The sequence below is a fragment of the Panicum virgatum genome, chromosome 4K (assembly GCF_016808335.1).
Source record: "Panicum virgatum strain AP13 chromosome 4K, P.virgatum_v5, whole genome shotgun sequence".
NCBI classification, from domain to species: Eukaryota; Viridiplantae; Streptophyta; class Magnoliopsida; order Poales; family Poaceae; genus Panicum; species Panicum virgatum.
The window spans coordinates 41987458-42057277 of record NC_053139.1 but is presented as its reverse complement, the minus strand read 5'-3'; the positions used below and the strand labels follow the sequence as shown (position 1 = coordinate 42057277).

The 69820-nt window shown below is 46.7% G+C and overlaps 5 protein-coding genes and 2 long non-coding RNA genes across 7 annotated transcripts; 5 read left to right on the top strand and 2 right to left on the bottom strand.

Moving 5' to 3' along the window:
• Positions 1-631: 631 nt before the first annotated feature.
• LOC120704917 (probable histidine kinase 1) lies at positions 632-7935 on the bottom strand. Its single transcript, XM_039989455.1, has 13 exons — positions 7691-7935; positions 5829-6752; positions 5614-5670; positions 5176-5403; positions 4666-4759; positions 4383-4589; positions 3971-4101; positions 3752-3801; positions 3309-3622; positions 3063-3166; positions 2078-2797; positions 1336-1515; positions 632-1136 (listed from the first exon to the last, which is right to left on the bottom strand). Exons 2-13 carry the CDS (start codon positions 6528-6530, stop codon positions 1008-1010), a joined length of 2916 nt encoding a protein of 971 aa, XP_039845389.1. The 5' UTR covers positions 6531-6752; positions 7691-7935; the 3' UTR covers positions 632-1007.
• Positions 7936-17237: 9302 nt separating this feature from the next.
• Positions 17238-19128, bottom strand: LOC120704916. The gene is made up of 2 exons (XR_005687730.1): positions 17626-19128; positions 17238-17517 (listed from the first exon to the last, which is right to left on the bottom strand). It is a non-coding gene; the product is annotated as an uncharacterized LOC120704916 (long non-coding RNA).
• A 10050-nt stretch (positions 19129-29178) lies between these two features.
• On the top strand, positions 29179-36043 carry LOC120704915 (ubiquitin carboxyl-terminal hydrolase 19-like). Its single transcript, XM_039989453.1, has 11 exons — positions 29179-29926; positions 31282-31441; positions 31515-31609; positions 31702-31787; positions 31861-32029; positions 32113-32236; positions 32362-32519; positions 33141-33225; positions 33314-33523; positions 33608-33669; positions 34005-36043. The coding sequence occupies exons 1-11, from the start codon at positions 29598-29600 to the stop codon at positions 35545-35547; spliced, it is 3021 nt and encodes a 1006-aa protein (XP_039845387.1). The 5' UTR covers positions 29179-29597; the 3' UTR covers positions 35548-36043.
• A 1822-nt stretch (positions 36044-37865) lies between these two features.
• Positions 37866-39802, top strand: LOC120704914 (protein transport protein Sec61 subunit gamma-like). The gene is made up of 3 exons (XM_039989452.1): positions 37866-38105; positions 38211-38326; positions 39595-39802. The coding sequence occupies exons 1-2, from the start codon at positions 38012-38014 to the stop codon at positions 38324-38326; spliced, it is 210 nt and encodes a 69-aa protein (XP_039845386.1). The 5' UTR covers positions 37866-38011; the 3' UTR covers positions 39595-39802.
• A 9686-nt stretch (positions 39803-49488) lies between these two features.
• Positions 49489-51111, top strand: LOC120704912. The gene is made up of 3 exons (XR_005687729.1): positions 49489-49801; positions 49893-49940; positions 50072-51111. It is a non-coding gene; the product is annotated as an uncharacterized LOC120704912 (long non-coding RNA).
• Positions 51112-51625: 514 nt separating this feature from the next.
• On the top strand, positions 51626-53562 carry LOC120704911 (protein transport protein Sec61 subunit gamma-like). The gene is made up of 3 exons (XM_039989451.1): positions 51626-51865; positions 51971-52086; positions 53355-53562. Exons 1-2 carry the CDS (start codon positions 51772-51774, stop codon positions 52084-52086), a joined length of 210 nt encoding a protein of 69 aa, XP_039845385.1. The 5' UTR covers positions 51626-51771; the 3' UTR covers positions 53355-53562.
• Positions 53563-65389: 11827 nt separating this feature from the next.
• LOC120704910 (protein transport protein Sec61 subunit gamma-like) lies at positions 65390-67328 on the top strand. Its single transcript, XM_039989450.1, has 3 exons — positions 65390-65629; positions 65736-65851; positions 67121-67328. The coding sequence occupies exons 1-2, from the start codon at positions 65536-65538 to the stop codon at positions 65849-65851; spliced, it is 210 nt and encodes a 69-aa protein (XP_039845384.1). The 5' UTR covers positions 65390-65535; the 3' UTR covers positions 67121-67328.
• Positions 67329-69820: the final 2492 nt, after the last annotated feature.

Here is a 69820-nt window from a genome sequence, read left to right as displayed (position 1 = left end):
AAAAAAAAGATTTGATGCAAATCTACTGCCAGCAACAGCAAGGGGAATACATAACACTGGGGCTCAGTGCAGGTCCCATTCAGAAAAGGAAAGTGCCTTACTGTCTTCTATTCAGATGGTGGTTGCTTTACTCCAACATAATGATCTGGGAGAGATCATTTAGCCTTTTATTATCTGTGTGGAGCCTCAATATAAACCTTTTCTAGTTTTCCTTGGCCAATTTACTTGCTTTCTTCAGTGCCCAACTTAGAATTTACAGTGGATATATGAGATACAAAGAGGAGCTTGGCCTTTTTATGATTGAGAATCTCTAAAGATGTAGTCATAATTGCTGAAATATACTTACGCAATCAGGCACATTAGTTGATGCCAACTGGTGTCAAGTTTTCACATATTGCATGATGCGAAGAATATGGCTCTAGTTTTTTTTCTATAATCGAATAAATGTCTTAACTTTTAAGCATCAATTTAGTTTAATGTCATCGAATGCAGCATTTGCAGTATGCCCTCTATTATAGCTGGCAGTGCATGAATGTTTGAGAAGAAATGATTACATTAAGTTTTGTATCATAAAGAAGACATCTTTGATCCAGAATGTTATAGAAATGCATATACATGGATAGCTGTTTCACACCTCAGTATGATATCTTTGGTTCTCTGTCACATCATCATAAAACTGATGTTGCTCCTGATACAGTTGGTAGATGGCTAACTGCTAAAGGATAAGAACCTCCATAACAATTATATACAGGAATTATGTCTCTTACAACAAATGAGGATCCTAAAGTTTGAGTCAGCTATCCGATCTTACTGATGGGGTTAGGTCAGATTCAGAAGGCTCTGTAAAAAAGAGTTCCGTCTCCGTCTCCCAATAGTAAGGTAAAGTGGTCGACAAGACAGGATACACTATATTTATTACAACATTGATTTACAAGAAAAAGACCGATGTGATTTCACAAAACTTTCCTAAGCTAAAATTAACTTTCTACTTTACAATAATTGGTTAGTCATTGAGATGGCAAATACCGCTGCAGGCATTCTTTTATATTCTGAAAGTTCACAGGCTTAGATATGTAGGAATCCATGCCTGCAGCAAGGCATTCATCGGCACTCTCAGAAAATGAATTTGCTGTCATCTGCAAAGAATCAAGAGATTTTAAGGGTTATACAATATCAGGGCATAAACTAGGCTTGGAAGAATACAATTTAGAATAACACGAGGATTCTATTATCTGTGCGATTAAGAAAATAGCAAATATATGAAGTAGCTTGCATGCAAAGCTGACAAAGAGTTCTTAATTGTATGAGTTTAGAGCTGTGTATAGGTAAACTTACCGCAATTATAGGAACCCTCTGCCCTTGCCTTTTTGCATGTGTACAATCTGATGAAATAGCAGGGTCAGCTATCATCAGATCATCCTCAGGCTTCACAGAAGCATCCCAAAAGCCGGTGCTCTCAAAAGAACGGATATGTTTAGTGGCTTGTAGGCCATCCATTTCTGGCATGTGAACATCCTATCAAGGAGAAACCAATACATTTTCGTTAGTGGAAGCAAAATGTTGCAACATATAACAAAAATTTTCACTTGGGTTAGTGAAGCTATCTTGGTATTCAAATATAGATATCACGCCATGAGGTGCTGTCATGATTTAGAAGTTCTTTTCTTTATGGTAGTCCAGGAGTATACCAAGACTTACACCTGCACTGTTTTGCTGGTGAGATGAACTCTCAGCAACATCCTGGGTGCACCAAGCCAATTTTGTTGGTTTGGCAAAACCCATTGCAGATAATTTATCTCATTGATGTGTATCTTATTACTCCAAAAATCAATATTTTTTTCCTTTTTTTTAGAAAGACTTAACACACACACTCTGCTCGTGTAAAGCAAGAAACTGTTGGCCAGAAACGTGTGCAAGATTAGGATCCTCAGGGTATCACTTTTGCGTCTTCAAAGATGTTGAGGTGAAGCGATTGTGAACTAAGTGACGACTATATAAGGAGAGTTGATAAAGTAAGCATAACAAACCAAAAGTATAACATTTATAGTTAGATGATTGAAAATAAGTATGGTTGTACCATCAGAATAAGATCATATTGATGATGCTGAACTGCACGGATTGCTTGCATCCCGTTATTTACAATATCTATACCATGTCCCAGCTGCTCCAGCATTGATTTTGCCACTATTATGTTGACCCGGTTATCTTCAACTAGGAGGATCTTTGCCTTGTTGCCAATTGGAGAACACTTGGATTTCTTGTGGAGTGATTCTGCTTCTAGAATTTTGTATGGTCCCGTTTTCTGACAGCTAGAACCTGAAACAGATACCGTGTCTCCTTGGGAACTGGAAACACGTTCGGCTTGACTATTCAGTTCAAGGACCATTTCATCATCATGTTGTTTTTCAGCTGTGCTCCTTACACTAGCACCATTTGACTGGTGAGCATCAGAGGTACAACTTGCAAAATCCTGTTCCTTTGATGTGAAGCCATTTGAGAACGGTTTGCGATCATCCAATATGTCAGGTGGATCGTAGCACATAAGCTTGGCACCGAATAACTTTGAGTTGCTTATTACTGAAACTCCTGTCGACAGGAGAGAAGTTCGCATTTGTGGCTTGAAAAGGAAGGAACCTTCTATATCACTGTTCGTGAAACCATTCTGAGAACTATGCACTTCATCTGGATCATCACTGTGCTCCTCTTTTACAGGGATTTTGCAAGGCAGCACAAATGTAAATGTTGATCCTTCATTCTCTCTACTGACTATAGTCAGAGTACCACCCATCAACTCCACCTAAACCATTAGAAAAAAATTAAAAGACAATTACAAACATTGGTAAGTTACCATGGAACTGCATTGAATTACAAGTTACAACTAATCTGCATATGTTACTGTTCATTTCAAGACATCGGAGCTCAATGTATGCAATTATGCATAATAACTATTCTCAGGTAGAAAAACATAGGCACGTTATTCTCATTTGTAAATAAAATGACCAAAAGTTGTATCATGGTTCGTATTTTAAATGTATAGGTGCATGAGAACTGAAATTTCATACCAACTGCTTGCAGATTGCAAGGCCAAGCCCTGTCCCACCATATTTTCTTGCATGATCAGCACTGGCTTGCATGTACCTCTTAAACAGCAATGGTAATGACTTCTCTGCAGGTGATCAGCATTGAAGCAATCAGAAATAAAGACAAACATGTTCCAATTATTATACTATTATAAGAAAATTTCCTTGTCAAGTGAGATATGGAGAAGATGGTCACGCGAAACATAATCAACAAATGTGAGGAAAAACCTGGTATTCCTATTCCAGTGTCATAAACATCACACCGAAGCCAAACGACTTCCTCCCTCTCATGATCCTCCCTGAAGTTTTCACATGTTGGAACGCCATTCTGAACAAAATCTTCATGCTTCGAGCAGTTCAATGTATCTTTATCACAATTTCTTGGAGAGAGACAAGAATTTTCTGCTGCAGTAGTAATTGGGGTGCCAGGATAAGCTCGCTTATGAACTTTCTCGTGTTCCATTTTGCATCCTGGTTGTTGCTCATGCACAACCTGAAGATTTATGCCAACCTTCCCTTCATGTGTAAACTTGACTGCATTGCTGAAATGATTCAAAAACCAAATAAAATGTCAGACTATAGCACACATATTTTCCATTATATCCAAATAAACAAGTTTTATCAATCCCTTTAAGTAGACTGATGCACCTTCAGAATATAAAAGCCCTTACCTGATCAAGTTGGTCAGAATTTGTCGAACCCTTAGAACATCACCAATGACCTACACCAATACATTAGAAAAACATGATGAAATGATTGCCTCCGTTTGCAGCCAGCTGGATCCCTAGATTTTGTAAACAGTTACATCATTTCTCTCTTAAGGAAATTTAATCTCAACTATTAGATATATGAATAGAAGTGTCAGAAAGAAAAGGATAAGGAATTATAACCTCCACTGGGACATCATCACCTATGCACCCTTCAAGGGTCAATTCCTTCTTCAGAGAAGCTGCAGCAGTTTGGAGTACATGTTGAACTACTTCCCTCGGTCTGAACGTCGTAGATTCTAGTTTCATAGCCCCTGAAATGATGAAGGAGTAAACAATATTTCAGTTATCTTAGGTGAAAAAAGAAACAACTAATCAGGGAATAATAATTAATGCAGCACCATACTAAGTATCAAACGACATCAGTCTAATAAAATGTTATTCTTGAGTTATTTGCCACACGTAACATGGGAAAGGATGCTCAAGTCATACTTGATGTCCCTGCAGCAAGTACTTAATCTAGAAACTTGTATAAAACACTTTAAACAAGCAAATATGAATGACTAAGTTGACTGAAGTACGTAATTTGGAATACCTGACTCCACTTTTGAAAGATCAAGGATGTCATTGATCAGCTGCAATACAAGATCTCCAGAGGATAACATAACTTGTAGCAGCTGGTGTTGTTCTTTATCCAGTTTGGTAGTTGCAAGAATTTCGGCCATGCTAAGAACACCTGAAAGTGGAGATCTGATCTCATGGGACATGGTGGCTAGCATTTGTTTTGCTCGCATTGTTTCCTCTGCAGTGTAAATAAATTGTTCAGTATACAATTCTAGCTTAAGTCCATCAAACAGTCATTGTAACAAGATCCAAACCTGTTATGTGAAGAGATCTGCTAAGTTCTGTTTCCTTGGCATTTTGGATAGCTTCCCTCACCCTTATGTCTGCCATCTTCTCTCTTCTTTTGACCTTATGTGCAAAGAAGTAGATAAATTACACCTCAAAAACATGAAGGAAAAAATGTAGGATACAATGCAGTGTGTGAACAAAATTTTGGTTCAGGGAATTTGCTAAATATTTGGAAATAACAGTCATGTGAAAAAATACCCTAGAAAAAAGGTTTGTGCAAATCGCAAGGTCCATTTTGAGGGTAGTAAAATTAGCATGTAATCTTAGGTACAATCAGGGGACCTAAAAGGATCATGGTGCCATCTTTACCTAGGAAAAAGTGTGCTATTGCACAATTAAAACCAAGAAAAACAAAGAATCATACAGCCTGTGCCAGAATAAAACCCAGAGAAGAATAATATATCAGGAATTGTTACCATTCAGAAGGAAGAAGAGTTGAAGGTATATCACAAGAGAAGTGAAATTCATAAAGGTACCTGATCTGTTATGTCCATTGCAACATAATTCACACCAATTGTTTCCCCACCTTTGCTGAAAACTGGCTCGATGTATGTCACAAATGTCTTTGCTCCAAACATTGGTGTGTTAAATGCAAACTCTCTTTTAGTTGCTATTCCAGTGGCCATAACTTCTCGCTTGACACAATTCATCTCTTCTATGCCCTCACCTGACAATATCTCATAGTCTGTCTTACCAATAACATCCTGATAAATAAAAGGTATGCTTCAGCCAAAGTTGCAACTTATTAAAAAAAAAGAACATCAGACTGTCATGAGATGTTGATTTATTGCCCAATGCCTGGAGTCGTGGCATATTCTGATTTTACAGTAGTACATTTTAAGGATAAAAGAGGGCTGTATAGTATGAAGCATAAAAACAATGGCAAGGTAAAGGCTCATCTGAAACCAAATTACCTCATCAGCAAGTGTTGGATAGTGATTAAAAATGAAACGGTACCGTAAATCAGCATCCTGAAAAGAAAAAGACAAACAATTGATTATTTATCTATAACCTCATAAGGCTCATATAAAACTTCTTGTCCAGTGTTCCATATGTGTCATGCTTGAAATGAAGCATTTCCATGTATACTGCAAGTTGCAACAGGTGTGGTGGACATAGATAAATGTACCTGATGGGCAATAACAATAGGAGCACTTTGAAGAACCAAGTGCAAGAAGTAATCAGCACGTTTTAACATCCCAGAGAATTCCTCTGCTGGTGTGTGTGACTGTAGATTCTTTATATTTTCTTCTAATTTTTCAACCAACGAACGCTCCCTTTGAATGCTTTCCTCAAGTGTTTTTTCTAACTGAGTTGCTCTCTCTTTCCAATAGGCAACACTATCATAGTCCACATCTATTTTAGGCTCTCTATTACGAGAAAGTTCATCATTCTTTTTACTCGGACGCTTCCATTCATCTTCGTAAACTTCATCCAGTATAGGTACATGCCGCTTTACGGCATAATAACTCTCATCCTGAAACCGTTGCTCCTCCAAGATTTGTTGCTTGTTTTGCTCGATCTCTTTCCTCTGTTGGCTGAGAAGACCAAGCTCTTCCTCCAGAAGCCGAGCAGCATTGGCTCTCTTATATTCCCAGTGCTTCATAAAGTATTGCATATGAGAAACACCTTTGTCAGAATTTGCCATTTCCATAAGCCGCTGAAAATCCACATGAACAGGCTTCTGATCGAACTTAAAATCCTTAAAAGCATCTTGGTCCTTCCTAAAATTTTCCATTCTGAACTGTCTCTGGTGTTTATCTCCTATATTCTCAGGCCACATTGATTGTGCAACCTCATTCTCAGGTTCGGCCAGGTATTCGTCCCCCATTTTTTCTCGATAATTACGACAGTTTTCTGTTCACATCGAAATTTTACTCAAACACTGGTTGACTGTTGAACCCAACGGATGATTTGCAGACTATTTCTGATGAAATGAATCCATGATTGAAATCTCAATGTTCCCTGTTCTCTCCAAGAATGATATGACTGGCAGCCTGGCACTTGTGCCAACTAACTGATGATAGAGCGGGAATCAGAAGCAGCTTCTTATCTGCATATACATCCGGTTTGCAGCTCAGTACCAAGTCAAACAAAACAATGATATCCTCACATAAGGAGTCAAACAAAACGGTGTATCCACGAAATCAATTGAGAAATTATCCAAATTCAAATCAAATGGTTACAAAAACTAATATGCTGACTGGAGAGCAAATTATGATCAATAGAAATGAGCATGCATATTTAAGTTTATTGTTCGAACAAAGATGCTGCAAAGAATGCAGCTTTGATGGAACATCTCAACAAAGAATGCAGCTTTGATGGAACATCTCAACAAAGGGGAAAGTAACCCCTCAACACTTGTACTGAAGGCAGGCATGGAACTCTGCTTTCAATGAAAAAGGCAAGCTATAAAGATGGAACCTTCCCTCTCTTCAAGGCGTGCTGGAGAGCATCTTCGGATCAAGGAAAGAAAACGGTAAAAAAGGTACAAAACCGAATCTAAGATTCTGCGCTACCTCAGCTTTCACCGAAATCAAACGCAACCTGAATCTCTCAGACTAGCACGCCCAGCTAAACTACGCACCATACAGCTCACAAAGTCAAACGCTTCGCAGCTAAAAACGGCACAGGCGCAAGGGGAATCAAGGAAGCAATGGAACACGCAAAGCACACGTCGGGGACCTGATCCCAGTAGCATCCAGCCTCCCTCTGCTCTGCTGCGCTACGCCCGCTGCCCGTTCGAAGAAACGACGGGGAAATGCGATCCGTCCTGGAGGGCTCGAGATCAAATCTCCCACCACAAACAACGCCCGCCTGATCGAAGCAGAGACGTTTACCAGAAAAAACGGAAACAAAAACAACCAAAGCCGAGCAGCTCGACTGAACAGCACACTACGCCCGCCACCCGCCCGACGAAATGCCCGGCCGGCGGACTCGCGATCGCGGAAACCCTGGGACACGCAGAGCGAGGAGCCGAGGATCGCCCACCTGAGAGACGACGGCGCGGCTCCGAGCGACACCCTTCCTGCCGTGCGGCTGCTCAGCCACGGCCTCTGGACTGGACGGGGCGGCGCGAGCGGAGCCGGAGCGGGACGTGGAGCAGGGAGCAGCGCGGGGTCAATGCGACGCGACGCGGAGCAGAGCAGAGCAGAGGCGAGGGTCGCGGGGAGGAGGGCGAGGATCTAATGGCAGCGAGGGGGCGGGGGCGCAGCGGCCATGTGACGGGGAGAGTATAAAATTTGCGCGGGGGGGGGGGGGGGGGGGGGGGGGGCGGAGGGGCAGCGGGTGCAAGGAATCGCGGCCCCGGGGGCAGAGGGGGCCATGTGCGCGGGTGCGCGCGAGGGGGCGAAGAATTGCGCAACTGGCGACCTCCTCCGCGCGACTTGTTTAGTCCTCGCTCCCGTCGTGGGTGTTTCTCTCTCTCTCTCCGGCCGATCTGGCCGCCGTCCCCGGTGGTGGTGGTGGTGGTGGGCGCGTTGAGAAGCGACGAGGGGTGGCGGGGTTAAAGAAAAAACGCGGCGGGGGAGGTGGCAGTTTTTAAATGACGGCGGCTGCGGGGTGGTGGTGGGCAGTGGAGTGGACTCGGATCGCCTCGCCGCTGCGTGGCGTTCCGCACGGGATTGCGGGGGTAAACGAACCCGGCGGCTCAGCTGCTGGCTGCTGTAGTGCTGTGCTATGGCAATTTTTTCTTTTTTCTTTTCTTTTGGAGTATCATTTTGGTCTATCTTACAGGTAACCTTGATTAATGATCACTAATAGGAGTATAATTTGTCGTGTTTTAAAACGGCCAACAATATGAATTTCACTTGCTGAGAGAGTGAGAATACCAATGTTCAAAACGACGAGTAAAACAGGAGCTGGGGAGTTTCTATATTCCTTTTCTCTCTCGTGGTGTTGACTTCCTAATTGCACTCTGCATCATTATTATGCCCATGTATACTCAGACACAATGGCTAATTTGAGTTGCTTCAATCGGTTGAAGGAGGTATCTGATCCCTTTGTCTATTAGTATTCAAACTTTTCTTGTTTCCTAACCCCTTTGCACATTTAAAAAGCTAGTGCCCCTAAGAATGGAATAAAAAATTAAGAAAAAAATGTTCATGTGAGCAGTTTGACTTTTTTTAGTCTGTATCTAAATAATGACACAAATTCAATGTATCGAGTGAACTATACGCTTAATGTGCACTGCCCATCTCCCCTTCATCAAACGTGTGCACACTAATCCATGGCGGCGATCTCTTGATTACTACTCATTGTAAATGTTTTAGGATTCATTTGGAGACCAATTTAAGTTGCTTATGGGTTGCAACCACTACAGAACGTAGTTAACTTGTTTGGAAACTGGTTACATGGGATATATTCAGCCATGCGTCTTTAAATCTGGATAGGAGCAAGTGCAATGTATTAGGCTATTTTTATTAAGTACAAATGATATTAATTTTGCTAAAAGAATAATGCAGTTTTACACGTAGGGCGCGTTGAAGGCTAGCTACGTGTTGCCTTAATGTCATCCAAGGAGTTTTTGTGTTTGGAGATTTGTTTCATGTTTGGCGGGAATCCGTGTTTAAAGCAGTCGATGGCTAAGACATAACAATTTGTCAAGTGCGTACATCATGTGGAGGGTGATATAATAAATCACTCTTTGTTAAGATAACTTGTAGTAAATTGTTGATTAGCAAGATATTAAAATGCCATGTTGAGTGAATATGTTGGTGTCTGACCACAATAATTGGTGTTAGCATCGTGCAAACATTGTCAGTTATTTGTCACAAGCTCACCTACCTGTGTTATTTTTCGGGGATCAATTGCTTCGATTTGCCAATGGTACAATTGATATTTTTTCCTAGAGTGTAGTTGAGGCTCAAGCTTCTTACAAAAGAACGGAGAAATAGATTCTCTAGAACAACAGCCTGACCTGAGAAACCCTTTAGGATGATGGTCTAAAGGGATGATCCCGCAACCTAGCAAAAAAAATGTTTATTTTCAAGACAGAGATTCCAGTAATTTATTAGTACTACCTTTATCCTGGAATGGGGTGGATCATATACAATCGTCTTATCATGATGACAAATTTTGATATTTTTCTCATGTTTCTTGATTACCATAATTGACTTTTAGGGGCCATTTCTTTTCTAAAGAAGGTAGTCATTGACTTTTGGTTGGTTTGCGAAGAAATGCAACAACAGCAGGTTTTTGCGTCCTGAGTCCTGACCTACCTCACTGAAGGTTTTATATGCATATATAAATCAAACCTATTTCTTGTTTTATAAGTTGCAAATAAGATCAACCTAGAAGTGATCCTGTCTAATTGAACTAGCCAGGTTTAGAGGTTGGAGGAGCTCCCAAGAACATACACCACAGAAGACAAAAGGCTGAACATGCTTCTGCCGACGAGTTGACTTACATTATCCACACCACTGACCAAGTTGTCCACGATAGTTACTATCATTGTTCTCTTATTCTTGGCTGTTGTTTCACATGTTATCATCTCCAAATATTGAGTTTGATCACTATTTTTCTACAATTTATCATCTTCAAAACTATCTTCTTCCAACACTTTGTCATGGATGCACAACCACGATCATACACAAGTTTGGAACATATAAATGTATACGAATTTGCGTCAGGCTAACTGTTGCTCAAAAATCGACACTAGATCCCTTATAAGCAAATAAAGATTCCATTCCACTTGCTGCACACTGCCTCTAATTAATTGGATGCTTATGTAGGAAAAGCAATCAGCTCCACAATAATGGTTCCACACAAGAGGCCAAGCAACCATAATCTAACGTGCTGCCAGCTTTGATCCCTGCAGCACCACAGCCGTTAATCCTATAAAAACCACCACGACATGCGGCAATATATATGCCAACATGCTGGGGTTATTAGAATTACACTGAAGTCTTATTCAGCTAGCATTACACTTACGATTATCAGCTTTTTGCCCAGATGCTGAAAGTCTGCATATCGTCATTTAACTGAGTGTACACACAGCTGGGGTTAGGTTACATCTGGGGTTTGTATAATGGTTGATTTGTACTCCAAGGGCCAAGCAGCCATAAATCTAATGCATTCTGACCACCAGATCTGCTGTTGCCCAAAAAGAAGTAGGGCAAGCAGGCTGATGAGTCCCACGGAGAACACACCAATGGTTTTATTTTATTCCATTCCACTACTACTACTTGCATGCCACTAACAATGCTTTGGACTGCCAACTTTTGGGTGTAACAAAGTTGCTTTGGGTAGGAAGAAAACTCCACCAAATTAAAACAAAGCTCAGCTCGTGAACATTGTATAGTAATTGGTATAGAAATAATATCCTAATTGATTAATTGGTGGGCTAGCTAATTGCTGTGGCAGACTAACAATCTCGGAACAAGCTTTATTTAAAGAATTTTAGATCCATTAGGATTGTGTTGCCATATACTGGAAGAAGAATTAATTTCCTAAATTAAGAAAAAATGTTCGAATAACTTAGGTATGCAAAACCAAGTTTCTATAATACAAATAGCTATATGAATGAAACCTTAATAATATAGGCATCAACCGGTTCTACTGCCTCGGCTATTATATCCTCTACTATTGCTATCAAAAATCTAGAAAATGATAGATTAGCGCTTCAGGCTAGCAAAAAATTAGATAAATCAAAATCTAAATTTAGTCATGCCGAGAGTGATGAGGAGAAGGAAGATAGACTAGAAGCAGTTCTCAGCCATGTGAGTGGTAATCTAAATGAGAACGTGCAGGATACGGAGGTGGATCACATTATCGATCTATCTCCCATCCATAGAAAGAAAAAGTCTACTGCTGCCAAAAATCTCAAAAACGGTAGACTCCCGAAAAAGCCAAAAACTCCTTCGAAAATTAAACTCAAATGAAAGGAGTACTCTGGAATAGCAGAGGTCTTGGAGACTTGGCTAAACACATATTTTTGGCGGACTTAGTAAAAGAGGAGCAAATAAATTTTATTGCTCTCTCGGAAACCGGGAGGGATGAGTTTCCTGATCATACATTAAAAAAGTTGTGCGCTGGCCGGGAATTCATCTGGCACAGTATGGCACCTCACGGTAGATCAGGAGGCATCCTCCTTGGGGTGGATTTGGAGGTTTTTGATATTGGAGCCATCGCAGAGGGAGATTTCTATGTGAAATTTACCCTACGATCCAAACACGATGACTTCAAATTTGTGCTGTATACGGTGTACGGCCCAGCACAACAGCAAAACAAACAAGCTTTTTTGGCTGAAATGGTTAACACGTGCTCAAAAGAATCGCTCCCTTATCTAATTGGGGGGGGGGGGGGGTTTCAATATTATGAGAGGGCCGAAGGATAAAAGCTCCGGAGAGTTTGATTTCAAGTGGCCTAACTTGTTTAACGCTGTTATTGAATCTCTTGATCTAAAAGAGATTGTCATGTCTGGTCGCCAATTCACATGGGCGGGTCCGGGTGACGACCCGACCTTTGAGAAGCTTGATAGAGTTCTCGTTAGTACTGAGTGGGAAATCAGATATCCCCTCTCAACGGTAGAACCAAGAGATAGAAATATTTCGGACCATACTCCTCTTATCCTGAATACGAGGGCATCTACCCACCACACCGATCAACGTCCCTTTAAATTTGAGAGGGGATGGTTGATTAGGGACGGGTTCTACGATATGATTGCCAATATATGGCAATCTGAGAACTCAGGGTGTTCGCCTCTCGAGCGGTGGCAGAATAAATTACGAAGACTCAGACAACATCTTAGAGGATGGGCCAAACACACCGCTGGAACTTATAGAAAAGAGAAGAAAAGACTTCTCGCTATTCTTGAGAAACTGGATAAGAAAGCGGAGGCGATTCCTCTCTCCGCTCAGGAGTTGGATCTGAAACACTACCTAAAAGAGAGTCTAGTGTCTCTCTTAAGAGAAGAAGAGATAAAATGGTACGAAAGGGCAAAGGTCAAAACGCTACTAGAAGGAGACAATAATACTAGGTTCTTCCATCTAGTAGCTAATGGTAAACACAGAAAACAACATATCTTCAAACTTGAGAATGATCAAGGAAGGGTTATCGGAGTTGACCAACTTAAGAGCCATATCACCAATTATTATAAGAATCTCTTTGGACCTCCGGATGAATCGGAAATTTCACTACGGGAGGATCAAATCGGGGATATTCCCCAAGTCTCCCTAGAGGAAAATCAGGCACTTACTAATCAATTCGATGAGGCCGAAGTGCGAAATGCGGTGTTTCAGATGGAGCATAATAAGGCTCCGGGACCTGATGGTTTCCCCGTAGAATTTTATCAGGTATTCTGGAATGTGATCAAGGATGACCTGATGGCTCTCTTTTCGGACTTCCACCGGGAGGACCTAAACCTCTTCAGCCTAAATTTTGGGATTGTTACCCTTATCCCGAAAGTGGCTGACGCTACTAGGATTCAACAATATAGACCCATTTGTGTCCTTAATGTCAGCTTTAAAATCATCACTAAAGTTGCCACAAACAGGTTGAACCATGTAGCTAAGACGGTGGTTAGCCCCACACAAACAGCTTTTATGCCTGGCAGGAATATAATGGAAGGAGTAGTCATCCTACACGAAACTATCCATGAACTACATACCAAAAATCGAGATGGGATCATTCTTAAGATCGATTTCGAAAAGGCGTATGATAAGGTCAAATGGCCATTCCTGCAGCAAACCCTACGCTTGAAGGGGTTCTCCTCCAAGTGGTGTAGGTGGATTGAATGTATGGTGACAGGAGGAAGTGTGGGAATCAAGGTTAACGATGATGTCGGCCCATACTTCCAAACTAAGAGGGGACTCCGTCAAGGGGACCCTATGTCACCCATCTTATTTAACATCGTGGCTGATATGCTGACTCTCCTGATCAAGAGAGCAAAAGCCGATGATCAAATAAGAGGTGTCATTCCTCATCTTGTAGAGGATGGTTTATCAATACTGCAATATGCAGATGACACTATCATCTTTATTGACCATGACCTAGAACAAGCAAAAAATCTCAAACTTTTGCTATGTGCTTTCGAGCAATTATCGGGTCTCAAGATCAACTTCCACAAAAGTGAAATATTCTGTTTTGGTGCCGCCAAAGAGATGAAAGATACCTACACTAATCTCTTTGGCTGTAATGCTGGTGAATATCCCTTCAGATATCTAGGAATCCCTATGCACCACAGGCAACTCCTAAATTCTGAATGGAGAAAAATAGAGGAACGCTTCGAGAAAAAGCTCTCTTGTTGGAAAGCGAAATATCTGTCTTATGGAGGGAGGCTAGTCCTCTTAAACTCAGTACTTAGTAGCCTACCCATGTTCATGATGTCCTTCTTTGAAATACCCAAAGGGGTTCTCAAAAACCTTGACAAATTTAGATCAAGGTTTTTCTGGCAAGGATCATCGGATAAACATAAATACCGACTTATCAAGTGGGACATCTTGTGTCGTCCTAAGGACCAAGGAGGACTTGGAATCGTAAATCTGCAATTGCAAAATAAGTGTTTATTGGCTAAGTGGCTTGTAAACTTGCTGAATACCGATGGCATGTGGCAAAAGCTGCTAACTAATAAATATCTACATTCCAAGTCACTAACCCAGGTAAAGGCAAGACCCTATGACTCTCATTTTTTGAGAGGCCTCATGAAGATTAAAGATGAGGTGTTCAGCCTTGGCTCTTTTGAGGTAAAGGATGGGTCCAAGACCAGATTCTGGGAAGATACATGGATAGGAGACAGACCTTTCAAAGTTAAATATCCATCAATCTATAATATAGTGAGGGATTCACATGCAACAGTGGCTAAAGTTATGGCCACGTCGCCTCTCCAGGTATCCTTCAGGAGAGCGTTGGTGGATAATAAACTGCTTGAATGGCAAAACCTTGTAGCGCAATGCGCCCATGTCAACTTAGTGGACGAGCCTGATAATTTCAAATGGAATATGACCACATCCAGGTCATATACAGTTCGCTCTCTCTATCTACATCTGATAGATAGAAACCCACCTTTTCGACATAAGAGTATTTGGAAACTAAGATTCCTCTCAAAATTAAAATCTTCCTTTGGTATCTGCAAAAGGGAGTGATTTTAACAAAAGATAATCTCGCTAAAAAGAACTGGACGGGTAGCCAAAAATGTTGTGGCTGTAATATTAATGAGTCTATAGATCATCTTTTCTTAGACTGCCCGTACGCGAGAATGGTTTGGAGGATAATTTCTTACGCTACAGGTTTGACTCCACCTAATTCGATTAGGCATATGTTTGGCTCATGGCTTTCTAATCAATCTAAAAAGATTAGAAATTTGATTTGGGTGGGAGTGGCTGCTGTTTGCTGGGCAATCTGGAGATGCCGGAATGATATAACTTTTCACAAAGTCAAATACCATTCGATTTTGCAGGTTATTTTCAGAGGGACGTACTGGTTACGTTTCTGGGCGCAGCTGCAACGTGAGGAGCAAGCCAAGACAACACTTTCCTTGATGAGCAGAAACATAGAGACTATCGCTTTGGAGTTCATCAAGGGAGGATGGAACACTTTTTATCGTTTGCTATAATTTTATCTTTGAGAACGGCTTCACTCTCCTCTATTTTCCCATTTATGCGAATCCTGTAATAATTGGCTGTGTACGCCCTTGGGCGTAGAGGCCGGATGCTTTTCATCCATTATCTAAAAAAATATGAATGAAAGTTAGCTTCAGTATATGCCAGAATTTAAAATGATAGATGTTCAAGGCAATGATTTTGTGTGATCATGAAAAAGGAAATTGGAATATTATTTCTTGTGAGTGCAGTAAGATTAAACTAGTCATTTTTAAAAATATGAAAAAAAGGAATATGATTAGTTACCTAGAACTATTTGAGCATGGACAAAACTTGGAGGCCATTCCACAACCTTAAACATCAAAGTGCTTGAAGCATTGACAAGCCGATGGAAACTATCCTAGCCTATAGTTACCACAAAAGATATATATAGCATAAAGAGGCAAAAGAGTGAGCATGTGACAACATTTTTATTTTTGCATCATGTGAACAACTTGATGTGTTCACTTGCAAAAATTTCCTCTTCAGATAAAGTCAACTCTCCAAAAATAATGGGGCCGCCCATAGAGATGAAAACTAGGCTAGCCCATATCAGAGACATCAGTTTTTTTTTGCATATGTGTCTGATGGAAGAAATATAAAAAAAGTACCCTATCACTAAATAAAATATATCTTTTTTTTGTTTTCTCCATAAAACTAGTACCATCCTCAATTGTCTGTTTCTTCTGAAGTACCACACAGAAAACAAGCAAGGCTGAGGCCCCATGTGCAGCTGGAATAGATTATCTTGTCATGTATGTAGATAATTAAGCTATCATGAGCACTTAATGAATGCAGTAACTAAAGCTTGGTATCTTAGAACGTGCAAGGTGGTTGCCACCATGCTTAGTTTCTCCATTGTTGCTCTTTGGTCACTGACTCACTGTACGGGTCAGATAAAAAATTAGGGGTGGGGGGGGGGGGGGCTATTTTCAAGTTACGTTTTTTTAAAAAATATTTCATACAATAGAAAATCATCAATTGGTACTGAAGCTATGAGGACCCCTTTTATTCTGCTCCTTGCTGCAAGCTTATTTCATTTTCTCTAGAATGGTCCTAGGGAATTTCAAATTCTTATCCGATACCTTTTGTAAAAACTGGGAGATCTCTAAGGCATTCACGTTTTTTTATAAAATGGAAATATCCAATTTTATATTCAGTACAACCCCTGCAAAAGAGCTTATAATTGAGCAATATTTCGGATCATCAAAGTGATGGATGACTTGAGAAAAATGTTGCTTAAATACATTAATAAATTGTGATAATGGTGCGGGGCATATTTTTTTTATAGAAAAAGGAGGTTAATCCTGCCTCTGCAGGTGCACACAGCATAGTTTTACAACACCTCAGCCAAACTTCTGATTTGGTTTCAAATTAAGGGAAAAGAACACATAAACGTGCTGAAAATATCGTGTGGGGCATATTTTCTTGGTTGGCAGTATCATTTGCTTTTGATGGCTAGTAAGCATGGAATCAACTAAAACAATCTTGTTCTTTTTTCCAAACTAGAAGGTCTAGCCCTTTTCTCCTTTTGAGATGGAACTAAGGTGTTATATGCTTATAGCTTTGTGTGGCATTATTGATTTCATGATGCATACAACTTGACAATTTGACCCCCACAGTTGGAAAACCTTAGCCTGGCAAGGCAATCTGAAACTCCACACAACTTGTGAGTGCGGCATTATTAGGTGTACAAAACCAACTCCGCATCCTATTATCATGTAGTAATAATTTAATTTAAACAAAAAACATCTTGTACTAGACTTGTAGCTTGCTCTGGAAAGATAAAATGGATTTAGTAAATAATGAGTAGTCGCCGAAAGCAGAGCTGTATGGCATCCCAAGACCGCAGGAAAAATAATGGACTAGTCTAGCTTATCTGAACAACCTGGCTTTTAGTCTTTAAAAATCCAGTGCGATCATCTGCAGCTGCAAGCAAAATGGTGCAGTGGTACCACATCTACATACGATGTTCAGTTGAATTTGCGATTCACGCTACTTTCCAGTTCACGGAACAACAATTATGTATGTAACTGATTGAAAAAAAAAATCCTAAACAGAACAAAGTCAAAAGATCACCAAGAAACTACTGGCTTTATCATCAGATAGTTTCCTAACCATTTAGCTCACCTTGATTAGTTCTCCAGGATTTCGGGTTATGAAACTGAAAGGCGATGTTTCTGAATTCTGATAGAAGTCCGGCGCTCAATTCAAGGCATGTGCTCCAACCCACTGAATTGCCTGCCATTCAAGCCATTCAGTTAGCACTTTGCAGCATCTGATGCCATTCAGTTGACACCGCCAATGATACTTCTTTGCTTCTCGGGGGAGTAGCAGTTAACTACTCACCAGGGGGGTGGGGGGAACTCGGAGACACATGAACACAGGAGGGATCGCCGGATCGAGCTAGAGCTCGTGCTGGTTGATGCGAGGCGAGCAGGTAGGGACAGCGAGACAGGTCCAGATCGACGCGGCTAGCTGGCTCGGCGACAAGAGAGGCCTTGTCTGCTGCAGGACCCCGTGCAGCGGGCTTAATCTAATCTAGTCTGTGGCCTAAGCAATTCGGCGGAGCAGAATTAAATTGATCAGTAAGCCGAGCAAGCACGGGGCTAGGCCGCCGCCTCGAGCCGTGTAGCCGCTCGCCGTGCGTTGCTTGCAAGCCTCTTGCTTGCAATGCTTCTCCGCGTGTGGACTGCGCCGGAGGCGGAGCGAGCTGTGTGTTCATGTGTGCGATCGGATCGAGGCGGCACCTCTATCGCTCTCCCTCTGAGTCAGCAATGCAGGGCTCCGACTTGTCATCTTCAGACTTCAGGCCTTGCTTCATTTTCTTTCAGCTCATTGCCTGCTCGGTTTGTCATCTTCAGACTTCAGAGTGGTTCAGGCTTTCGTTGTCTTCTTGAGTTCCGTCTCCCTTATCGTTTTCTATGTGCAGCTTTTTTTGTTTCGTGATCTCTGTACATTCTGTACTTCTGTATTCAATGAAAAATCGACCCGTTGTCATTCCGGCTTGCTCCAGAAAGAAAATGAAAGGTCGTGCTGACGCCGTCAGGGAAAAGGCAAACACAAAATTTTGTAAGACAGAAACTGGCGACCCTCATTCCAGCCAATGATGACGGCAAAGGTTCAGTTCGATGGATGGCATGAAAAGGAAGCGGTTTGACACTGGCGAAGTCAACTCGTGGAGTCGTGGCGTGGGTGAATCTTTTATCCCCTTTCTGTTTTCTCGCCGGGCGATTTGGTCGCCGTCGCCAGGGGCTCAGGGCACCGGTGGGAAGCGAGTCAGCGACAAGGGAGGCCTCAGTTTTTTTAGGGGCAGGGAGGCCGCAGCGGGGCTTATCTATCTTGTAGAAGATAGATAAGATATCTATGTTTAAAGTTAATTTTGATCTAATTATCTGTTGCAAATATGTTTAATATTTTAGTAAAGTTAACTCAATATTTTGGTAAACACGTTTAACATTTGGCTTTTAAAATATTGAAATTATGAAGATAAATGTTAAAATTGGAGATATAAAATGTTGAAAATGCTGAAATAGAAATATTGAAGATTTCTTCACCGGCGAGCGAGGTGTTCTTCTCCGGCGTTGGCGAGCCCAGTCGCGACGCGCCGCGCGGAGCAGCAGCACGCGGCAGCCGCAGTGCCGCAGCGCGGGGCAGCAGCGGTAGCGTGCCGCCGCAGCAGCAGCTTGCGGCACCAGCAGCGCCTGCTGCAGCGTGCGGCAGGCATGCGTGGCAGCAGCGCGCGGCTGGCAGGCGGGTACGGCACGTGCAACGACGCGAGCACGCGGCGGCGGCGGGCGGAGCGCAGGGTCATGGGCGGCAGCGCACGGTGAGGAAGAGGGCAGGAAGAAGGAAAAGGTCAGGGGTTTTTTTTTGAGCAGGGAAAAGGTCAGGGTTGAGAAGGTCTAAAGATGATTTGCACGAATCTAAGATGAAAAAGAAAAAAAATTTCAGAAGATGTATAGGATTCCTGAGCCGCAGCTGCCCTATCGAATCTCTAGTGCATGGGCCCAAGCCCAAACAAAGGAATGGAGTGTTATTGGGCCTCCTCATGTAGCCCAAAATTCACACGCGCATGCGCATTACTCGCTCTCCCCCGAGGACCAAGGCCCAAGACCCAAAGCCTTAGGCTCATCTCAGAATATATGCAACGCGTACGCGACACTCGTTAACGCTGACGGCGACCATGCCCCATTAATCCCATAATATGCCCATATTCCCATCAGCTCGCAGCTTTCACGTCGCCTGATGGTGAGCAGGGAGGCAAGTGCCATGACTAAGCGAAGGTGGTTGTTGGTTGGTTGCTCAAGCACGAGGGAGGTCTTCGATTCGATGGCGTATACTCTTCTATCTTCTAATTAAGGTCGACAGATCGTAGGTTACCGACGAGAAACTCAACGAATCTGCTCATGCCGGAACTGCAGAGGAACTCTCCCTCACCGACGTGTGGGCTTCAGTGCACTTAGACCCACACGTCAGCGGAAAACACTACTATAAAAAAGTATTAACCATGACCATTTGAAAACCACTCTGAGACGGGCAGAATTTTTAACCACCTTGGTTAATGTTTGGCATGAGGTGATCATTTCTTATTAACCGAGGTGGTTATAGAAACCGCATCGCAAAATCGATTAACCGAAGCAGGCACCCTTAGATTGTCCGTGTCGGTTAATTTAGATTAACCGAGGAGGTTTGTTCTAAATCAAACTCGATTAATCTATTAACCAATGCGGGCAACCTATATGGTCCGCCTCGGAAAATATCGAGACCTAAACAGACCCCTTTACACGTTTTCATATATATAACTGAGCTAGAGTTTTTCACCCACACTACTATAAAATTCTATTTTCCGAGGCACTTAAAAATTGCCTTGGAGGCGGGCAGAAAAAATAACCGCCTCGGTTAATAGCCAGCATTAACCGAGGCGGTCACTTTTTATTAACCGAGGCGGTTACAGAAAACCGCCTCGCAAAATCGATTAACCGAGGCGGACATTGTAACTCAACAACCTCGGTAAATTAAGCCCAGCCCGCTAGCCCAAAAAGGCCACTTGCAGATACACACATATATATACACGACTTTAGGGTTTGTTGCTCATTTTCTCTCCTCACTCTCCCCTGACTTGATGGCGGCGGCGCTCCCCTCTCCCTCCGCCCCCTCCCCTGCAACCGAGGCCCCTCTCCCATCTCTGGCGCCGGATCCACGCAGGGTGGGGCGGAGGCGGGCGGCTATGGGGCGCGGCGGGGTGCAGGGCCGGGCTCGGCGGCTGCGGGGTGCGGCGGCGGGATGGCGGCGCGGGCTCGTGGCACAGCCTCCTCCCTTCCCCACGCGGCGCCGGCGGCCTCGCCCCTCCCCTCCTGCTCCGGACGCCGCGCGGGGCCCTCCGGCGGCGGCGTGGTTCCTCTCATCTCCCTCGAGCTCGGCGAATCCGGCGACGCGCGGCTCCCTCTTCCTCGAGCGACGGCGGCGGCTCCTCCCTCTCCTCTCCCTCGAGCTCGGGCGGATCCGGCGGCGCGCGGTGTGACACCTCAGGTGTCAGTTTAACCAAAGCTAGGCAATTAACATAACTTCACACACAAATGAGCTAAGAAAACTTAAATAAAAACCCTATATCTAGTTTTTGCAAACTTGTGTGTAAATGTATGTGTGCATGTGTTTGAGTGCAATGTGCTTGAAAAACAATATTGGTACACTTTTAAACTTGGCTTAACATGTGTGGTAATAAGGCAATAAAATAAACCTTTCATAATGAGCTATAAATTTTTATTGCAAATCAAATTTAAACTGGAAAAACCATCAGTTGAAATGATTAATGGAATCATTTTTTATTCATGAAGAGCTACTAGTTCAAACAAAATAATAAAATGAGGCCACAAATATTCAACGCACAAGTAGTTTGAAATCTTGAAATTTCTTTAAGAAAAAGAAGACATAAAACATACTTACTTCGGAGGTCTAGTAAGAAAATATTTAGTTCTTCCTGAAATGACAAATTGGAGTTGTGAACAAACTAAAATTTTGAACAAGGGACCATAAACATTTCTTTAGCACACAATAATAATAAATATTTATAGAAAACAATAATGCGTCCTTGTATAGGAGTATGTTTGGGAACAAACTTGTTCCTTTAATATTCCTAAAACATTCATGTTTTACTTGTCATAAAAATGTAGTATAACAACACACTCAAAGTGTTGTGACAAAAAGTCGATTAATTAAAATTATACGTTTTGCAAATCCAGAGTTTAAATAAATAGAAGTTCAAATCCTAATAATCGTGAATTTGAATTAATTTCCAAATGGATCCACTAATACCAATGAAATTTTATAGGTATGTCCATAATGACAAGAGTAATTAAAGCCTAGTTGAACCCGAAGGATAAAGGTGACGAAAATCACATGAGATAACGAGTTCCTTAATCATTAAGCGTTCGAAGTTTAAAAATAAATTCTAAAACTTTGTTCAAATAAATTTTTGCCTGGAATAAAAGTTGTAGAGTTTTGGATGCTGAGCAACTTTCATGTTCAAAGTTTTTCAAGTTGACACATAAAAACTGGAGAAACATTTTAATTTTGATTCAAACAAAGCAAAGGTACTTTTACCAGAGATTTAAAATAACTTTCAAACCATAGTTCAAATGAAAAACTTCCTGAAACGAAACTTGTAGATCTCAAAATTTTGAACAACTTTTGTATTCAAAAGTTTTTTGTTTGACCTCGGGAACATGGAGTAAATTTGAGTTTACACGGAACACTGAAATTTGGTTTAATTACGAAACTACCCCTGACAGCATCTTCCACCTCCGTTTTCCCTGCACCTCGTCCACCGGCGACGCCCTACGCCGGCGCCGGCCACCTGGGCGGACAGGTGCCGAGCCCCAGACCCAAACCACACTGGCCGCCCCTAGACTCGCCCCAAACCAGCTCTCCTGGCGCTGCACGGCCGCGACACGCGCCCCTGCTCGCCACGCCATCGCTATGGCCGAGCGACGCGCCGAGTCCGCGTCCTCCCCTAGCTTCGCGCCCTGCCCCGGCTGCTCCCTCCCCAGTTCGCCCTCCCTCTCCTACACCGCCTATAAAATGACCCCAAGCCCCACGGTGCGGCGACCCCCATTCCCAGTCTGCCGGCCGCCATTACAGCCGGCGAGCCGAGCTCGTCGTGGACTGGCCGCCTCGCCCCCACATTCTCCAAACCAACGGCTCCACTAGCTTTGCCTCGCTCCACTAAAACTCCTGAGCCCGGCCGCCCTTCCTTCCGTCGCCGGAGCACCACCACGCCGGAGCAGACCCGCCACCGTCCGCCCCTCTCCGTGGAGCCGCCGCTGCGGACCACCTCTGCTCCTCCCAAGACCATCCAAAGGTGCGGCTTAGCCCCCTCTCCATTTTTCCCAACCTTTCCCTCACCTCCGGCGACTCCCCTCGCCGGGAACCACAGCGCCCTTCCCTGCTCTGTTCTGAGCAGTCCGCCAGGGACCTCCCTTGAGAAGAAACAAAAGTTTTAGGGGTCCAAATGAAAAGTTGTAAATGAACTCAAAACAGCAAACTTCAAAAATGCCTAGAAAATCGTATAAAAATCATAAAAATTCAAACTAAAATGTTTTGTAATACTTGAAACAAGATATGCAAGTTTTGTTACATGCACATGTTCAGAATCTGTCTGCATTTTAATCTAGGAAAAATGTTAGATTAAATAGACTCTAAATGTTCTAGGAGTTGTGCTCAGTAACTATAGCTGGTTTTTGGCTAGGTGATGTCTTGCAATGTTTCTAGTACCTGGTAAAAATTTGAATGCCTTTTGACACCATTAACTATTCTAGTACCTGGTAAAAATTTGAATGCCTTTTGACACCATTAACTAGGTCAAAGTTCCAAGATTCCTAGATCTACTAGCTTTGTTCCTATATTAATTCTGGTAGAACTGTTAGTGATCTATGTATGAAACTTTTTCTCTGTATGAATGTTACTAAATAATTACTGTTTAGTAAGTTTGAGAAATTATTGAACTAATTAACTATATATTGGAGTTAATGCTTGATAAGTAGGCTTTATTTGTGATATATAGTTCCTGTGCTTTTAAAAATCTAGGTTTATTTCTGAAACTTTTTTTTAGTCATATAAACATTCCTACAAAGTTTGAGAACCATTTACTGAATATTATTATAGTTATAATCCATGCTTGAGATATCATGTTTAGTTTTGCTATTTTTGTTCTGGAAGAAATATGCCATTTTTGGCCTTCATCTTTGGACAGGTCAATAGTTAGAATGAGATTTAGCTATGGTAAAAGTTTCACATGCATTACTGGTCATATTAAAGTCCAAATGAATATGCATGTTCATATCTAGTTTAAGGCATGAGTAATTCATCTTCTAGAAATAATGCCTGAAAATTTTACTAAAGCATGTTTAGTCCATTTTTAGGCTTTGGTCAAATTTTGAGACACATAACCTGTGCAGAACTCCCTGTGGAATTTATTCTTAATGCTAGCATGTTACTTTTGTTAATTTTATAACTTCTTTTATATGAGTAGATAAAATCTGTAAAAATGTCAGTACTGAGCATGCCATGTCCATATGCTTCTGTAAAAATTTTAGCTCCAGAAACCATGTCTAACAACCTGTACAAATAGGTGAATGTCTTATATTAATTTGTTTGCATGATTTTTCATGTTTAAATGCTTTTGTTGTTAGGTGCTGAAATTTTTACAATAGATGCTAGAGTATCTGTGCTGTTCTGCAGTTAATTTTCATCACTAGATCTTGAGTAGATTTTCTGTTATGAAATTGTGAAAACATGCTATGTTTTAATGTTGAAAATGAAAACCAAGCCCCACACTCATTCATGAAGAAACATAGTTGTGATTACTACTCCATAAATGAATGCCCATGAAATGAAATTTAAGATCATCACTGAATTAACTTTTGTTGGGCTACAACTTTATCGTGAAGGAAAGAAAAATCATATCATGACATAATAACACATCTTTGCATTCGCATATAGAATCAGTTGATCTCGTTGACGGCGATTACGAATTGGTTCCTTCGGACTCTCTTGCTGCGGCGGGCGTTGATCTTAACTGTGCTAACTTATTTCAAGACCTGGGCCAAGCCCCAGAGGTTTCTCTGCCTGACAGTTCCCAAGAAGGCAAGCCCCGGTGCATAATCCCATTATTTTACGCATTATATTCATCTAACTATTTGCGCATTTACGTTTTCTAGGAGTTGATCGAAAACCTTAGGTGCATGATCCCTAGGTACCTATGTTTGTTATCCGGATCTTTTTCTCGAATAGTTGCCCCGCTAACTAGGTACGGTAGAAGTCGAGAGGTTTCCTGCCTTTCGCGAGATTATAGGAGTTGACTGACTTTAATTCCTGTTGAAATATAAGGACAACGGGCGGGGTTGTTTAGTTGTGATACCCCGCTGGTGTAGTCCAAAATTGTTAAGGTCGCGGTGTGTGGCTCATTTCGTTAAGCGTTTGAAAGTACTAGCCACATGCCGAGAAATATGATAATCGGTAAGCTTAAGTACCTGATTGGACCGGCGAGTGGAACGACCTTTTCACCCTCTTGGTAGTAGTAGGTTTTATTTTTTTTGTCCGGACGTACGGGTGCAGAGTGGTCGGACTCTATAGTCGGGGAGGGTGACCCGGATCCACGGACTGGAAAGAAAGAGGAAAAGTTGCGTGGGCGAAAGCGACGTCGATCCCCATGCGTGTGTGTTAGGTTCCCCTGGCCAGGTTGAAATTCGATTCAGAATCGTCCGCCTCTCACGGCATGAGATTGCTTAACGTTTTCGGTCACATAGAGTAACAAGTGGAACATGATGATGATAATACTGCTGGTTGATTAAATAATTGCTCTACCATGTTTGTGTAGAGTTAGATGCAAACTTAGAACGGTTAATCTAACTAGAAGATGGCTAAATAAAATCTGAAAATAAGGATCAACTCTTAGTGGCGTTTTTGGCAAAATAAAACCCACCAACCAAAAAGTCTTGCATGTCTAGTTATCGGACTATGTTATATCCGGTGATGGGTAAGTCTTGCGGAGTATTAGTATACTCAGCCTTGCTTGTGGCACTGTTTTTCAGGTACTAACTTCGAAGATCTGTTTGCGAGTCTTACTTGGCCGTGTACCTTGCCTCCGGGCTGGTCTGTTGAGTGGGATGACCCTTCAGCTGGTGCTGACCACCCTCCCGCTGAGTGACGTGTTTCGTATGGGATTTATCGATACATCACTTCCCTTCGTTAGATGTTTTATTGCTTCCGCTGAAACTATGACACTTGAATAATTTGTGTAGTTTGGAACTCTGTAGTACTTCGCTACTCTCAATATGGTTTGTAATAAATTTCTTTTCCGCTGCAAACTCTGATATGTATGAGATGATCTGTGTTGTAATATCTGGGCTCACCTTCGTGTGAGTGTTGTCTGTGCGATCCTGGAACAGCTGGCTTTTATCGAGTCTTCACTCGAGGAACTACCGGTGAGTGCCAATTTGGGTCAGAGTTGCTTAGCGACAAAGATCAGTGCACCCGGGCCCAGTAGTTTTGGGTGGTTCCGCCACACGCGGCTCCTCTCCCTTGAGCTCGGGCAGATCCGGCAACCCCTAAACTCGGGGAGGCCGGATCCAGCCCCCGCATGGGCGGATCCGGTGGCGGAGCGGGGCTGCGGCGGAGCGGGGCCACAACGGCGCACAGATGGGCACAGCGGCGCGGGGATGCAGCGGAGCGGGGCCGAGGCGGCGGCGGTTGATGGGCTCGCCGGACCCGTGATGGGCTCGGCGGGCATGGAAAACCGTCTCGTTTAAGCCACGAATAACCGTGACGATTGCTCCGAGGCGTTTGCCATGCCCGCCTCAGAAAAGCCTTTTTGACCGTCTCGGAAAATCTTTTATGTAGTAGTGCCATTAATCTCTCTCTCTCTTCTATCTCCCTCTGCTCCTTCCCCGCCGCTCTCTACTCCTCTCCTGCTGCCCCCCGACGAGATCCACCACAAGCCGGCGAGCGCGCGGGACAGGATGCGCGGGACGGCGAGCGTGGGGGCCGGTGAGCCTCGGCGTGCGGCGTATGGATCCAGCGGCGCACAACATCGGCGGCGCCGCGGGGATGCGGCGGCAACGGCGAGCTCCCCTTCCTCTCCAGCAAGCGAGCAGGTGCCTGGATCCGGTGAGCGGCCACAACGGCGCGTGGATCCGGTGAGCTAGCTGCGGCCATAACGGCGCGTGGATCCGGTGAGCTAGCCACGGCCGCGGCGGCGCTTGGATGGGCTCGCTGGGCTTATCCATGTTTTTTTTGTTTTTATTTGATTTACCAAGGCGGGCAACAACAACCGCCTCGGAAAAGGTTACATTTATCGTGACCTTAGCTCCGAGGCTATTAGTGTTGCCCGCCTCGATAAATTGTTTCTAACCGCCTTCGTTAAGTTTATTGTAGTAGTGTAAGTCCTCTTGAACAACTGCAGAGGAGACTTGTTCCAAATTTGCTGCTACTTTCTCTTTTTTTTTCCTATTCCATTCTTTTCTTATTTTTCTTTCCTTTGGCGGGACAACCTTCGTAGTATGAATGATTTACGCGGCAATACACAATATTCAAATATCCAATCCCCTCCAAAATTGGGACGAGTAGCTTTGATTTCATGTAGTGGAATCCGCACTCATGTTCGTGTCTTCGACTTAATGGAGATTTATGCAGTAAAGAGAGACAATCTGTCAATCTCTGTAGCTAGGATTTCTGGAGAAGGTGTAGTAGTAAACAAGAAAGTCAAATGATAAATAAATGCACCAGTACTGAAAACTGAATTCATGTGCGAAATAAAAAGGTCAAAATGTGACGTGGGAGGAGTTAGTTAATAGCCCGGGCCTCTCTAGAGAGGGTACTACAGGCCACTGAAATAGTGAAATTGTGTGCCAAGATTGCTGGAGCGTTAGCAGTCGGTTGTCAGTCAAAAGAGCCACACCATTCGAAGCAGATGTGTCTCGGTAGGCTATGCTCAATTGCTCATGCCGGCTTCGATCATCTTCTACTAGTGCAAGATCATCGACCGGCCATTGTTTGGCAGACTATTCTAGGCAACGCGTCTAGCTTTCGCTACTGTCGCAATACGGCACAAGCAGGACGTTGGCAGGCGAGGCGTTACCTGTTACTAGCAGCGATTTAATGGGTGATCTAATAATTTTCCAGTCACCTTTTGCATATGCGCGGTTAAGGACAACTTGCGCAACGTTTTAAGTTATGGTAAGCTCTAGTGGCTCCTTGAGCCCACTCTCACGCCGGCAACCCGGGTTCGAGCCCCGGGGCTGGCACCGGGGGGGGCCCTTCGTTGCCCCTCCCAGTGAAAAAAAAAACTGATTAAAATTGTTCTGCGGAAAGTTTGTCATCCCCCCCCGAACAATACACTATTAGAAAAACTACTAAAAGCACCAGTTGAAAATGCCATTTAGTACCGGTTCTTGAACCGGTACCCCGAATCCGGTATCTAAGGCTTGGTCTTTAATATCGGATAAAATAATCGGTACTTAAGGCTCTTCTTTAATACCGGATGACGTTTTCACCCGGTACTAAAGCATTTTTATCAAAAATATGCGTGCGGGTGGAGGCCAGAATTCGAATTTGGGACTTCTTGCCTCACGTGTACCATCCTTATCATCTCACCTACACATTACTTGTGATGCAAAGAGAGATATTTTTCTTTTAAAATAATCCATGAATAAGTCTTAGGTACCGAATTGTAACACCACTCAGTGCCTATATATAGCCTTGGATAGGCTCTCCATAAACTTTCATTCACTCCAAAAGTACCGGTACGAAGAAGAACCGGTACCAATACTAGCATAGGTACGGTTCTCCTTCGTACCGGTATTTTTAGGGTGGACTTTTAGCATATTTTTTAGTAGTGATATCTGGGCGGAAAGTTTGTCATGCAGGTTGAGTATTGGTACGGTTAACTACCGCAAGTCCTCAAGACCCCACACCCGCTCTTAAGCTTCGAACTTAATTTTGACGTCAACATCTTCTTAAGTACAGACGGGTACTCCTCCCTCTCCTAGCATAATTTAGTTTAATTCAAAAGCGTGTCCTTGAGGATAACATATGATCAACTATCCCTTTTCCGTTGCATCTAAACTTATACTAGTATTATGTTCGTTGTATCCAGCTAACAGTGTTTTTCTCTCACACCAAACCAGCACCGGTCAGCAACCACTAGCCAACCAGCAGTACTTTTCTCTCATAACAAATCAGCACCAGCCACCAACCACAGCACAACGAACAGAGTGTAGATCAATGTAAAGTACATGAAAAAAGACCATATATAAGTAGTATGCCAAAAGTTAGCGTTGAGCGGCTCATGATATGATACATGGCAACATCGTACTAGTAGGTGAATAGCAGCAAAATTGATCATAGCATACACAAATTTACGATTCAAACATTTTACAACGATGTGCATGCATGCAAAAGCGGAAGAAACACCCCGTCACAGGCGTGCATCGTGGTCATAGATAGCCTGGGTCATTGGAAGACATCAACAAGCTAAAAAAACACTCATTTAATTCCTTAATTTCTCAGCTATTCCATCTCTCTAATTTATGTTTGAGAACAAGATAATCATCACATCAACAAACACTCTGTTCTATTGACAACCAGTAGCAGTGTTTTTCTTTCACACTAACAGATACCAACCATCAGTCAGCCAGCTCCAGCCACCAGTTACAGCCAGCTGTGAGAATATTTTTTTCTCACAATAAATCAGCTCCAGCCACCAGTTACAGCCAGCTGAACAGAGTGAAAGAGTGTTATAGGAAATATTTCCCTTCATGAAAAGGAAAGAAAATATTCTCCAGACGTGCCTGGAAGGCTCTTCTCTCTTACAGAGAAAGGCAAGGGAAACAGAGAGGAGGGGATGTTCTCTTCTCACAGCACAGAACCACCACTCCCTTTGCCTTTCCTTTGGTTGCATTGCATGGACGCGTAGGCCGAGGAGACTGGTAGAACGAGCAAGACGCCTCGCTTCTCCCCACCGTTTCCGCGACCGCGGCGTTGACTCGTTCCGTCCCCCACTGCCACCCCGGCCCCACCGCTTCCCCGGCCCACCCGTCAGCGGCAGTAGCGCGGGGAGCCCAGGCGGAGAAGAGCGCGGCAGGGCAGCGAGTGTCCCTTCCGGCTCCGGCTGAAGGCGCGCGGCGCGGGGCGGTGCGGCGCGACCAGTTCGACTCGGACCCGGCCGGCGCCGTGCCCTCCGTGTCCGGGCGGCTCACGCCGGGCCGCATTCGGATGGTCGGTGCCGGACGCGGAACCCTAACCCTAGGGGCCGGCTATATTAGATGCTGGGGGGCGGCGGCGGCGGCGGCGCGGGCCTGGGACTGGACTTCTCGGCGGTGATTCAGGCGGCGGTCGTCGGGCTCGTGCTCTTCTCCGCGGCCATCGTCGCCGTGCGCCGCGCCGCCTCGCGCTACTTCGTCGTCGACGCCGCGGGGTTCGCCGCCTCCTACGACGATCACCACCACCACCACAGCCCGCCCGCCTACCCGATGTCGCCCAAGGGGAGCCAGCTGGAGCGGGGGCCCGCCGGCGGGGAGGCGTCCGGGCCATGCGCCGCGTGCGGCGTCGTCACCTCCAAGAAATGCTCCCGGTGCAAGCGCGTGCGGTACTGGTGCGTCTCCTCCTCCCCTGTCCCTTCTTGGTATTGCCTTGTAATGGGTATGGCGCTGCACGTGATCTTGCGTTCTTGCCGAATTCCCAGCGGAATTTGTCGCTTCTGCTTTGTGATTTGGTGGTTGGTGCGGGGAATCGTACCGGGATATTGGTATTGGCCTTCGCCTGGTGTTCCAGAATCTAATTTTCACAATTTTGGCTTAGTTTCTTGCAAAATTGGCGTTTCGGGGTGAGTGATTTCGTTGCCCATGCATCTGAGTACATGCAATTGCTGGGGATCTCTGAGCTCGAGGTTCTTGAGTGGGGTTTCTGCAGTATGCTATTTTGGTGAGGGTGCATGCGTGGGAGATGCAGAGTGATCTTGCATGCCTGTTTGTGTGATTTCGTATAACATGGTAAAGTTCTGGTTTTGTTTGCTGTCTTGATTGAGGTTTCTTGTGTCAGAAAGAAGATCCTCTGATTGTTTGTGTGTTGGATAAGTGGCCATGTGTAGAGTCTATAATCCATTTCCACAGCTGGAGATGTATATAAATGTTCCAGAGTGGAAATCATAGGTTCGTTTTCTCTGATGCATAAAGGCGTTGATGTTGTGATTTTTGAGGTGGTCATGCTTGAAATCGGTAACTCCCCTTGTTATAACTTCACTACATCATAGTGTAGTGTAGTGTAGTTTTTTCCCCCTCTTGAGGCCTATCTGGTGAAAGCAACAGAGAATTGAAACAGTGCCGAGCTGATGATGTCATGGAATTCCCCTGTTCTTAACATTTTTCTGATTGTTGTATTTTGTTGAGCAGAGGCAAAATTTATCTCCTCAAGCCTTTATTCATCTATTTTCTTTGTGAGTTTACAATTTTTTTTGCAAGTATTGTTACTATTACGACTAATGAGAGCCTGTATCAAATGCTGCTCTTATCTCCTATTTAAATGTTGATGAATAATAATGTCCACAGTCCACAGTCCACACAGCAATGGAAATTTCATTTTCATTTTCTAAGAGTTAATTTGGTTGATCGATTGAAACAAAAATGGATTTCACATGGGTGATTTTGTCCTGTTTGGCAAGTCCAAATGAAGTTGCTGACCTACTATGTTGTGGGATGAATCTGTGCCCTCCGTTGTAATGTTGATAGTGTTTCTTTTTTTCAAGAGTGTTCATATTCTTTTTAGTGTCATACTGTCATTGTAAAAATTGTTATAATTATTGTGCTTGGAGTCTATTTATTGTTTTTGATGTGTATGCTTCCAGTGAACTCATCATGCAGAGTCACTGAACCCTATGCTGTTATTTTGTCAGTTGCCACACTGCTGTTATTGTTCTCAAGCATTAATATTATAGTTTATGCTCTTGTTTAGTTCTCAAGAATGTCAGACAAAACATTGGCAAGATGATCACAAATCTAAGTGCAAACCGATGAATGCTGACAAATTATCCTTTGGATTTGAGGCCAACAGCAAGAAATCATCAGGTTTCGGTCGCATCTCATTGGTGCCCACCCGTAAAAAACTAAAAAAGGTAATTGGATATACTCTTTGACCTAGAAATATGTATGCATCAGCAAAATTTTTCATGTGTGGCCCATTTGCAGGGTCAGGTTCTCTTTTCTTATGATGAATTTCTAAATCTGTACAACCAGAAGGACTTTGATTTTATACCTTGTGGGCTTTTGAATTGTGGCAACAGGTATGGAGGAGTTATACTTTATTCTGCTCCCATTTGTTTGCTTCACACATGCTTCTTAAGTGCACCTCATTGATCCTCTTTCATGTGTGCAGTTGCTTTGCTAACGTGGTTTTACAATGTCTCTCATGCACGAGACCACTTGTGGCCTATCTTTTAGGAAAGGACCATAGCAGGGAATGTACGTGATTGTCTGTAATGAGTAATAGACACCTAGTTCTTTGCTTAAAATTGTTCAAATCTATATGTTTCAGGTTCTACAAGACATGAAGATTGGTGTTTCTTGTGTGAGCTGCAATGCCATGTTCAAAGAGCTAGTGAAAGTATATACCCATTTTCCCCTGTGAATATTCTTTCTCATCTGCCAAATATTGGTGGCAATCTGGGCTATGGTAGGCAAGAGGATGCTCATGAATTCATGAGGTAATTTACATTTTGTTAGCTTGGTTACATGGATGACTCTCTGTTTGATCGTCTTTAATTCAGTATTCTGTGTTATTTTGTAGGTTTGCAATCGATAAGATGCAATCTGCTTGCCTTGATGAATATGGAGGTGAGAAGGCTGTGGATCTTAACATGCAAGAGACCACCATAATTCAGCACATATTTGGTGGGCGTCTGCAGTCACAGGTTTCTTGTGTTTCCACTTTGATTTTGATCATTTTTCTCTGCACTAACTCAGATGTACTCCATTATGCATATGTTACAATTTATCAAATGTACTGTATAGTGCTTAACTTGAAGTATGTGTGCAGGTTCAGTGTACAGCATGTGGAATGGTCTCAAACCGTTATGATAATATGATGGACTTGACAGTTGAAATTCAAGGTGATGCTGAATCCTTGGAAAAATGCTTGGATCAGTTTACTGCTGTCGAGTGGCTCGATGGGGATAATAAGTATAAGTGTGATGGGTAAGTTGGGTTTTGTGCAAGTGCTTATTTCAAGTATCTTGAGTTCTTGACACATACACTTCTTACAAATTTTTGTTACTGTCCACCTGTAGACCAATTTAGTTTGAGTGAATGCTCCCTTATGCATGTACATGGATGCTAAAAGTCTAAACAATACTGCATAGACATTAGTACTTGAAATGCCTTATATTCTTGTGATGTAATGTCCTGGTGAGCTGGTAGCTATTCATATAGTTTTTGTAATTTCTGTGTATTGTTAGTTTAATGCAGAAGTACATGAGATGTAATAACGTTCTGGAATTAGTTAAAGTCCAAACACATTTTACACTGTAATTTGCATCTTCTGGCCACTTGTATTTAAGATAGTTTAGGTACTCATATGAGATATCTCCTGACATTATATTGTACCCGGTGATGCATATTTCATATTTTCTTTTACATTATAATATTCATCTGCTAGTAAGGTTTTGAGAACTGAGCATTGGCTTGGTTGATAGAGCCTCAATCAAGACACAAAGGCGTGCGTGCACCGGGAGGGGTCTCCCACTAGAGTTTTTTCTTATGAAGTTTTGATTTTGTAGAATACCGTCAAATCAGAGCACTAAATATTCTAATATGCAGATGCAATGACTATGTGAAAGCACGGAAGCATCTTTCAGTTCATCAAGCTCCAAATATACTCACTATCACTCTCAAAAGGTTTCAGGTCAGTTTTTTTTTCAAAGTATACTAATGACATTGTTTGATTGTATAATAACAACTTTGTATAACCAGATTTCATGTGGCTATTACAGAGTGGTAGATTTGGGAAACTGAACAAGAGAGTTACATTTCCTATGAACTTAGATCTGACACCATACATGAGTAGCACTGATGGAAGTGACCTGTATGATCTCTATGCTGTCGTTGTTCATCTGGATATGCTGAATGCGTCATTTTTTGGCCATTACATATGCTACATCAAAGGTTCTCGAGGAAATTGGTATAAAATCGATGACTGCAAGGTATACTTTCACCTTAATGTTGTTACAACACAAATAAATATGTCATAATTGCCAATTTATCAGTTTGTTTGATTCTGTTTGCAGGTTATGATTGTTGATGAGGAGGAGGTACATGCTCAAGGTGCTTATATGCTTTTATATAGCAGGTAATTGCTGTTACACTTATGATTTTGATGCCTGACTGTTGACATTGGTCTCATTTTTGTACATTATCTGGTGCGATCATTCTACTTGCATGCTGCTGCCTAATGACAGCTTGAGTGGATCATTTGTACTTTCTTGCTGCTCTTTTAAATTCCAAAGAAAATCATAATTATCGATATATTACTTTGCCCTTTTTGAACATTATTGTCCTCTTTCTGATTCTTAGACGTTCTCTCCAATCTCCATTAAATCCACTTTCTTATAAATTCTAGTCATTGTCAGATTGAGCTGTATGTGCTGTTCTGGACTTAATCACCTTTTCCATTTGACTCTGCAGGAGAACGGCTCGGCCCAGGCCACTTGCTACAGTTGAGGAACCCGTTAAACAGCCGCAACAGTGCAAAGTGCTGCCTTTAAATGGACAAAACCATATGATACTGGAACTGGAGGATGCAACCTTAATCTGTGAATCACCTTTGGAGTCTTCAGATCTGTTACAACAGGTTTCTGAATCCAATAATGAATCTTTGCATAAAATGGATATCAAGGACCAGGAGTCAGACTTGGATATACATACAAGCATTGAGGCTGACAAACTCATTAGTGATGAAGTAGATTTGCTAGGTTCACCAGTATCGCATGTTCTTGAAGATACTAGAGCTCCATGTTCTACATTAGAAGCCTCTACTTCCTTGAGATCTGTGCCACTTTGCCCTCAGGTAGAAGGTGGTCCTGCTACCATGAGCTCTGGCAATTCCATGAGTGAAGCATCTTCAGATCATTCCTTTGCAGAGGAACGTGAGGAGCCTGCCTCATGTAATTCAGTTGACTATATGGATGTTGATACTGAAGCTGGCACAGAAGTTGAGCGATGTGATGAGCGACCACCTGCTTTAGATGGTTCGATTGGAAGGACGGATAATAAAACATCCGTCCCAATCTTAGCGAATGAGATGGCAGGAAAACCAAGATCAACATTTTCTCCTGGTTTCCTCAATAAGCCCTCAAGAAAGAGGTCTTCCTTTGCAGAAGAGGATCGCATTGGTGGCAATAATGCTGGTTCCTCTCGAAAGTTAAATGGCCACTGCAATGAATATATCAGCAGCTCAGAACAAGTTCTTGCCAATTCCTGTGGCAACAGCCCATCGTCAGGAAGTGAAAACTGCAATGGAGATATGTTTGCAACATCCAGGAATGGCAATTACTATACGTTCAATGGTGTTACGCAATCTAGCAAACATTCTTTGCATGCAGACAAGCTAGATGTGCCTTTAGTTTCTCATGGTTTTGAGCCAAGACCTTACAGTGAACCATCATCAGGCAGCAGCAAAAACTGCAGTAGTACAAGCAGTGGGAAACCATTGAAAGCTTGCCAAGGGGACATGTCATTCTTATCTCGGGGCTTCCTCGGAAGGCCTCCTTCTAGAGGCAATTCAGTCAAAGCAGCTGATCGCTTGTCGTTTGGTAATGGCACATCATCATCCCTTGGGAATGGCAACAATAAGCCAAGTAATGACTCCAGGGAATCTGCAGTCCTAGGCACAAGATCTGACATTCGTATGGAGCAAAAATCTAATGGTGCCACAGTAGTGCCTGAGCATGTGGAAGAAAGGTGTTCAGATTGCACAATAAATGGCTCTTCATTCCAACTAAGAGCAGCTCCCAACCACCTCGATGAAAATAGCCATGCAATTTTGGCCAGCAATAATACCAGTTGTCGGCAAGAAAATGGCAGTAATGGTGTGAATGGTGTAGGTTGCCAAAGGGATGGTGCACCTTCCATGTTGGTCTCCAAGAATAGCACAGGATCTGAACATGATGGATTGCGACGACGAGTAACGTCGAAATTTTTTGAGCAGAATGGTATTGATGCCCAATAAAAAGTGTGGTAGCATTTCATAGGGGGTGAGAATGGTAGTGATTGGAGCATGCCAGTAAAAATCGGTGTGCTCATGTCGGGCGAAGGTACATATAAACTGAGCTACTGTGAGCTAGAGGAAGTAATTACTGGTTGATTTATTGTTAGAAACTGCCGTTGGAGCAAGCATTGCCTGCTTGATAGTAATTTTGCCTCAACTCTCCACGTGGCTCCCACTTGTCAGAGGGTTGGAGGGGTGTCTCTGGGCTTCCACACAATTTGCAGAAGCCCAGATGCTCTCCTGATGCCATGCTATTTTGTTGGCATTAGCATTTAGGTACATATCTGAGCATAGGCGCTTTACTTGGTCCATAGCTTAAATAAACTGGAACTGCTGACACCGTGTCATGAAAGCCGAATCAATTGTAGAGTGATAAAGAGGAAATCCTCACGGCTTTCACCTTTACTTTGTATTCCTTTTCCTTGCCCTACATATTTTGTTGATCTTTACTGTGCAATGATGGATGAAACTCCGTACGAAATTCTTGTGCACACTTCAAATTGCTTGAAATCTCCAAAACCTCAATGATTTCGTCGCATTGGTCTGGGACTCTGGGTGCATATTGGCTTCTTTTTCTTCTTAGTTTATTTATGTATTTATATTGTTTGCGTATGTAGTAACTCGTTGCATTGCTTGAAGTTGCAACTGCCTCTAGTCCCTGCGGTCTTGTGCCTGCTGATCAATTCAGGGCATTTCTACCGGGGATACAAGCTTCAGGCCGCATTTTTCGCTTACAGAATGATACTCTCTTTCTTACTTTCAACATTGATTAGGAGATTTGAAAATAGTACATGTTTTGACTTATATAGTAGTAGTGTACAGAACTTTTATAGTAGGTCAACATGTTGTGGATTCAGTAGCAATCGAAGAATTTGATGCAATGTTTTAAAAAGAAATTAAAAGCTGTAAGATCTACTACTGCTTTTAAAGATTCATTTTCGCTCCAAAATATGGCCTAGAATTATGGCCCGAGTATAAATGTTGACCAATTCGCTGGAAGAAAATGCTGAAAATTACCGTGTCTTTTATGATGTAATAATAATAATAATAATAATAATAATAATTCGATAATAATAATAATGCGGATAGCTACATCCAGCACCAGAGGCGATCAAAAAGGCAATCCGGACTAGCCCTGCTAATGGGTTGGAACCCGCACCATATCCAACCCCACCCAAAATTAACATATTTAGATATCCAACCCCACCCAACCCAATTAGTTAATTTCTCAACTCTAACCAACCCGCCCCATTATAAGCGGGTAACCCATAAAAATCCATGGGTTCTACTATGCAGAGGAATTTAGTGGTTCTACACTTAATGTGGGGACCACATATATGTCTAGCCACACTACTTTGCACAGAGTATCTGTCAGTCATATTGACTCATCTCTAAAAATTTCAGTCAATTTCGATAAAATTTTATAGTGTGAACGCGAGGTTTTAATTCCAGGGTCCGGCTCTTAATGTGGAGCCCACGTATAGTTCTAGCTACGCTATTTTGCACAGAGTAGCTGCCAGTCGTACTGAGTCATCTCCAACAAATTTCAGTCAATTTCGATAAAATTTTATAGTGTGAACGCGAGATTTTAATTCTAGAGTCCGGCTCTTGATGTGGAGCCCACGTGTAGTTCTAGCCACGCTGCTTTGCACAGAGTAGTTGACAGTCGTACTGAGTCATCTCCAACAAATTTCAGTCAATTTCGATAAAATTTTATAGTGTGAACGCGAGGTTTTATTTCTAGGGTCCGGCTCTTGATGTGGAGCCCACGTGTAGTTCTAGCCACGCTGCTTTGCACAGAGTAGCTGCCAATCGTACTGAGTCATCTCCAACAAATTTCAGTCAATTTCGATAAAATTTTATAGTGTGAACGCGAGGTTTTAATTCCAGGGTCCGGCTCTTCATGTGGGGGCCCACAGGTAGTTCTAGCCACACTGCTTTGCACAAAATAGCTGCCAGTCGTACTGAGTCATCTCCAACAAAATTCAGTCAATTTCGATAAAATTTTCTGATATAAACACGTGGTTTTAATTTCAGAGTCCAGCTCTCACGTGGGACCCACATTTATATATAGTTATACTATTTTGTAAAAAGTATCCATTTCAACCCACCCCAACCCGCCATAACCCGCATTTATATAGAACCCGCCCCGACCCACCCCATTAACTAATACAATCCATTTTAAATTATCCAAACACACTCCATTTCAAAACCCACACCATAAAACCCGTTTCAACCCAACCCATTAGCAGGCCTGATCCGGACAAGCAAATTGAACAAGCAAACAAACTAGCAAAATGCGTACTAGCTTATAAAGGGACCACCCGTCAGGAAAGGCAAAACAAACTTCCCAAAGCTCGCGGCGGCTTCCTTCCACACCCCTCGCTTCCCCCGCGTGCTCGCCCCGAGATCTCGCCCGGCCGCCATGGACGCGATCGACTCGGTGGTGGATCCCCTCCGCGACTTCGCCAAGGACAGCGTCCGCCTCGTCAAGCGCTGCCACAAGCCCGACCGCAAGGGTGCGTGCCAGGCTCCCTCCACCCGCCGCCCCGTTCGGATCCGTGCTGTTTTGGTTCCGCCTCTGCCAGATCTGACGGTGTTGTTTGTGCGATCTCGGTGTGCAGAGTTCACCAAGGTGGCGGCGCGGACGGCGATCGGGTTCGTCGTCATGGGCTTCGTCGGCTTCTTCGTCAAGCTCATCTTCATCCCCATCAACAACATCATCGTCGGTTCCAGCTAGGTGCGCGCCTCTGGCTCCCTTCCTCGCCCCCCCTCCGTTAGATCCGGTTGTTTTTGGTATCGTGCTTCGCTGATCTGCGGTGCGCGCTACTCTCTGTGTGACACTGCATGCGATTGTGTGGAATTGGGTGGTGTGGAGGCTGCGCTGCAGTGGGGCTGGTAGATCTCGGCCGATCCGAGTATGATTGTCCACTTCGATTGTGAATTCTGTTTTTGTGGTGTATGATTCATTAGGTGGTAACTGCCTAACTGGTCACTAGATTTTACCTCGTGCATCATCGGTAGTCTAGCAGAAGTTCGTCTGTTAAATTTACTACAGTAAAAATATTAGATGCGCTGTTGATTCCCACAGGTTCTGAACTTGTGTTGATGTTTAGCATGTCATCCTTCCTAAGTTGTTGTCAATTTGTAGTTCTTCAGTGGTGTTTGAAGTGTACAACAACTCAACAAGTGAAGTCTCTTTGTTATCCTGAATTTCTGCTGAGAGTCACTCACTGCCATTACTTGCTATTGTTCAATGCCTATAGTCATAATCGTCCAGCTCTTGTCCAATTGTCCAACCAGCCACTACTATGCCCAATATAATTGTAGTTGTATCATGCCTGCATGATTTATTTTTTTCTTCTGAACTATGTCATTTTTGCAACTTTCTATATTTCAAACTTGGCAGTTCAAGTTTGTGAGTTGCATGCTAACAATAGTCCATCGAAATCTGGAATCATGACTGTTTGTTCCTCCAAATAAGGATCTCTTAACATACCTGATCTAGAAACAACTGATGACCAATTGCACAGCTAGTATATTATTTCTTTTTCTGTGATGTTTTCCGGATGGTTGCATATAAGGTTGACTGATTTTCATCTAACTTACCTGTTTATTCTTCTCTTTGATCAAACCGTATTTTACCTATTCTGGTTGAGGAATTGTGGAAGTTAAAATAACCATCCGGGGACAGGCATTTGCCTTCCTATAACCGTTTTGACTAGAAGCTCTATGAGCAGGCATGCTGCTAGAACTTTGATTTTCTTGGGAAAATATGATTGAAAGATATGTAAGCTCAACCCACGTTGTATTGCTGCCCGGAAGGAAAATAATGCTCTAATGTCATAAAAAACGGTACATGTTCTGTTACTGATGGCACTACTGTAGAACACATCAACCCATATAAATAGCAGCAATGTGGAATTCGCGTATCTAAGGTTTATAATTAACTTCCTGTTCTCATGTGACTAATCAGTTTACTAATAAATCGTCCTGTTCTTTGTGCAGACCTCGAGTCCCGGAGAAGTGCAGAACGAGTGACTAGCATGGGTGTAGTGCAATACTTTTGAGGAGAGCAAAGGATAACGACGTTTTTCGCAAAGTATTGTAAAAGACAGTTTCTCATTTGTGTTTTTGGAGTAATCCTCATACTGTTTAAGAATTCAGGATGCCTGTATACCCGATTCTGAGTAGACATGCACTCTGTTCGCAGCAACCAGCCAACACTCACACCAAACCAGCACCAGCCAGCAGTCGCCAGCCAGTAGTACTTTTCTCTCACAACAAATCAGCACCAGCGACAGCACAACAAACAGAGGTATGGATGAAGTAGCGAGTTGTGAAAAAAAATAATATATTGTCGTCCCGTTAACGCTGCGTCATGGTGATGGTAAGCGCGCCGTAGCATCAAGGTACGCCTTGGCTGTTCCGCTTATAAGCGGCTGATAGGTGAAAAAAAAAATGAAAATCTAACATGAAACATTTTGCTTACCATAGAAGTTATCTAGCACAGAAACTTGCGTCCTGTTTCTAAGCGGCTTGAGTCCTACATTTCTAATAAGCGTAGGATTATGAAATACTTAGCTTGCAAAGACAGCAGATTCTCCACGCAATGGTTTATCATGAAAACCTGTTTAAAATAACGGAACCTAACCGTTCTCAGCTGAACTTGAACGTGAGCGGTTCTGGACAGTGGACACAGCTGGAGCAGGGCTTACATTGCCCATAAAAGAACGACATATCATTTACGTAGGATGAAATTCAAACCAGTTTCAAATAGGTTTCAGGTCGCTTTAAACAAAATATTGATAAAACATTGGACATGACACCGACATTGTAAAAACCACAAGCAAGAAAGGTGTGCTCGCAGAAAATCTGTAGGTCCCAGAACCAGAACCAGATGCTTTATGCATAGTTATTTTCGGCCTGTGAAGCCCGTCCGGGCCGCGCTAGTGCTGCGGCTGGCCTCCAACGATACGTTTATGTTCGAGCAGGGTGTGATTTTTTCTTTTTCTTTTGTCAAATCATGCCAATTCCCACCATATCTTAATCTATCCCTAGCATAGTATAGAGTCCGTGCGTTGCTGCGGTTAATATAATTTTTTATCCATATCTACATGAGACTACCAATTTTATATTCTTTCACTCTATGATGAACAAATTGTACCGTGACCGCGCGAGGTGTTTATTGTCTATGTTCCGATTGCGATTCAGAATGACTTGTTTGGATTCTGATTGATTTATCTGGATTCTGATTAAAGGATCGTGGAATCATTGCTTGCTTTAGAAATATACTAGCATTTTGCCCGTGCGTTGCTAGGGATAATATAAATTTTATCCATAAATATATGCGCTCAATAATTTTTTCGGTGGAAACTCCATGTACAACATGTACCGTGACCGCGTGAGGTATTAATTGTCCGGTTTTCGATTGTATTGGGATTCATATTGATTTGTTCGGGTTCCTATTAGGATTTCAATTGATTTATTTGGATTCCGATTAGGATTCCGATTGATGGACCGTGGGCCCACCCGTCAATAACATAGGCGAGTAAGGTTTCCACCCAAATTTTTGGTTTGGTATGTTGGTTTGGTCCGCCTATGTTATTGACAGGTGGGCTTTAGTCCATTCGGTATGCGAGTCGGACCAACTCCCTCCGTCCACGACTCGATCACGTAGATCTGTACAATTTTTTTTGAACGAACGGCACTCGACGAGTGTGTTTCTATTGATATAGCAGAAAAATACCAGACTACGGCCCTGGGAGGCCATAGGCAGGAAACAAAAAGAAAAGAAAACAACAAACTCGCCCGGTTGGATTGGGACGTCAACACGGGTTACCGCTCAACTATACTCACTGGCCGGTTGGATTGAGACATCAACACGACCAAACTCTAATCACAACGACGATAGAGGAGAAAAGGCACAACCGCAGTTTCCACCTACCATTGCACTCTTGCAGCTATCGAAACAACTGAAGTGTTCTAGTGTTGATAGAGGAGCAGAAGGGGCAGACACTACCACACCAGGAGGCCACTGCAGTACTGCACCCAAACCGACCGCCCAACGGCATGAAAAACACCAAGTCTGGAGCAACCCAACGCGCGGGGGCCTCGCCACTTCCGCCATTGGACGCCACTCTCGCGTGCGCGGGACCTCCAACCCGCCACTCAGCATGCCTCTCCCGTGTGCGGGGACCACCAACCCGCCACACGGCACCACGCTCCGTACTCGTTTCAGGGATTGCCGTCGAGACAGTAAGAAGAGGTGCCCTGTCCCCCGGGAACTGAACCAAGCCGCCAGACCACCTCCGTGGTTCAAAATCATCACGTTGCTTTCCCCCTCGCACGTAGACGTTGCCCTCGAGCCAGTAGACCGAAGATGTCGCCCGCGCCGTCTTCCGACGTTGTACCGCACCGGAATGGTTCAGCCGTGCTGAACACCCCGCCGCGATCCGCTGCAGGCCAAATCATCACTGATTGTCATTGCCGCTAGCGCCGTCCTTCAAACACTGTCCCGCACCGCACTGGAGACTGCCACACAGCTCCAAGCGCCGCGGAACGCTGCACGTAGGCGAACAATAGCCGAGTGATGACCCCCGGCCACCAACAGAAGAGCAGGCGTCTTGGCGTGAGGTAGGCAACCCCCTTCTCCGCACGCCCTCCGACAGATTTGTCACCACCGGCCGAGGAAAATCCCAAGCAGCAGGCCGGCCAAGTCGCCGAACGGTGTCTCTAGAGACGACGCCTCCAAGGAGGTCACGACGCCCACAGACGCCGCCGTCGCTCGTCCAGGAGCTGGACCGGGTTTTCACCCAGAGATCTCGTGCAGGAGGGTTGCAACTCCAAAATGACACCCTCAACAGGGAGAGCGACGCCCGGAGGCGCCGCCACCATTTCACCAGAATGAATCTGGCGAGAGCTTTCGCCCGGATTGCCGGCACCCCACTGCACGCGTTCGTCGCCTCAAGACGGCACCATCACTGCGGCCGCCCCAACCGAGGGACGCCACTGTCACAGCTCCACAAAGCCCGCTGCCGAAGCTCCATCTCCCTTCGCCGTCCACGCAACCCGGCAACGCGCCGGAGCCACAGCCGCGTCATGAAGTGTCCCCTCATAAAAGAGAACTTAAATGTGATACAAACATCAGTCCCAGGAGGCTGATGCCACATTTATTACATCAGATGGTTCATTACCGTACAAACCTCCGAGGAGGACACTCGATACAAATGATAATAACAAGTAACCAAGCTACGATATAACACCAGAGCGCGACCCACATGGGATCTAGCTCGGGCTCAGAGTACTGCGTCAGCGAAATCTTCTCGAACAGGGCCGGTTCCACAGGCAAGGTTGGGTGTAGAACGATAACCCTACTCGGCGTCGTCTGGTACGAAGTCTGGGTTTTCTTCTGTAAAAAGTAAGAATGGGGTGAGTACAAACGTACCCAGCAAGTCCAACCACACCCACGGAGGGGGTTATATCAGAATAGCATGTTCAGGTAAAACAAGGATAAGGTTACGGTTTATTTTGCGGAAAGCTAAATTTTATGCAGGGGTTCGTTTAGCCGAAAACATCAGAAACCAGTTTTTGAATTGAGTAACACGGAGTTCAAGTTTTAAACTGCTACCGGACTCCCTGTCCGTCGTAGCACACGGCACAACTGCCGGACACAATTCCAAAACAACTCACGCTAACCCATCCCCAAAGAAACACTAGTTATGTGACCACACCGTAACTCGCCCAATACCGTGGGCACGGCTATTCGAATAGCTTTTAACTCTGCAGAGGTGTGCAACTTTACCCACAAGCGGGTACCACAACACGAGCACCGTAGTGTCGGTGTAGATCCCGACATAGCCATTACCCACCTTAGCTAGACCTGATTTGTCATCACGGGATTTACCAAGGGGTCATCGACCTAACTCTGAGGTATAACCGGGGTATAAGTCACACTGAGCCTATCCCTTTTCCTTGGGCACCCGTTGCTCTCAGCCCTCCTGATGGCTATCACATCAACTAGTGGGGTTTATGCTAAGCCCTCCTGATGGCTATCACGATAGTGGAGTTAGGTGAGATGACACACCAACTCGGTCCTTAGTTGTGACAAGATGGATATCTCCCTTCCTTGCCCTGCCACACAGGCACGAGCACACCAAATGGCAAATCCCGCAGAAATGCCATCCATCCCGTCTAAAACTCACTTTTCAAAAAAAAACACCGCTTTTATCCCTTCCCACATACTCACACATTTTCTTTTATAAAACAAATAGCATTATGTGTATAGTCCTAAGCGTTCTAATAGCGATTAACATCCAAGCAAAATCAGACATTAATCTAGGTGGTCAAGGAATGGTTATAACAAATCAAGGGGTGGCTATCCAACCGTGTTTTCATGCAGGCAAAACATATACAATTTTATAAAGCAGGCCAACAGGTTATGTTTATAAAAACTAGGACTGAAACATGCATCAAAGGGCGGGATTGAACTTGCCGTCTTCGAAGCCTTCGGGGAGGTCCTGGTCGAAGCACTGTCCTTCGGGCTCGGGGTCGCAGAACTGGTCCTCGTTCGCGGGTTCGCAGTACTGTTCGTCCATGGGCTTTCCTTCGTTCACACCATGGTCTACGACGCATACAAACAAGCACACAATCAAGAAACAGACAATAAAAGATTTATCGTTGAGCTCGAATCAGGAATAATTAAGTTATGGAGTTCGGAGTAATATTTTCGGGCGGTTTTCTAATGGCATGGACCACATTATGTCATGGGAGGTGTGGTAAAGTTTTAGGTAGATCCGAAGTCGTTTGGCGCATGAAATGATAGGTTAAAGGAGTGATTAGGGATAAACCGGGGTCCAGGGGCTTCTTTGTAAATATTCTTGGGGGGCAAGGGCTTGGTTAAAAATTCTAAAAATACTTGGGCCTATTAGAAAAAGTGTAGGGGTTTATTTATTATTGGGTTTATAAGTTGGAGGGCTTGTTTGCAAAATAAGGAAACAGGAAGGGCTTCTTAGGGAAAAGGTTAAAAGGGTGGGGGTTTCTTTTACAAAACAGGGAAGGCTAGGGGGTTTTGGGCATAATGCCCTGTCCTCTTCCTCCCCTCGCGCTGGGAAACAGGGGAGGGGGAGGCGGCTCGCCGGCGGTGCCGATTCCGGCGGCCAGGGGCTCGGGGCGGCTCCGGGGTAAGGGGAAAAGGAGAGGGGAGGCCTGCGGGGTCGATCCCCGGCCGCAGCTCGAGCGGAGGTGGCCCGGGTCGGCCTGGCCGCGGTGGCGTGCGGTAGCGGGGCGGTGGCGGCGTTGGGCCGACGGCTCGGGGTCACGGCGGCGGCCGGAGAGGAGGGGAAAAGGGGCAGCGGGGTGCAGGGGTTCGATTCCCCCTCTCACCTTGGCCTGAGGCGCGGCGAGGAGGCGGGGCAGCGGGAGCAGGCGGTGGCGGCGTTAGGCAGCTCCGGTGGCGGCGCTAGGGAGCTCGGAGAGAAGAGGCACGGGGCTGTGTAGCTCGGAGTGGGGGTCGTGGAGCTCGGGGGTGCCCCTTGTCCCCTTTTTATAGGCGGTCAATGCGGTGGAGGTGGGAGTGCGGCGGTGACGGCCTGGTGGGCTCTGCGACTGGCTTTAATGGCGGTAGGGGGGGCTCGGCGCTGTGCCGCCCGAGCGTCGAGGCGAGCAGTGGGCCGTGGTGGCGCGTAGCGGGGACGGCGGCAGCTGGGCGGTGGCGAGGCAACTACTGGTGACGTGATGCTTCGAGCGGGCGGCGACCGGCGCAGGCGGCGCTGTGCGGGCGTCAATGACGGTGCGGACGGCGAGGTGACGCGACGCCTCGGGCAGGCGGCGACCGTCGCAGGCGGCGCTATGCCGAGGTCACCGGTGCTGTGCGCCCAGGGCGTCGGCGCGTGCGCGCGGGTCGCGGGCGAGCGGCGTGGCACGGCTGCGCGGGCGGTTGGCGTCGCGGTGCGCACGCGGGCACGGCGAGGTGCGCGTTCGTGTGCACGCGGTGGGGCAGGGAGCAGTGGCGTGTGCGCGGGCACCGCGGCGTGAGCAGCGGGCGCTGCGCGTGTGTGCGTGCGCGGGAGCAGGAAGCAAGGCGGGCACGCGCGTGCGGAAGCAGGGAGCGGCCGTGGTGGCACGCGGAGCAGAGCAGGGAAGGCGGGGCCGGGCAGCGTGGCTTGGACGCGCGCGGGAGAGCGAGGTCGGGGATCCGGGCCGGTGTGCGCGTGGCGAGCGGCGCTCGGGGGTGTGCTCGGGAGCGGGGCAGAGCAGAAGGGGGGGCCGAGCGCGCGGGGAAGGAGAGAGGAGAGGGAAAAAGAAGGAAAAGAAGAAAAGAAAAAGAAAAGAAGGGGAGAGAGGGGAAAGAAGAGAGAGGGAGAGAGATTCGCGCCGAAAACACGGCGCTCGGTCGGCCACGCGCGGCGCCGGGCACACGTGAGTGCGACGCGCGGGTCAAGGAAGAATAGGGCGGCGGATTTGGTTGTCGGGGTCGGGTCTAACAGGGATCGGGAGATCGGGCGGAACAGGGAAAAGTTCCCGAAATATTAGGGTTAGGCTTTAGGAAAAACTTGAGCTCAACGACGAAAACTCAATTTTGAAACTAAATAGCGTACGAATCAACTTAGCGAATTTTGGGATGTTACACGTCACCACCGGGCCGCACTAGCATGGCGCCCCTGCGAAACTGGGCCAAGCCAGCCGCGGAACCGCCGTTGATGCCGAGCCGTGTCGCAGACACCGCCGAGCCACGTCAGCAACCGCCGTGGTCGCAGGGCCGTGTCTCACACCTCCATGGCGCCGCCGGCGAGGCCACGCGCAAGCCACCCCGGCCACATAACCACGCCACCGCCGATCTTCACGCGGCCGTCCCTCACGCCGTCGCCTTGCAGACGCTGCGACGGGTCGCAACCGCGCCGCACAGCCAGCTCGCAGCCCGCAGCCGCACCGCAACGGGCCGTTGCTGCACTATCTCCCAGCTCCAGAGCCGCCCACATGCTCAAACGCGCCCACGGTCGCTGGGCCACCACCACCTCCAGTGCCTGCGCGTACAGCTCGCCGCCGGTGCCGCCCTAGGCCGCGCAATCACCGGATCCGGCAGATGTGGGGCCGGATCCGTGACCCCACGGGCTCCATCGGCGCCGGGCGCCGCCGAGGCCGGCGAGCCTCCCTCAGGTGGCTGAAGCGGCCGCGTCTGCCCAGATCCGCTGGAGGACGGGGATGGGCCCGCCACCGCCCTCATCACGAGCCGCACGGGCTTCCGGCCGCACGCTCGGGCAGCGGCGCGGCGAGAGGGGTCGTCGGGGGTGGGAGGCGACGGGGATCCGCGGCCGCTCGAATCACCCACGCGGGGCGACGCGGGGGCGAGTCAGATCTCTACAAATTAACACACGAGCACAATACGTATCCAATATTTATACCATTTTATTGTCTAGCAACACATGGGCATAGTTGCCTAGTATATCTATATAATTATTGTTTCTCCCTCTAGTCTTCCGCTTTTCCATATATAACACGGTTCATGCTGGTTGGTGGGTGGGTGATACATTAGACTACGTTCGCTCGCCGCCGCTGCCTCACAGCCAGCAAGCAAAACTACTGTAGCCATTCCTACACAAGGCTATGTTAGAGACGGACCTTGGAGTCTCGGAACGTCGCCCACTGTTCGGCGCGTACGTGCCCATCAAACTTACTAACGAGCACGCACGCAAGTTAGGCGTGCGTTATTCTTACGCGTACGTGATCCCATTATTTCAAGTTGCAAGTCCCTCGTCAGAGGTCCACAAATGGCAATCATCGTCGTCATCTCTCTCCACAAATGACAACGCAAGTACTCTGATGAATTTTATTTTGCAGCACGAGATGGAATGAAAAAATCAAAACGCCCTCGGAAAAAATCTGCTAGTACTATCCTACCCTGGCTGACTCTGCCTGCACTGCACGTGTGCACCACAGGCCAATCCAGCAAGCAACTGCGGCCTCAACTTGCTTGCCCCGAAGGCCCAGCTTGGCTATAAATACTTGCATGGTGGCTGCCATTGGAGCAGGCAGGGGCAGGCACCTCCACAGTAACACTACTCCGGTTGAGAACATCATCCCATACTGATCAGCTGGCAATGGCCTTGGTGATGAAGACCATGGCTGCTGCTCCCCCTGCGCTCCTGTGCCTCGCCATGGTGGCTCTCGCGCTCGCGGCTACTTCTACCAAGGCCCAGGCGGCTCCGGCTCCAACACCGTCGTCTCCGACGCCGGCGCCTACACCCGCACCGGCGCCGCCATCCGTGTCTCTATGCCCGGCCGGCTTTAGCAACTTGTCCGAGTACAAGGCAGCTGTTCCTGAGTATTTAAAGCACTGCGTCGCTCTTACTCTATCTTCCGGTGCACGTACAATAACCACCAGAAAACTCAGCAGCGTCCTCGGCCCGATCCGCATTCCCCCTCCGACCCCGCCCAGCGTCGTCGCCACCTCGAAGGGCCTCGTCGTCGTGCACAGCATCATCCACAAGTGCACCTGCTACCTCGCCACCAAATCCACCCTCCTCGAATCGTCCACCGGCCCCATCGTGTGCAAGCCCGCCGGCCAGGGCTTCGCTTGAGCGCGCGCGCGCGTATGCAGAACACCACCATGCCCGGGATGCACTGCATGAGCGTGAGTGTCGCGTGCAGTGTGTGTGTGCTTGTTGCTTGGCTATTTATTTTTAACTCGTCCTACATACCGCTACTCCGTATGAGTTGAATAAGCTGCCACTTATATGTATTCTTGGGTGGTGGTAAATAATGGGAGCTTGTAACCTACTTACTTGCATTGTTGTGTGATCATGAATTAATACCATTATATATACTAAATGATTTACTGTGTCATCACTTATATATGTTAATAACTGTACCATGCTTGTGAGAGGGGCAATGACCGGGACATAGAGGTGCAACTTGATGATCTTTAGGTGCACCTCCAACCCTTTTTAGTTCGAAATAGTGTAAAATAAATTTTGAACTAAAAAGAGTTGGAGGTGTATCTAAGGGGAGTTGGAGGTGTATCTAAGGGGGTCACCTCTTTGCACTCCTACCGGGACATCTGGACAAATCGATCCGTCTCACTACCAAGGTTAACCAAACCGGTGGGAACCGGTCCGGTTTGACCGGTTACCGGTCAAACCGGTCCGGTCCGGTTCCGGTTCCGGCCGGTACCCAATCGGCCAAAATTCAAATTTTAAATTTGAATTCAAAAAATGAAAAATTCCCAAAAAATTCCTAAAAATACTTCAAGGTGTGATGAATCTAATGGTGTCAAATTTTCTCAAAAATTCATTCATTTAGTATAGTTTGTGGGAATTTAAAGTTAAATCAAAAAAGAAAAAGAAAAAAAATGGACCGGCCCATGAAGGCCCACCGATCAAACCGGTCAAACCGGCCGGTAAACCGGTCAAACCGGTCGGTAAACCGGTAAAACCGGCCGGTAAACCGGTTGCACGGGAGCTTTTGAATTTCAAACCGGTCAAACCGGCCGGTAAACCGGTCGGAACCGGTTGCACGGGAAAATTTGAATTTATTTGAATTTGGATTTGAATTCAACCGGTTTCCACCGGTAACCGGTCAAACCGGTCCGGTAAACCGGAACCGGAGCCCGGCGGTTACCGGAAACCGGTTGGGAAATAAAACCCTGCTCACTACACACAAAATATAATGCAGAGTAGTACTGGGCATTCATTGTATGGTTCTTGAGGACTTGAACTGAGCGGGAAGATTAGGTCAGACATCTTCTTCTTCTTCTTGTACATGCTGAGCTGAGCATATCCCAGCCGCAGGTTTCGCCGTCTCGCGATATGTGCCAGCACCCTCTCTCCTTGTATTCATGTATTCCGTTTTTTATGGGGTCGTATTCCCCCGCGGCAGCCCCACCGTTTTGTTTATGGTAATGACTCCAATACAGCTGGCCGTACGATTGTCCGACCGCACGGCCGCTTTCATCCAGCGTCCACGTTCAATCCAACGACACAGAGGGCCCCGGACGCACGAGCGGCACCTGACTGGGATGGTCCCATATTCCAGAAGGGAGGAGGGCGTGAAGAAATTTATTCAAAACATCAGGACGCGTGCCTGTTCATTTCCTTCAACCCCTCTCTCTCTAGGGTTCGTTCCTCTCTCGCAATCGCCCGGTGATTCCTCCTCCCAATTCCTCGCTCCCCGTCGCCATGGCGCCCAGCTGAATCCGCGGTGCAGTACCCTCGGCGAGGTGAGCGATTCATCCCCAACACACACGCGCATTCGCCCCTTTTCTGATGCTTCTCTGATGGGGTTTTTGGTCTCATTTTTGCGCCGACCAGTGAGAGGAGGGGGGTCGCTCGTGCGCGGAATCACTGGATCAGGTCAAGGTGTGCATTCCCCCTCTTGTCCCCCCCCCGCGCACGCATTGAAGCCCCACGGCTCCCCCTGTTTGTCCTAATCGATGCTCCCCCTATCCGCCGCGCTTTTGTCTGATGTGCTATGGTTTTGTGGATTTTAGCGGCGAGCGATCAGAGGCATTCCCCTGTGCTGGAGCATACGTGCGTGCGGCGAGTGGAAATCTCAGACGGCAGGCTAAGTGAGTCTCCCCCCTCTCTCCATTCCCCAACCCTCTGCCCACGGAGCCCCTGCATTTTTTTGGGTTCAGGCTCTGCATTGCGTTTGGAGTGATGATTGTTTTAGCTCGCACCCCCCCCCCACATATGATTTTGATTTGTGCAGTTTATATTCTAGGGTTTGATGCAGCGGAAGTGTAGGTTCATAATCAGAGGGGGTGATTTTTCAGCATTACCAACAGCAGCACCTAGAATTTGTTTAGGATTCGGGGGATGTGTGGCTCAAAGCAGAGAATTAGGGGTGCTGCTATTTTTTTCTCTCACACCCACAATAATACGTGGGTTAGTGGTCTGGAAGCGTAGGATTTTGGGGGAATGGGCAGCATCTTCCGAATTTGGTGATTCCCAAACTTGACTGTATCCCGCCACAAGGGGGGTGTTTTCACACACTAGATACATGGAAATAGAAGCAATACCCCCACATGCACACTACATTCAAGTATGTTTATATATAGCTTCAACAAAAGTGGATCACAGTCTGTCTATGCTAGAGTGTGATTTGTAGGTTTTAGTCTCGTAGAATAACAAGCAAGCCGTTGTGGTAAGCAACAAATTCATTTTTCTGTATGCAATAATCAAGTGGTCAGTTTTCAGGTATATTTGCATGAAAAATGATTTATAATTGCCTAAGCTCAAACAATGTAATTTCCTTTTTCTTACTTCTGGGGTTCCACACAAGCATACCAAACATTTTATTTTGCAAGTACATCAAAGTTATCTTCTTTTTTTGTTGTTGCAAGAATAATGACTGCTTGATAACTCCAAACAAAAGTGGATCACGGCCCATGTGCGCTAGCTTCTGTATTTTGCACAGAGTAGTTGACAGTCGTACTGAGTCATCTCCAACAAATTTCAGTCAATTTCGATAAAATTTTATAGTGTGAACGCGAGGTTTTATTTCTAGGGTCCGGCTCTTGATGTGGAGCCCACGTGTAGTTCTAGCCACGCTGCTTTGCACAGAGTAGCTGCCAATCGTACTGAGTCATCTCCAACAAATTTCAGTCAATTTCGATAAAATTTTATAGTGTGAACGCGAGGTTTTAATTCCAGGGTCCGGCTCTTCATGTGGGGGCCCACAGGTAGTTCTAGCCACACTGCTTTGCACAAAATAGCTGCCAGTCGTACTGAGTCATCTCCAACAAAATTCAGTCAATTTCGATAAAATTTTCTGATATAAACACGTGGTTTTAATTTCAGAGTCCAGCTCTCACGTGGGACCCACATTTATATATAGTTATACTATTTTGTAAAAAGTATCCATTTCAACCCACCCCAACCCGCCATAACCCGCATTTATATAGAACCCGCCCCGACCCACCCCATTAACTAATACAATCCATTTTAAATTATCCAAACACACTCCATTTCAAAACCCACACCATAAAACCCGTTTCAACCCAACCCATTAGCAGGCCTGATCCGGACAAGCAAATTGAACAAGCAAACAAACTAGCAAAATGCGTACTAGCTTATAAAGGGACCACCCGTCAGGAAAGGCAAAACAAACTTCCCAAAGCTCGCGGCGGCTTCCTTCCACACCCCTCGCTTCCCCCGCGTGCTCGCCCCGAGATCTCGCCCGGCCGCCATGGACGCGATCGACTCGGTGGTGGATCCCCTCCGCGACTTCGCCAAGGACAGCGTCCGCCTCGTCAAGCGCTGCCACAAGCCCGACCGCAAGGGTGCGTGCCAGGCTCCCTCCACCCGCCGCCCCGTTCGGATCCGTGCTGTTTTGGTTCCGCCTCTGCCAGATCTGACGGTGTTGTTTGTGCGATCTCGGTGTGCAGAGTTCACCAAGGTGGCGGCGCGGACGGCGATCGGGTTCGTCGTCATGGGCTTCGTCGGCTTCTTCGTCAAGCTCATCTTCATCCCCATCAACAACATCATCGTCGGTTCCAGCTAGGTGCGCGCCTCTGGCTCCCTTCCTCGCCCCCCCTCCGTTAGATCCGGTTGTTTTTGGTATCGTGCTTCGCTGATCTGCGGTGCGCGCTACTCTCTGTGTGACACTGCATGCGATTGTGTGGAATTGGGTGGTGTGGAGGCTGCGCTGCAGTGGGGCTGGTAGATCTCGGCCGATCCGAGTATGATTGTCCACTTCGATTGTGAATTCTGTTTTTGTGGTGTATGATTCATTAGGTGGTAACTGCCTAACTGGTCACTAGATTTTACCTCGTGCATCATCGGTAGTCTAGCAGAAGTTCGTCTGTTAAATTTACTACAGTAAAAATATTAGATGCGCTGTTGATTCCCACAGGTTCTGAACTTGTGTTGATGTTTAGCATGTCATCCTTCCTAAGTTGTTGTCAATTTGTAGTTCTTCAGTGGTGTTTGAAGTGTACAACAACTCAACAAGTGAAGTCTCTTTGTTATCCTGAATTTCTGCTGAGAGTCACTCACTGCCATTACTTGCTATTGTTCAATGCCTATAGTCATAATCGTCCAGCTCTTGTCCAATTGTCCAACCAGCCACTACTATGCCCAATATAATTGTAGTTGTATCATGCCTGCATGATTTATTTTTTTCTTCTGAACTATGTCATTTTTGCAACTTTCTATATTTCAAACTTGGCAGTTCAAGTTTGTGAGTTGCATGCTAACAATAGTCCATCGAAATCTGGAATCATGACTGTTTGTTCCTCCAAATAAGGATCTCTTAACATACCTGATCTAGAAACAACTGATGACCAATTGCACAGCTAGTATATTATTTCTTTTTCTGTGATGTTTTCCGGATGGTTGCATATAAGGTTGACTGATTTTCATCTAACTTACCTGTTTATTCTTCTCTTTGATCAAACCGTATTTTACCTATTCTGGTTGAGGAATTGTGGAAGTTAAAATAACCATCCGGGGACAGGCATTTGCCTTCCTATAACCGTTTTGACTAGAAGCTCTATGAGCAGGCATGCTGCTAGAACTTTGATTTTCTTGGGAAAATATGATTGAAAGATATGTAAGCTCAACCCACGTTGTATTGCTGCCCGGAAGGAAAATAATGCTCTAATGTCATAAAAAACGGTACATGTTCTGTTACTGATGGCACTACTGTAGAACACATCAACCCATATAAATAGCAGCAATGTGGAATTCGCGTATCTAAGGTTTATAATTAACTTCCTGTTCTCATGTGACTAATCAGTTTACTAATAAATCGTCCTGTTCTTTGTGCAGACCTCGAGTCCCGGAGAAGTGCAGAACGAGTGACTAGCATGGGTGTAGTGCAATACTTTTGAGGAGAGCAAAGGATAACGACGTTTTTCGCAAAGTATTGTAAAAGACAGTTTCTCATTTGTGTTTTTGGAGTAATCCTCATACTGTTTAAGAATTCAGGATGCCTGTATACCCGATTCTGAGTAGACATGCACTCTGTTCGCAGCAACCAGCCAACACTCACACCAAACCAGCACCAGCCAGCAGTCGCCAGCCAGTAGTACTTTTCTCTCACAACAAATCAGCACCAGCGACAGCACAACAAACAGAGGTATGGATGAAGTAGCGAGTTGTGAAAAAAAATAATATATTGTCGTCCCGTTAACGCTGCGTCATGGTGATGGTAAGCGCGCCGTAGCATCAAGGTACGCCTTGGCTGTTCCGCTTATAAGCGGCTGATAGGTGAAAAAAAAATGAAAATCTAACATGAAACATTTTGCTTACCATAGAAGTTATCTAGCACAGAAACTTGCGTCCTGTTTCTAAGCGGCTTGAGTCCTACATTTCTAATAAGCGTAGGATTATGAAATACTTAGCTTGCAAAGACAGCAGATTCTCCACGCAATGGTTTATCATGAAAACCTGTTTAAAATAACGGAACCTAACCGTTCTCAGCTGAACTTGAACGTGAGCGGTTCTGGACAGTGGACACAGCTGGAGCAGGGCTTACATTGCCCATAAAAGAACGACATATCATTTACGTAGGATGAAATTCAAACCAGTTTCAAATAGGTTTCAGGTCGCTTTAAACAAAATATTGATAAAACATTGGACATGACACCGACATTGTAAAAACCACAAGCAAGAAAGGTGTGCTCGCAGAAAATCTGTAGGTCCCAGAACCAGAACCAGATGCTTTATGCATAGTTATTTTCGGCCTGTGAAGCCCGTCCGGGCCGCGCTAGTGCTGCGGCTGGCCTCCAACGATACGTTTATGTTCGAGCAGGGTGTGATTTTTTCTTTTTCTTTTGTCAAATCATGCCAATTCCCACCATATCTTAATCTATCCCTAGCATAGTATAGAGTCCGTGCGTTGCTGCGGTTAATATAATTTTTTATCCATATCTACATGAGACTACCAATTTTATATTCTTTCACTCTATGATGAACAAATTGTACCGTGACCGCGCGAGGTGTTTATTGTCTATGTTCCGATTGCGATTCAGAATGACTTGTTTGGATTCTGATTGATTTATCTGGATTCTGATTAAAGGATCGTGGAATCATTGCTTGCTTTAGAAATATACTAGCATTTTGCCCGTGCGTTGCTAGGGATAATATAAATTTTATCCATAAATATATGCGCTCAATAATTTTTTCGGTGGAAACTCCATGTACAACATGTACCGTGACCGCGTGAGGTATTAATTGTCCGGTTTTTGATTGTATTGGGATTCATATTGATTTGTTCGGGTTCCTATTAGGATTTCAATTGATTTATTTGGATTCCGATTAGGATTCCGATTGATGGACCGTGGGCCCACCCGTCAATAACATAGGCGAGTAAGGTTTCCACCCAAATTTTTGGTTTGGTATGTTGGTTTGGTCCGCCTATGTTATTGACAGGTGGGCTTTAGTCCATTCGGTATGCGAGTCGGACCAACTCCCTCCGTCCACGACTCGATCACGTAGATCTGTACAATTTTTTTTGAACGAACGGCACTCGACGAGTGTGTTTCTATTGATATAGCAGAAAAATACCAGACTACGGCCCTGGGAGGCCATAGGCAGGAAACAAAAAGAAAAGAAAACAACAAACTCGCCCGGTTGGATTGGGACGTCAACACGGGTTACCGCTCAACTATACTCACTGGCCGGTTGGATTGAGACATCAACACGACCAAACTCTAATCACAACGACGATAGAGGAGAAAAGGCACAACCGCAGTTTCCACCTACCATTGCACTCTTGCAGCTATCGAAACAACTGAAGTGTTCTAGTGTTGATAGAGGAGCAGAAGGGGCAGACACTACCACACCAGGAGGCCACTGCAGTACTGCACCCAAACCGACCGCCCAACGGCATGAAAAACACCAAGTCTGGAGCAACCCAACGCGCGGGGGCCTCGCCACTTCCGCCATTGGACGCCACTCTCGCGTGCGCGGGACCTCCAACCCGCCACTCAGCATGCCTCTCCCGTGTGCGGGGACCACCAACCCGCCACACGGCACCACGCTCCGTACTCGTTTCAGGGATTGCCGTCGAGACAGTAAGAAGAGGTGCCCTGTCCCCCGGGAACTGAACCAAGCCGCCAGACCACCTCCGTGGTTCAAAATCATCACGTTGCTTTCCCCCTCGCACGTAGACGTTGCCCTCGAGCCAGTAGACCGAAGATGTCGCCCGCGCCGTCTTCCGACGTTGTACCGCACCGGAATGGTTCAGCCGTGCTGAACACCCCGCCGCGATCCGCTGCAGGCCAAATCATCACTGATTGTCATTGCCGCTAGCGCCGTCCTTCAAACACTGTCCCGCACCGCACTGGAGACTGCCACACAGCTCCAAGCGCCGCGGAACGCTGCACGTAGGCGAACAATAGCCGAGTGATGACCCCCGGCCACCAACAGAAGAGCAGGCGTCTTGGCGTGAGGTAGGCAACCCCCTTCTCCGCACGCCCTCCGACAGATTTGTCACCACCGGCCGAGGAAAATCCCAAGCAGCAGGCCGGCCAAGTCGCCGAACGGTGTCTCTAGAGACGACGCCTCCAAGGAGGTCACGACGCCCACAGACGCCGCCGTCGCTCGTCCAGGAGCTGGACCGGGTTTTCACCCAGAGATCTCGTGCAGGAGGGTTGCAACTCCAAAATGACACCCTCAACAGGGAGAGCGACGCCCGGAGGCGCCGCCACCATTTCACCAGAATGAATCTGGCGAGAGCTTTCGCCCGGATTGCCGGCACCCCACTGCACGCGTTCGTCGCCTCAAGACGGCACCATCACTGCGGCCGCCCCAACCGAGGGACGCCACTGTCACAGCTCCACAAAGCCCGCTGCCGAAGCTCCATCTCCCTTCGCCGTCCACGCAACCCGGCAACGCGCCGGAGCCACAGCCGCGTCATGAAGTGTCCCCTCATAAAAGAGAACTTAAATGTGATACAAACATCAGTCCCAGGAGGCTGATGCCACATTTATTACATCAGATGGTTCATTACCGTACAAACCTCCGAGGAGGACACTCGATACAAATGATAATAACAAGTAACCAAGCTACGATATAACACCAGAGCGCGACCCACATGGGATCTAGCTCGGGCTCAGAGTACTGCGTCAGCGAAATCTTCTCGAACAGGGCCGGTTCCACAGGCAAGGTTGGGTGTAGAACGATAACCCTACTCGGCGTCGTCTGGTACGAAGTCTGGGTTTTCTTCTGTAAAAAGTAAGAATGGGGTGAGTACAAACGTACCCAGCAAGTCCAACCACACCCACGGAGGGGGTTATATCAGAATAGCATGTTCAGGTAAAACAAGGATAAGGTTACGGTTTATTTTGCGGAAAGCTAAATTTTATGCAGGGGTTCGTTTAGCCGAAAACATCAGAAACCAGTTTTTGAATTGAGTAACACGGAGTTCAAGTTTTAAACTGCTACCGGACTCCCTGTCCGTCGTAGCACACGGCACAACTGCCGGACACAATTCCAAAACAACTCACGCTAACCCATCCCCAAAGAAACACTAGTTATGTGACCACACCGTAACTCGCCCAATACCGTGGGCACGGCTATTCGAATAGCTTTTAACTCTGCAGAGGTGTGCAACTTTACCCACAAGCGGGTACCACAACACGAGCACCGTAGTGTCGGTGTAGATCCCGACATAGCCATTACCCACCTTAGCTAGACCTGATTTGTCATCACGGGATTTACCAAGGGGTCATCGACCTAACTCTGAGGTATAACCGGGGTATAAGTCACACTGAGCCTATCCCTTTTCCTTGGGCACCCGTTGCTCTCAGCCCTCCTGATGGCTATCACATCAACTAGTGGGGTTTATGCTAAGCCCTCCTGATGGCTATCACGATAGTGGAGTTAGGTGAGATGACACACCAACTCGGTCCTTAGTTGTGACAAGATGGATATCTCCCTTCCTTGCCCTGCCACACAGGCACGAGCACACCAAATGGCAAATCCCGCAGAAATGCCATCCATCCCGTCTAAAACTCACTTTTCAAAAAAAAACACCGCTTTTATCCCTTCCCACATACTCACACATTTTCTTTTATAAAACAAATAGCATTATGTGTATAGTCCTAAGCGTTCTAATAGCGATTAACATCCAAGCAAAATCAGACATTAATCTAGGTGGTCAAGGAATGGTTATAACAAATCAAGGGGTGGCTATCCAACCGTGTTTTCATGCAGGCAAAACATATACAATTTTATAAAGCAGGCCAACAGGTTATGTTTATAAAAACTAGGACTGAAACATGCATCAAAGGGCGGGATTGAACTTGCCGTCTTCGAAGCCTTCGGGGAGGTCCTGGTCGAAGCACTGTCCTTCGGGCTCGGGGTCGCAGAACTGGTCCTCGTTCGCGGGTTCGCAGTACTGTTCGTCCACGGGCTTTCCTTCGTTCACACCATGGTCTACGACGCATACAAACAAGCACACAATCAAGAAACAGACAATAAAAGATTTATCGTTGAGCTCGAATCAGGAATAATTAAGTTATGGAGTTCGGAGTAATATTTTCGGGCGGTTTTCTAATGGCATGGACCACATTATGTCATGGGAGGTGTGGTAAAGTTTTAGGTAGATCCGAAGTCGTTTGGCGCATGAAATGATAGGTTAAAGGAGTGATTAGGGATAAACCGGGGTCCAGGGGCTTCTTTGTAAATATTCTTGGGGGGCAAGGGCTTGGTTAAAAATTCTAAAAATACTTGGGCCTATTAGAAAAAGTGTAGGGGTTTATTTATTATTGGGTTTATAAGTTGGAGGGCTTGTTTGCAAAATAAGGAAACAGGAAGGGCTTCTTAGGGAAAAGGTTAAAAGGGTGGGGGTTTCTTTTACAAAACAGGGAAGGCTAGGGGGTTTTGGGCATAATGCCCTGTCCTCTTCCTCCCCTCGCGCTGGGAAACAGGGGAGGGGGAGGCGGCTCGCCGGCGGTGCCGATTCCGGCGGCCAGGGGCTCGGGGCGGCTCCGGGGTAAGGGGAAAAGGAGAGGGGAGGCCTGCGGGGTCGATCCCCGGCCGCAGCTCGAGCGGAGGTGGCCCGGGTCGGCCTGGCCGCGGTGGCGTGCGGTAGCGGGGCGGTGGCGGCGTTGGGCCGACGGCTCGGGGTCACGGCGGCGGCCGGAGAGGAGGGGAAAAGGGGCAGCGGGGTGCAGGGGTTCGATTCCCCCTCTCACCTTGGCCTGAGGCGCGGCGAGGAGGCGGGGCAGCGGGAGCAGGCGGTGGCGGCGTTAGGCAGCTCCGGTGGCGGCGCTAGGGAGCTCGGAGAGAAGAGGCACGGGGCTGTGTAGCTCGGAGTGGGGGTCGTGGAGCTCGGGGGTGCCCCTTGTCCCCTTTTTATAGGCGGTCAATGCGGTGGAGGTGGGAGTGCGGCGGTGACGGCCTGGTGGGCTCTGCGACTGGCTTTAATGGCGGTAGGGGGGGCTCGGCGCTGTGCCGCCCGAGCGTCGAGGCGAGCAGTGGGCCGTGGTGGCGCGTAGCGGGGACGGCGGCAGCTGGGCGGTGGCGAGGCAACTACTGGTGACGTGATGCTTCGAGCGGGCGGCGACCGGCGCAGGCGGCGCTGTGCGGGCGTCAATGACGGTGCGGACGGCGAGGTGACGCGACGCCTCGGGCAGGCGGCGACCGTCGCAGGCGGCGCTATGCCGAGGTCACCGGTGCTGTGCGCCCAGGGCGTCGGCGCGTGCGCGCGGGTCGCGGGCGAGCGGCGTGGCACGGCTGCGCGGGCGGTTGGCGTCGCGGTGCGCACGCGGGCACGGCGAGGTGCGCGTTCGTGTGCACGCGGTGGGGCAGGGAGCAGTGGCGTGTGCGCGGGCACCGCGGCGTGAGCAGCGGGCGCTGCGCGTGTGTGCGTGCGCGGGAGCAGGAAGCAAGGCGGGCACGCGCGTGCGGAAGCAGGGAGCGGCCGTGGTGGCACGCGGAGCAGAGCAGGGAAGGCGGGGCCGGGCAGCGTGGCTTGGACGCGCGCGGGAGAGCGAGGTCGGGGATCCGGGCCGGTGTGCGCGTGGCGAGCGGCGCTCGGGGGTGTGCTCGGGAGCGGGGCAGAGCAGAAGGGGGGGCCGAGCGCGCGGGGAAGGAGAGAGGAGAGGGAAAAAGAAGGAAAAGAAGAAAAGAAAAAGAAAAGAAGGGGAGAGAGGGGAAAGAAGAGAGAGGGAGAGAGATTCGCGCCGAAAACACGGCGCTCGGTCGGCCACGCGCGGCGCCGGGCACACGTGAGTGCGACGCGCGGGTCAAGGAAGAATAGGGCGGCGGATTTGGTTGTCGGGGTCGGGTCTAACAGGGATCGGGAGATCGGGCGGAACAGGGAAAAGTTCCCGAAATATTAGGGTTAGGCTTTAGGAAAAACTTGAGCTCAACGACGAAAACTCAATTTTGAAACTAAATAGCGTACGAATCAACTTAGCGAATTTTGGGATGTTACACGTCACCACCGGGCCGCACTAGCATGGCGCCCCTGCGAAACTGGGCCAAGCCAGCCGCGGAACCGCCGTTGATGCCGAGCCGTGTCGCAGACACCGCCGAGCCACGTCAGCAACCGCCGTGGTCGCAGGGCCGTGTCTCACACCTCCATGGCGCCGCCGGCGAGGCCACGCGCAAGCCACCCCGGCCACATAACCACGCCACCGCCGATCTTCACGCGGCCGTCCCTCACGCCGTCGCCTTGCAGACGCTGCGACGGGTCGCAACCGCGCCGCACAGCCAGCTCGCAGCCCGCAGCCGCACCGCAACGGGCCGTTGCTGCACTATCTCCCAGCTCCAGAGCCGCCCACATGCTCAAACGCGCCCACGGTCGCTGGGCCACCACCACCTCCAGTGCCTGCGCGTACAGCTCGCCGCCGGTGCCGCCCTAGGCCGCGCAATCACCGGATCCGGCAGATGTGGGGCCGGATCCGTGACCCCACGGGCTCCATCGGCGCCGGGCGCCGCCGAGGCCGGCGAGCCTCCCTCAGGTGGCTGAAGCGGCCGCGTCTGCCCAGATCCGCTGGAGGACGGGGATGGGCCCGCCACCGCCCTCATCACGAGCCGCACGGGCTTCCCGGCCGCACGCTCGGGCAGCGGCGCGGCGAGAGGGGTCGTCGGGGGTGGGAGGCGACGGGGATCCGCGGCCGCTCGAATCACCCACGCGGGGCGACGCGGGGGCGAGTCAGATCTCTACAAATTAACACACGAGCACAATACGTATCCAATATTTATACCATTTTATTGTCTAGCAACACATGGGCATAGTTGCCTAGTATATCTATATAATTATTGTTTCTCCCTCTAGTCTTCCGCTTTTCCATATATAACACGGTTCATGCTGGTTGGTGGGTGGGTGATACATTAGACTACGTTCGCTCGCCGCCGCTGCCTCACAGCCAGCAAGCAAAACTACTGTAGCCATTCCTACACAAGGCTATGTTAGAGACGGACCTTGGAGTCTCGGAACGTCGCCCACTGTTCGGCGCGTACGTGCCCATCAAACTTACTAACGAGCACGCACGCAAGTTAGGCGTGCGTTATTCTTACGCGTACGTGATCCCATTATTTCAAGTTGCAAGTCCCTCGTCAGAGGTCCACAAATGGCAATCATCGTCGTCATCTCTCTCCACAAATGACAACGCAAGTACTCTGATGAATTTTATTTTGCAGCACGAGATGGAATGAAAAAATCAAAACGCCCTCGGAAAAAATCTGCTAGTACTATCCTACCCTGGCTGACTCTGCCTGCACTGCACGTGTGCACCACAGGCCAATCCAGCAAGCAACTGCGGCCTCAACTTGCTTGCCCCGAAGGCCCAGCTTGGCTATAAATACTTGCATGGTGGCTGCCATTGGAGCAGGCAGGGGCAGGCACCTCCACAGTAACACTACTCCGGTTGAGAACATCATCCCATACTGATCAGCTGGCAATGGCCTTGGTGATGAAGACCATGGCTGCTGCTCCCCCTGCGCTCCTGTGCCTCGCCATGGTGGCTCTCGCGCTCGCGGCTACTTCTACCAAGGCCCAGGCGGCTCCGGCTCCAACACCGTCGTCTCCGACGCCGGCGCCTACACCCGCACCGGCGCCGCCATCCGTGTCTCTATGCCCGGCCGGCTTTAGCAACTTGTCCGAGTACAAGGCAGCTGTTCCTGAGTATTTAAAGCACTGCGTCGCTCTTACTCTATCTTCCGGTGCACGTACAATAACCACCAGAAAACTCAGCAGCGTCCTCGGCCCGATCCGCATTCCCCCTCCGACCCCGCCCAGCGTCGTCGCCACCTCGAAGGGCCTCGTCGTCGTGCACAGCATCATCCACAAGTGCACCTGCTACCTCGCCACCAAATCCACCCTCCTCGAATCGTCCACCGGCCCCATCGTGTGCAAGCCCGCCGGCCAGGGCTTCGCTTGAGCGCGCGCGCGCGTATGCAGAACACCACCATGCCCGGGATGCACTGCATGAGCGTGAGTGTCGCGTGCAGTGTGTGTGTGCTTGTTGCTTGGCTATTTATTTTTAACTCGTCCTACATACCGCTACTCCGTATGAGTTGAATAAGCTGCCACTTATATGTATTCTTGGGTGGTGGTAAATAATGGGAGCTTGTAACCTACTTACTTGCATTGTTGTGTGATCATGAATTAATACCATTATATATACTAAATGATTTACTGTGTCATCACTTATATATGTTAATAACTGTACCATGCTTGTGAGAGGGGCAATGACCGGGACATAGAGGTGCAACTTGATGATCTTTAGGTGCACCTCCAACCCTTTTTAGTTCGAAATAGTGTAAAATAAATTTTGAACTAAAAAGAGTTGGAGGTGTATCTAAGGGGAGTTGGAGGTGTATCTAAGGGGGGTCACCTCTTTGCACTCCTACCGGGACATCTGGACAAATCGATCCGTCTCACTACCAAGGTTAACCAAACCGGTGGGAACCGGTCCGGTTTGACCGGTTACCGGTCAAACCGGTCCGGTCCGGTTCCGGTTCCGGCCGGTACCCAATCGGCCAAAATTCAAATTTTAAATTTGAATTCAAAAAATGAAAAATTCCCAAAAAATTCCTAAAAATACTTCAAGGTGTGATGAATCTAATGGTGTCAAATTTTCTCAAAAATTCATTCATTTAGTATAGTTTGTGGGAATTTAAAGTTAAATCAAAAAAGAAAAAGAAAAAAAATGGACCGGCCCATGAAGGCCCACCGATCAAACCGGTCAAACCGGCCGGTAAACCGGTCAAACCGGTCGGTAAACCGGTAAAACCGGCCGGTAAACCGGTTGCACGGGAGCTTTTGAATTTCAAACCGGTCAAACCGGCCGGTAAACCGGTCGGAACCGGTTGCACGGGAAAATTTGAATTTATTTGAATTTGGATTTGAATTCAACCGGTTTCCACCGGTAACCGGTCAAACCGGTCCGGTAAACCGGAACCGGAGCCCGGCGGTTACCGGAAACCGGTTGGGAAATAAAACCCTGCTCACTACACACAAAATATAATGCAGAGTAGTACTGGGCATTCATTGTATGGTTCTTGAGGACTTGAACTGAGCGGGAAGATTAGGTCAGACATCTTCTTCTTCTTCTTGTACATGCTGAGCTGAGCATATCCCAGCCGCAGGTTTCGCCGTCTCGCGATATGTGCTAGCACCCTCTCTCCTTGTATTCATGTATTCCGTTTTTTATGGGGTCGTATTCCCCCGCGGCAGCCCCACCGTTTTGTTTATGGTAATGACTCCAATACAGCTGGCCGTACGATTGTCCGACCGCACGGCCGCTTTCATCCAGCGTCCACGTTCAATCCAACGACACAGAGGGCCCCGGACGCACGAGCGGCACCTGACTGGGATGGTCCCATATTCCAGAAGGGAGGAGGGCGTGAAGAAATTTATTCAAAACATCAGGACGCGTGCCTGTTCATTTCCTTCAACCCCTCTCTCTCTAGGGTTCGTTCCTCTCTCGCAATCGCCCGGTGATTCCTCCTCCCAATTCCTCGCTCCCCGTCGCCATGGCGCCCAGCTGAATCCGCGGTGCAGTACCCTCGGCGAGGTGAGCGATTCATCCCCAACACACACGCGCATTCGCCCCTTTTCTGATGCTTCTCTGATGGGGTTTTTGGTCTCATTTTTGCGCCGACCAGTGAGAGGAGGGGGGGTCGCTCGTGCGCGGAATCACTGGATCAGGTCAAGGTGTGCATTCCCCCTCTTGTCCCCCCCCCCGCGCACGCATTGAAGCCCCACGGCTCCCCCTGTTTGTCCTAATCGATGCTCCCCCTATCCGCCGCGCTTTTGTCTGATGTGCTATGGTTTTGTGGATTTTAGCGGCGAGCGATCAGAGGCATTCCCCTGTGCTGGAGCATACGTGCGTGCGGCGAGTGGAAATCTCAGACGGCAGGCTAAGTGAGTCTCCCCCCTCTCTCCATTCCCCAACCCTCTGCCCACGGAGCCCCTGCATTTTTTTGGGTTCAGGCTCTGCATTGCGTTTGGAGTGATGATTGTTTTAGCTCGCACCCCCCCCCCACATATGATTTTGATTTGTGCAGTTTATATTCTAGGGTTTGATGCAGCGGAAGTGTAGGTTCATAATCAGAGGGGGTGATTTTTCAGCATTACCAACAGCAGCACCTAGAATTTGTTTAGGATTCGGGGGATGTGTGGCTCAAAGCAGAGAATTAGGGGTGCTGCTATTTTTTTCTCTCACACCCACAATAATACGTGGGTTAGTGGTCTGGAAGCGTAGGATTTTGGGGGAATGGGCAGCATCTTCCGAATTTGGTGATTCCCAAACTTGACTGTATCCCGCCACAAGGGGGGTGTTTTCACACACTAGATACATGGAAATAGAAGCAATACCCCCACATGCACACTACATTCAAGTATGTTTATATATAGCTTCAACAAAAGTGGATCACAGTCTGTCTATGCTAGAGTGTGATTTGTAGGTTTTAGTCTCGTAGAATAACAAGCAAGCCGTTGTGGTAAGCAACAAATTCATTTTTCTGTATGCAATAATCAAGTGGTCAGTTTTCAGGTATATTTGCATGAAAAATGATTTATAATTGCCTAAGCTCAAACAATGTAATTTCCTTTTTCTTACTTCTGGGGTTCCACACAAGCATACCAAACATTTTATTTTGCAAGTACATCAAAGTTATCTTCTTTTTTTGTTGTTGCAAGAATAATGACTGCTTGATAACTCCAAACAAAAGTGGATCACGGCCCATGTGCGCTAGCTTCTGTATTTTGCACAGAGTAGTTGACAGTCGTACTGAGTCATCTCCAACAAATTTCAGTCAATTTCGATAAAATTTTATAGTGTGAACGCGAGGTTTTATTTCTAGGGTCCGGCTCTTGATGTGGAGCCCACGTGTAGTTCTAGCCACGCTGCTTTGCACAGAGTAGCTGCCAATCGTACTGAGTCATCTCCAACAAATTTCAGTCAATTTCGATAAAATTTTATAGTGTGAACGCGAGGTTTTAATTCCAGGGTCCGGCTCTTCATGTGGGGGCCCACAGGTAGTTCTAGCCACACTGCTTTGCACAAAATAGCTGCCAGTCGTACTGAGTCATCTCCAACAAAATTCAGTCAATTTCGATAAAATTTTCTGATATAAACACGTGGTTTTAATTTCAGAGTCCAGCTCTCACGTGGGACCCACATTTATATATAGTTATACTATTTTGTAAAAAGTATCCATTTCAACCCACCCCAACCCGCCATAACCCGCATTTATATAGAACCCCGCCCCGACCCACCCCATTAACTAATACAATCCATTTTAAATTATCCAAACACACTCCATTTCAAAACCCACACCATAAAACCCGTTTCAACCCAACCCATTAGCAGGCCTGATCCGGACAAGCAAATTGAACAAGCAAACAAACTAGCAAAATGCGTACTAGCTTATAAAGGGACCACCCGTCAGGAAAGGCAAAACAAACTTCCCAAAGCTCGCGGCGGCTTCCTTCCACACCCCTCGCTTCCCCCGCGTGCTCGCCCCGAGATCTCGCCCGGCCGCCATGGACGCGATCGACTCGGTGGTGGATCCCCTCCGCGACTTCGCCAAGGACAGCGTCCGCCTCGTCAAGCGCTGCCACAAGCCCGACCGCAAGGGTGCGTGCCAGGCTCCCTCCACCCCGCCGCCCCGTTCGGATCCGTGCTGTTTTGGTTCCGCCTCTGCCAGATCTGACGGTGTTGTTTGTGCGATCTCGGTGTGCAGAGTTCACCAAGGTGGCGGCGCGGACGGCGATCGGGTTCGTCGTCATGGGCTTCGTCGGCTTCTTCGTCAAGCTCATCTTCATCCCCATCAACAACATCATCGTCGGTTCCAGCTAGGTGCGCGCCTCTGGCTCCCTTCCTCGCCCCCCCTCCGTTAGATCCGGTTGTTTTTGGTATCGTGCTTCGCTGATCTGCGGTGCGCGCTACTCTCTGTGTGACACTGCATGCGATTGTGTGGAATTGGGTGGTGTGGAGGCTGCGCTGCAGTGGGGCTGGTAGATCTCGGCCGATCCGAGTATGATTGTCCACTTCGATTGTGAATTCTGTTTTTGTGGTGTATGATTCATTAGGTGGTAACTGCCTAACTGGTCACTAGATTTTACCTCGTGCATCATCGGTAGTCTAGCAGAAGTTCGTCTGTTAAATTTACTACAGTAAAAATATTAGATGCGCTGTTGATTCCCACAGGTTCTGAACTTGTGTTGATGTTTAGCATGTCATCCTTCCTAAGTTGTTGTCAATTTGTAGTTCTTCAGTGGTGTTTGAAGTGTACAACAACTCAACAAGTGAAGTCTCTTTGTTATCCTGAATTTCTGCTGAGAGTCACTCACTGCCATTACTTGCTATTGTTCAATGCCTATAGTCATAATCGTCCAGCTCTTGTCCAATTGTCCAACCAGCCACTACTATGCCCAATATAATTGTAGTTGTATCATGCCTGCATGATTTATTTTTTTCTTCTGAACTATGTCATTTTTGCAACTTTCTATATTTCAAACTTGGCAGTTCAAGTTTGTGAGTTGCATGCTAACAATAGTCCATCGAAATCTGGAATCATGACTGTTTGTTCCTCCAAATAAGGATCTCTTAACATACCTGATCTAGAAACAACTGATGACCAATTGCACAGCTAGTATATTATTTCTTTTTCTGTGATGTTTTCCGGATGGTTGCATATAAGGTTGACTGATTTTCATCTAACTTACCTGTTTATTCTTCTCTTTGATCAAACCGTATTTTACCTATTCTGGTTGAGGAATTGTGGAAGTTAAAATAACCATCCGGGGACAGGCATTTGCCTTCCTATAACCGTTTTTGACTAGAAGCTCTATGAGCAGGCATGCTGCTAGAACTTTGATTTTCTTGGGAAAATATGATTGAAAGATATGTAAGCTCAACCCACGTTGTATTGCTGCCCGGAAGGAAAATAATGCTCTAATGTCATAAAAAACGGTACATGTTCTGTTACTGATGGCACTACTGTAGAACACATCAACCCATATAAATAGCAGCAATGTGGAATTCGCGTATCTAAGGTTTATAATTAACTTCCTGTTCTCATGTGACTAATCAGTTTACTAATAAATCGTCCTGTTCTTTGTGCAGACCTCGAGTCCCGGAGAAGTGCAGAACGAGTGACTAGCATGGGTGTAGTGCAATACTTTTGAGGAGAGCAAAGGATAACGACGTTTTTCGCAAAGTATTGTAAAAGACAGTTTCTCATTTGTGTTTTTGGAGTAATCCTCATACTGTTTAAGAATTCAGGATGCCTGTATACCCGATTCTGAGTAGACATGCACTCTGTTCGCAGCAACCAGCCAACACTCACACCAAACCAGCACCAGCCAGCAGTCGCCAGCCAGTAGTACTTTTCTCTCACAACAAATCAGCACCAGCGACAGCACAACAAACAGAGGTATGGATGAAGTAGCGAGTTGTGAAAAAAAAATAATATATTGTCGTCCCGTTAACGCTGCGTCATGGTGATGGTAAGCGCGCCGTAGCATCAAGGTACGCCTTGGCTGTTCCGCTTATAAGCGGCTGATAGGTGAAAAAAAAATGAAAATCTAACATGAAACATTTTGCTTACCATAGAAGTTATCTAGCACAGAAACTTGCGTCCTGTTTCTAAGCGGCTTGAGTCCTACATTTCTAATAAGCGTAGGATTATGAAATACTTAGCTTGCAAAGACAGCAGATTCTCCACGCAATGGTTTATCATGAAAACCTGTTTAAAATAACGGAACCTAACCGTTCTCAGCTGAACTTGAACGTGAGCGGTTCTGGACAGTGGACACAGCTGGAGCAGGGCTTACATTGCCCATAAAAGAACGACATATCATTTACGTAGGATGAAATTCAAACCAGTTTCAAATAGGTTTCAGGTCGCTTTAAACAAAATATTGATAAAACATTGGACATGACACCGACATTGTAAAAACCACAAGCAAGAAAGGTGTGCTCGCAGAAAATCTGTAGGTCCCAGAACCAGAACCAGATGCTTTATGCATAGTTATTTTCGGCCTGTGAAGCCCGTCCGGGCCGCGCTAGTGCTGCGGCTGGCCTCCAACGATACGTTTATGTTCGAGCAGGGTGTGATTTTTTCTTTTTCTTTTGTCAAATCATGCCAATTCCCACCATATCTTAATCTATCCCTAGCATAGTATAGAGTCCGTGCGTTGCTGCGGTTAATATAATTTTTTATCCATATCTACATGAGACTACCAATTTTATATTCTTTCACTCTATGATGAACAAATTGTACCGTGACCGCGCGAGGTGTTTATTGTCTATGTTCCGATTGCGATTCAGAATGACTTGTTTGGATTCTGATTGATTTATCTGGATTCTGATTAAAGGATCGTGGAATCATTGCTTGCTTTAGAAATATACTAGCATTTTGCCCGTGCGTTGCTAGGGATAATATAAATTTATCCATAAATATATGCGCTCAATAATTTTTTCGGTGGAAACTCCATGTACAACATGTACCGTGACCGCGTGAGGTATTAATTGTCCGGTTTTCGATGTATTGGGATTCATATTGATTTGTTCGGGTTCCTATTAGGATTTCAATTGATTTATTTGGATTCCGATTAGGATTCCGATTGATGGACCGTGGGCCCACCCGTCAATAACATAGGCGAGTAAGGTTTCCACCCAAATTTTTGGTTTGGTATGTTGGTTTGGTCCGCCTATGTTATTGACAGGTGGGCTTTAGTCCATTCGGTATGCGAGTCGGACCAACTCCCCTCCGTCCACGACTCGATCACGTAGATCTGTACAATTTTTTTTGAACGAACGGCACTCGACGAGTGTGTTTCTATTGATATAGCAGAAAAATAACCAGACTACGGCCCTGGGAGGCCATAGGCAGGAAACAAAAAGAAAAGAAAACAACAAACTCGCCCGGTTGGATTGGGACGTCAACACGGGTTAACCGCTCAACTATACTCACTGGGCCGGTTGGATTGAGACATCAACACGACCAAACTCTAATCACAACGACGATAGAGGAGAAAAGGCACAACCGCAGTTTCCACCTACCATTGCACTCTTGCAGCTATCGAAACAACTGAAGTGTTCTAGTGTTGATAGAGGAGCAGAAGGGGCAGACACTACCACACCAGGAGGCCACTGCAGTACTGCAACCCAAACCGACCGCCCAACGGCATGAAAAACACCAAGTCTGGAGCAACCCAACGCGCGGGGGCCTCGCCACTTCCGCCATTGGACGCCACTCTCGCGTGCGCGGGACCTCCAACCCCGCCACTCAGCATGCCTCTCCCGTGTGCGGGACCACCAACCCGCCACACGGCACCACGCTCCGTACTCGTTTCAGGGATTGCCGTCGAGACAGTAAGAAGAGGTGCCCTGTCCCCCGGGAACTGAACCAAGCCGCCAGACCACCTCCGTGGTTCAAAATCATCACGTTGCTTTCCCCCCTCGCACGTAGACGTTGCCCCTCGAGCCAGTAGACCGAAGATGTCGCCCGCGCCGTCTTCCGACGTTGTACCGCACCGGAATGGTTCAGCCGTGCTGAACACCCCCGCCGCGATCCGCTGCAGGCCAAATCATCACTGATTGTCATTGCCGCTAGCGCCGTCCTTCAAACACTGTCCCGCACCGCACTGGAGACTGCCAACCAGCTCCAAGCGCCGCGGAACGCTGCACGTAGGCGAACAATAGCCGAGTGATGACCCCCGGCCACCAACAGAAGAGCAGGCGTCTTGGCGTGAGGTAGGCAACCCCCTTCTTCTCCGCACGCCCTCCGACAGATTTGTCACCACCGGCCGAGGAAAATCC

Excerpts from the sequence above, each read along its gene's own strand:
- LOC120704915 (XM_039989453.1), top strand. The coding sequence starts at position 29,598 with ATGCTGGGGGGCGGCGGCGGCGGCGGCGCGGGCCTGGGACTGGACTTC. Across the intron at positions 33,226-33,313 it reads TCACTCTCAAAAGGTTTCAG|AGTGGTAGATTTGGGAAACT; the intron begins GTCAGTTTTTTT and ends TGGCTATTACAG. Across the intron at positions 33,670-34,004 it reads TATATGCTTTTATATAGCAG|GAGAACGGCTCGGCCCAGGC; the intron begins GTAATTGCTGTT and ends TTGACTCTGCAG.
- LOC120704914 (XM_039989452.1), top strand. The coding sequence starts at position 38,012 with ATGGACGCGATCGACTCGGTGGTGGATCCCCTCCGCGACTTCGCCAAG. Across the intron at positions 38,106-38,210 it reads CCACAAGCCCGACCGCAAGG|AGTTCACCAAGGTGGCGGCG; the intron begins GTGCGTGCCAGG and ends CTCGGTGTGCAG.
- LOC120704911 (XM_039989451.1), top strand. The coding sequence starts at position 51,772 with ATGGACGCGATCGACTCGGTGGTGGATCCCCTCCGCGACTTCGCCAAG. Across the intron at positions 51,866-51,970 it reads CCACAAGCCCGACCGCAAGG|AGTTCACCAAGGTGGCGGCG; the intron begins GTGCGTGCCAGG and ends CTCGGTGTGCAG.
- LOC120704917 (XM_039989455.1), bottom strand. The coding sequence starts at position 6,530 with ATGGGGGACGAATACCTGGCCGAACCTGAGAATGAGGTTGCACAATCA. Across the intron at positions 5,404-5,613 it reads ATCCAACACTTGCTGATGAG|GATGTTATTGGTAAGACAGA; the intron begins GTAATTTGGTTT and ends TTTATTTATCAG. Across the intron at positions 3,802-3,970 it reads GTGATGATGTCCCAGTGGAG|GTCATTGGTGATGTTCTAAG; the intron begins GTTATAATTCCT and ends GTATTGGTGTAG.
- LOC120704910 (XM_039989450.1), top strand. The coding sequence starts at position 65,536 with ATGGACGCGATCGACTCGGTGGTGGATCCCCTCCGCGACTTCGCCAAG. Across the intron at positions 65,630-65,735 it reads CCACAAGCCCGACCGCAAGG|AGTTCACCAAGGTGGCGGCG; the intron begins GTGCGTGCCAGG and ends CTCGGTGTGCAG.